Source organism: Gigantopelta aegis, chromosome 2 (assembly GCF_016097555.1).
Source record: "Gigantopelta aegis isolate Gae_Host chromosome 2, Gae_host_genome, whole genome shotgun sequence".
Classification (NCBI taxonomy): Eukaryota; Metazoa; Mollusca; class Gastropoda; order Neomphalida; family Peltospiridae; genus Gigantopelta; species Gigantopelta aegis.
The window spans coordinates 18250486-18311433 of record NC_054700.1 but is presented as its reverse complement, the minus strand read 5'-3'; the positions used below and the strand labels follow the sequence as shown (position 1 = coordinate 18311433).

Here is a 60948-nt window from a genome sequence, read left to right as displayed (position 1 = left end):
TATTCACAAGCACCAAATGAACGCAGCATTAGTCTGAAGAATTGAGTCGCCGTCTCAAATATTGACACCAATTTATCTGTTAATGAGACACTTGGGGATAAGAAACCGAGATCCTTTGTTTAAGTTTTAAGATTAAGATTATAAAAAACATCCACAAAGCACAGATTTCCTAGATTTAGGACCACAAGGTCAAAACCAACATGACTGAAAAAAACACCAAACACAAAATCAGCAAGTATCATTATTTATTTACCATTGTTTAGTTGTAACCAGCAACCATGAATGAAATGTATAAAATTGCATTTAAAGTTGTTAAATTAATTTAAAGTAATTATCTTATATACTGAAAACAGCTTCAGCATTGCAACAACCTTCATTAAACAATCAACTACACTATTAGATCAACTTTATTTTTGTCCCAGTGGCCTCAGGTAGAGAGTACTTTTTAATTTTATAACTGCTGCAATTAATTTTGAGACCACCTGAAATTGAAGTAAAAATAAAGTTGGGACATTCTGAGAAACATACACCATACAAATATTTACAAAGTTACAGCGACATCATTGTCGACCCTTTTTTAAGAGGTTGATATCAACTTTGATAACATTTTTAATTATTCGTAATTTATTTGGTCATCGATAACCAGATCGATTGGACTTCTTAAACACTGATTTCATCGTGGGTCATTACTATGCAGTTTTATCCTTTGAATCATGGCACACACCATTATAGCGGAATTCTATTACATTGTATTTACAAACTATCAGTATTTGTGATACATGTATATAGAAATTGCACATTTTTTCTTTAAATACATAAACTATATACAAACATATTCCATACAGAATACCCAGTGTTAACAGGTAAATGTTAGATGAGTCAATTAATTTATCATACAATTATTTGCAAAAAAATGTGATTAGGGCTATTCCAAAATTGATCTTAAGGGGGGTGGGGGTGGGAGGCATTTTTTTTAAAAACCATCACCCACAAAATAAAATTTTAAATAACCAACAGCAGCCCCACCAGACATAAAATAATCATTATAATAATCCCAACTTAAACATTAGGTAATTTTGACATTTTAAGAGAGGAAACCCGCCACATTTTTCCATTAGTAGCAAGGAATCTTTTATATGCACCATCCCACAGACAGGATAGTACATACCATGGCCTTTAATAAACCACTTGTGGTGCACTGGCTGGAACGAGAAGAGGCACAATGGGCCCCACCAATTGGGATCGATCCCAAACCGACCATGCATCAGGCGAGCGCTTTACTACTGGGCTAAGTGTCGCCACTTTTCATGAGGGTAACACTAGAAGTGTGGAGTGGGTTTGTTGGGAAATTTCACTGTCTCAACATTCATAGTGGAACATCCCCACAAGTAAATCTGTCAAGTCTTAATCTTTACAGTTTTCATCAGACTCGGATGCTCGAGCTAGTCCTCATGAGTGTGACACTGGACGCATGGAGTGGGTTTGGTGGGAACACTTTGATAGGTAGATCCCAAACCATCGTCTCTACGTTCACGGTGGGCGGCCCCCGCCAGGTCACATTCTCATCTGGATTCGTAGGTCGCATGGGTCCTTCTATCGGCTCGCACGACGTCACAAATTCAAAATGAAGTCTCCATCGTAGGCAAACTGAAATACAATTAAAGGAAAAGTAAAATAGTTGTTCAAAATATAGTTATGGCTAAGGAAGTATTTATCTTTTAAATATTTGTTAAAATGTTTTTCAAATACCTCAGTATATTTCAAAAGAATATATCAGTGATGTCATTAAAAATAGAAATCGAAGGTGAAAACAAAAAATATAAATGGCTACAAATGATGTGCAACAAAATCGCGTTGATACAAAAGCCTAAGATTTTATTGGTTTACAACCACAAATTAAAAGTTTGTTTTTCTTAACACCACCAATAGAGCACATAATTTATTCATCATCAGCTATTGGATGTCAAACATCTGGTAATTTTGACATATAATCTAAAAGAGGAAACAATTATCCCATTAGTAGCAAGAGATTTTTTAAATGCATCATCCCACAGCCATGTTAGCACATACCACAGCCTTTGATATACCAGTCATAGTGCACTGGCTGGAATGAGAAATAGCCCAATGGGCCCACCGACAGGGATTGATCCCAAACCGACCGCGCTTTAGGTAAGCGTTTTACCACTGGGCTACGTCTTGCCCCACTAATAAATAATAAAAGAAAGAAAGAAAGAAAGGAATGTTTTATTTAACGACGCACTCAACACATTTTATTTACGGTTATATGACGTCAGACATATGGTTACGGATCACACAGATTTTGAGAGGAAACCCGCTGTCGCCACTACATGGGCTACTCTTTCCGATTAGCATCAAGGGATCTTTTATTTGCGCTTCCCACAGGCAGGATAGCACAAACCATGGCCTTTGTTGAACCAGTTATGGATCACTGGTTGGTGCAAGTGGTTTACACCTACCCATTGAGCCTTGCGGAGCACTCACTCAGGGTTTGGAGTCGGTATCTGGATATAAAATCCCATGCCTCGACTGGGATTCGAACCCAGTACCTACCAGCTTGTAGGTTGATGGCCTAACCACGACGCCGGTCAAAATAATAATAATAAATAATAAGTGCACATCTTACCTATGTCAGTGATGAAACCCGGAGCAGCTGTTAAAGGTAAAGGTATGTTGATGCTAGATTTCAGAGTGTGGAGACACATCTCCTGGTGTTTGACATACGACGTCACAGCGACGCCTTGACTTGCCTTCCTACGACACTCTTCAGCAATCTGTTCCTCACTTTGCAAGGTAACAGAATACTGTAGATGGAATAAAAATATAATTTACTAAAGATTAGTACTACATTTTCTGCCAGAGGATACGAAGGGTAAAATTATGTACCCTATATTTCCAATTTCAAAAGATTTCAAACCCATAACCATCTAGTAGAGGCACATAAGATCTATTTTATTTTTATTACATATCCAGAGCGAGTTTTAACAACTCAGTGGGTAGGTGTAAGACCACTACACCCTCTTCTCTCTCACTAACCACTAACAACTTAACCCACTGTCCCGGACAGACAGCCCATATAGCTGAGGTGTGTGCTCAGGACAGCGTGCTTGAACCTTAATTGGATGTAAGCACGAAAATAAGTTTTGTTTTTATTACATAATCTCAAAATTATTTTCTGGCAGAAAGCCTTCATACCTATTTTCACATCAATATTTACACTCAATATCATATTTTCGGTTAAAACCCCCCCCCAGAATAAAAACCAACCCTGAAAGGAGTAATTAATTGCTTCGCTAACTTAAATTATAAGGAGCCATTTAAGAGATTACCATGTTGATACAATAAATATTACTTCTTAAACTATTCCCAGGGGAATTATGAGGAGGTAAGTGAAAGCTCCAGTTAAACAGAAACAAGACAAGACTCAATATTTTTAACTTTAACTTATTTTCTGCTTACATCCAATTAAGATTCAAGCACGCTGTCCTGGACACACACCTCAACTAGCTATCTGGGCTGTCTGTTCAGGACAGTGGGTTAGTTGTTAGTAGTTAGTGAGAGAGAAGAGGGTGTAATGGTCTTACACCTACCCACTGAGTCGTTAAAACTCACTCTGGGTGGGAGCTGGTACCGAGCTGCAAACCCTGTACGTATCAGTATTATGTCCGATGGCATAACCACAACACCACCGAGGCCGGTAAGACTCACTAAGAAAGTATCAGTACATTTAATAATTGCAGTTAAAGGGTTAATGATAGTGTATAATAAAACATTGTTGGCTAATAACCAAACGTTATTGGGCTAATATCAAAAAGTTATTAGTAAGTTAAAAAACGTTCTTCACAAATATCAAAGAGAAAATTAAAGTTTGTTTTGTTTAACGACATCACTAGAGCACATGGATTTATTAATTATCAGCTATTGGATGTCAAACATTTGGTAATTGTGACACATAATCTTAAGAGAGAAAACATTAGCAGCAAAGGATCTTTTTAATAAATCCACCATCACAGACAGGATAGCACATACCAAAGCATTTGATATATCAGTCATGGTACACTGGCTGGAACTAAAAATAGCTGAATGGGGAAAATACCAAAGAGATAATGATGATAATCTGATGAGATAGATAACAAAAATGTTAATTCTGATACAAACTTCACACTTTTATGTATCATTTCGCCATTACTTAAATTCTCTCAATAAAACAATTTGATTTAGTTATAACCCCCAAGAGTTACCTAATTATATTCAGAACTGGACAACAACAACAACAACAAAAACCCAGACACTGCTTACTTGCACACAAGGAACCGTTCCATCGGTGAAGTCAAATATGCCAACAATATCTTCACCCAGCTTATAGGCTTGCTTAAACATCAGGAACCTGGCCACCTTGCCTTTGGCATTTGTGATATTGTAGGAGTCTGAAAAACAAAGGACAGAAACTGACTTAAATAATATTGTTACAGAAAATGTTGATAAAAAGATTCTGGATTACTAGATCTGCCCCGGGTTGGGCCCCTGGCTTCTCAGAAGTCGAACTCGGGGGCGGACATGCTCGAAACCTCTGTGGTATATGAGCATGTTAAAAGGTTACGGAAACGAACGGATTACTAGATGGGAAGAGGAAATTTGATGTTAGCATATAATAGGCTACTCCTATCAAATAGCAGCAATTCACTTTTCCTGAAGAACAACACATACCAGTTGTGATATACCAGTCATGGGGCACTGGTTTAGATGAGAAGAAAAAAGGGTCCATAAAGGGCGACATATCCTGTGATCTAACTTTTCCCCACTCACCACCCCACCCCACCAACAAACTGATGACCTGTTTTGCATCATAAAAATAGTTAAAAAACATACAAGTTACCTAGTATTTGCTAATAGCCACAGAATTTAAAAACTATAAGTCAAATGTACGAAGGCTGTTTTTCTAAAAGGCAGGTGTTTAAGTATTATTAATGTATGTAGTTACATGCATGTAAAAGAGAAGTATTCTTTGTAAATTCGGCCCCATGTTTTGTTAAGATTTTATTACTGACATCCTTAAAAGCATATTAAATTAAGTGTTAAGCTGTATTAGAATTAACCACTCACGTGGAGATTTCCTGGCTGTAACGGTAGAAAGAACTTGCAGTGCCACATCTAACAAAGAATTTTCCTTCCGCTTGAGGAACGGGTTGCTCGGAGGAAACTCACCAGATTCATTATACACACTGATGTCATTTAAACCTGCAGAACAAGCAGAATTTAATTTTTATAAAAACTGCAAGTTATTAATTCATGAACTAAATAAAACATTTATGCACCCAATTACACCGACTTCAAATGAAATATTCTTAAGAACGAAAAAACACATCACCCACATTGAACATATATATTACATGTCATCAATTTTATCAAATGAAATATATAACCAATTTTAATTTCCATTTCTGGAAAAACGATCACAAGTCTTATGGATTTTTAAAAAATGCAACTAAAACAAAATAATCCATTAAAATGAATATTCAAAAAGCTTCTACGATTTAAAAAAACCTACATAATGTGTAAATTCTATTCAGGAATTGGCCAAAAACAATTATAAATAAATTATATTATAAACTGTAGATTTAATCCTGGTCGTCAGCTTTAGCACAGTCAGGTTAGAGGCACTATATTATAAGTTATGTCATATCTGTTACTTCCATAATCAACTGTGCTGTTAAATGAATATCACATGTAATATCATTGAGGCATTAATCCCATAAGCCAATGGCCAACACAAATTATTTTAAATTTTAAAATTTAATTTATGATAAAACACTGTATAAAACTCTCAAGCAGTGACCATTATTATTTTGATAACTGAAACACATCACTTTTTCAAATGTGTCTGACATGTAACTTATGCCATACAATAACACCTAAAAATGAACATACCATACAAAACCATAACCCTGAAAGGAATCCGTAGCAGTTTAGTTGGGTGTTCAAAGCGCTGAGTGCCAATAATAATTTTGTATGAGTATTTTACAGCTTGCCCCCGGAAAGAAGGAGGAGCGTCTGTTGGTATTGTGTCCTCAAATACGACTGAAACACAAAAATTAGGTTATGAGACATGAGTAAACAGTGAACAAGACGCATACAGTTGATAAAACGCATACAGTTGAGAAGATATGAGTAAGCAGTGTAGAAGACACGAGTAAACTGTGCAGAAGAATTGAGTAAACAGTGGAGAAGACACATACAGTGGAGGAGACATGAGTAAACAGTGGAGAAGACATGAGTAAACAGTGGAGAAGACATGAGTAAACAGTGGATAAGAAATGAGTATACAGTGGAGAAGAATTGAGTAAACAGTGGAGAAGACACATACAGTGGAGGAGACATGAGTAAACAGTGGAGAAGATATGAGTAAACAGTGGAGGAGAATTGAGTAAACAGTGGAGAAGACACATACAGTGGAGGAGACATGAGTAAACAGTGGAGAAGATATCAGTAAACAGTGGAGGAGACATGAGTATACAGTGGAGAAGAATTGAGTAAACAGTAGAGAAGACATGAGTATACAGTGGAGAAGAATTGAGTAAACAGTGGAGATGACACATGAGTAAACAGTGGAGATGACACATACAGTGGAGGAGACATGAGTATACAGTGGAGAAGAATTGAGTAAACAGTGGAGAAGAATTGAGTAAACAGTGAAGAAGACACATACAGTGGAGGAGACATAAGTAAACAGTGGAGAAGATATTAGTAAACAGTGGAGAAGAATTGAGTAAACAGTGGAGAAGAATTGAGTAAACAGTGGAGAAGACACATACAGTGGAGGAGACATAAGTAAACAGTGGAGAAGATATGAGTAAACAGTGGAGAAGAATTGAGTAAGCAGTGGAGAAGAATTGAGTAAACAGTGGAGAAGAATTGAGTAAGCAGTGGAGAAGACACATACAGTGGAGACATAAGTAAACAGTGGAGAAGATATGAGTAAACAGTGGAGAAGAATTGAGTAAACAGTGGAGAAGATACATACAGTAAAGAACACACATTGGAGAAAGGAAGGAAGGAAGGAAATGTTTTATTTAACGACACACTCAACACATTTTATTTACGGTTATATGGTGTCGGACATATGGTTAAGGACCACACAGATATTGAGGGAAGAAACCCACTGTCGCCACTTCATAGGCTACTCTTTTAGATTAGCAGCAAGGATTCCTTTATATGCACTATCCCATTGACAGGATAGCACATACCACGGCCTTTGAAGTACCAGTCTTGGTTCACTAGCTTGATCGAGAAATAGTGATCCCAAAGACAGACCGCACATCAAGCGAACGCTTTATCAATGGGCTACACCTCGTCTCTACACATTGGAGAAGACACATACAGGTAGAGATAACATGAGTAAACAGAAGAGAAGAAACATACAGTGGAAAAGACACATACAGGTAGAAATAACATGAGTAAACAGAAGAGAAGAAACATACAGTGGAAAAGACACAGTGGAGAAGACACAAGTAAACAGTGGAGAAGACACAAGTAAACAGTGGAGAAGACACATACAGGTAGAGATAACATGAGTAAACAGAAGAGAAGAAACATACAGTGGAAAAGACACAGTGGAGAAAAGACATACAGTGGAGAAGACACAAGTAAACAGTGGAGAAGACACAAGTAAACAGTGGAGAAGACACATACAGGGGAATGACATGAGTAAACAGTGGAGAAGACATGAGTATACAGTGGATAAGACACATACAACGGATAAGACATGAGACAACAGTGGAGAGACATAAGTAAACAGTGAGGAAAATGTGAGTAAAGAGTGAAGAAGCCACAATGAAACAGTGGTGAAAAAAATTAGTAAAGAATAAACAGTGAAGAAGACACAAGTAAACAGTGGTGAAAACATGAGTAAACAGTGGAGAAGGCATGAGTAAACAGTGGAGAAGACATGAGTAAACAGTGGAGAAGACATGAGTAAACAGTGGAGAAGACACAAGTAAACAGTGGAGAAGACACAAGAAAACAGTGGAGAAGAAACAAATAAACAGTGGAGAAATCAAATAGACCGGGAAGATATATAAACAGTTTACAACCAGCTGTTTTTCTTGAGGTCCCTAGCTTTCATAACACTCAATTCAACAGATAGTAATTAAAATACAGTAAAATGTACATGAGAATCACATAAGATTCGTACAATGTCTCATCTCTCCTGGCTGGAGCTTCAGATCACAGAACAGAATTTTTGGTTTTGTAGTCAAAACTGTCAAACCTCTTTCCCCTGAAAACAGAAAGTACATCATTGCAGAGAAGAAAATGATACCAAACAAAAAATCCAGATAACATCGCAGTCTTGAAAAGTTGGGGGTGACTGCAAAATCATGACATCAAATTCATAAAGAAAGAAAATAATCATATTTTTGGTATCCTGTGAAATTCTTTTATCTGTTTTTTTTTTTTTTTGCAAGGTATTTCATTTGAAGTAAAAATATATTGCACACTGTGACCTGAAGAACCCACCCCACCAAAAACTAAATTTTCCTTTAAATTTTGAACAATAAAAATACACAAAAAGGACAATAATATACAATTACTTTTGCATTACTGTCTAAAACTATCCCTGCTTTAGCCTACAATACGTTTTTACAGCAATATAAATTTATAACAACAATAATAAGTTAATATTTGAAACCAGAACATAGAGACACAACACATTAATATAAATTTAAAACAAGTCGTCTCAAGTCGTTACAGCAGTATAAATTTAGAATAGTAATTTAATATTTAAAGCAAGAACACAGAGACACATCACAGCAACATAAATTTAAAACAAGTCTAAGTCGTTACAAAATTATAAACTTAAAACAACATGCCTCAAGTCTTTACAGCAATATAAATTTATAACAATAATACTTTAATATTTGAAACACGAACATAGAGAGACATCACGGTACATGCAGACCTTTGTTTGGTACAAACGACGTTTCGCCTCCAGAAGTGGAAGCGTCCTCGGCAGAAAGGAGCTGAGATCTGGGCAGCTGGACTCGTGAGTCACTCACTGTACACTGACAGATCACCTGTACACTGGCCCATGCCAGGCAGTCCACTTCATTTCTGAAACAATGTCAGGTACCAGAGTTATCACATGTATAACAATCAGATATCACATGAATAAAGGTCGGGGTTTCTGCTGTCAGAGGGTAAAATTGATGGATTAAAAAAAAAATATGTTTTTAATTTAACGATGCACTCAACACACTTTAATTACGGTTATATGGCGTCAGACATATGGTTAAGGACCACACAGATATATAGAGACAAAACCCGTGGTGCACTGGCTGGAGCATGAAATGGATAATCATATATGAGTTTTATTAAATATTATAGTATGAGACCTCCTGTTTAAAATTTATCAAAGTATATGAAAAAATAAGAAGTTGTTATGCTTAATGACACCACTAGAGCACATTGATTTATTCATCATCGGTTATTGGATGTCAAACCTTGTTAATTTTGACATATAATTTTAGAGAGAAAACCTGCTACATTTTTCCATTACTAGCAAGGGATCTTTTATATGCATCATGCCACAAACAACATAGCACATACCACTGCCATTGATATACCAGTTGTGGTGCACTGGTAGGAACAAGAAATAGCCCAATGAGCCCACTCGACAGGAATCAATCCAAGGCCAACCGCACATCAGGCAAGTGCTTTACCATTGGGCTACGTTCCACCTCACAAAGTACATGAAATGAACTGTCCAATTTCAAAAGATTTCAAACCCATAACCACCTAGTTGGGACGCTAATGATGTGCTTTGTTTTTATTTCGTAAAATTATTTTCTGACAAAAAGGATGTGAGTATAATATTCAAATCTTAAAACACATCATTATTATATTATAATTAAATTTCCGTTACATTCATTGCAATATAACGTCATCCCATTGGTCCAGGATGTAGCAACAGGAGTTTGTTCAATTCTCAACAAACGTAAAAGTTATATTGTCAGGAATGTCATATCTGATGATGTCATTTTATATGGGCAAGTTGAGACTTATTCAGTGTTATTGTTTATGGACCAAAAATAATTCAAAATAAAGTACGAAGTTTTAGTGTTATTATTGGCAAATATGATTCAAATTTAATTATAAGTATTGTCTGTTATTTCTTTTGCGTTCATCTGGGTATGAAAACAAAAAATCATCCGCAAACTTATGTGAGAATGGCTTTGCTGATTCATACAGTTTGCGGGTGATTTTTTTTGGTTCATATCCTGATGAACGTAAAAGAAATAACAGACAATCCTTAAATACAGCAAAATATAATTGTTGTATTTTCTACTACAAGGACACAATTATTAATGAATATAAAATATTAAGTTCTTCCCATCTGTATTACACCTGGAGCCCTCGAACTAACACACTCCCATTTTTTTTTTTAATAACTTTTACTGCCCAGGTGGTGGTGGTAAAAGTAAAGAGAATATACTTCAGTTTGCTTCCAAAAAGATATATGATTAAGCTAAACATAAAATAGAATGTGGTCAAGTTTTTTTAATTCTAAAATTAATCTATATAATATATATCAATATGTTTTATAAATTGCATCATAATATATATGCAATTTTTTTGTACATGTATCATCAAAATCTAACAGTAAATTCTTCAGTTAACTAACTAAATACGATACATGTATGTTAATTCCTCAGCTAATTACTTTGAAACTTGCTCTGTCTTCACGCCATTGATGAAGACAATATCACAATGGATTATCTCCCCTGCTAAGAACACGGGCCCTCGAGGCAAGCTGGCTGTTACTTCTATCATTTCCAGTCTGCCACCATTTCATGAACACTTTACACTCTCTTTGTGTTATTCCATCAACAAACTGAAAATTAAAAACAAATATCACAATAAATACTGTTATTAATGAATTCATTTGTTATTTTCTTGCTTACACTCAATCAAGATTCAAGCACATTGTCCTGGGCACACACACCTCAACTATCTGAGCTCTCAGTCCAGGACAGAGGGTTAGTTGTTAATGGTTAGTGAGAGAGAAGAGGGTGTAGTGGTCTTACACCTACCCATCGAGTCATTAAAATTTGCTCCGGGTGGGAGCCGGTACCAAGCTGCGAACTCAATACCTACCAGCCTTATGTCCGATGGCTTAACCATAACATCACCGAGGCCGGTTGTTTCAATGTGTATTGCAAATTTATATCTAGGTACCCGTAAACACCAGCACCTCCCAATTTATGTAACACAGATTTTTTAAATTATTGAAATTTGTTTAAAAATCCAATAAAACTGTAACTCTTGTATAAAGAAAGCAAAAATAACACTTCAGCACATTTTAAAGAGACTGTGTTGAGTTTGTTAACAAAACCCTTTTGACGATTAAATTAACATGTTCAAAATATTTTCTTGTTTATTTCTGTCTGAACATTCAATGTGTTTCTTGTCATCCTAATGTTTACAGTAGGTAGTCATAATTTAATTTTACCTCCAAATAATTTGTATAGGTACGAAAAAAAATATATATTAGGTAATAAAATGAAGTTTGAGCTACTACACTCATTATGTCATTGAGAAACAGATCAGATATACCAGCACCAAGAAATTCTAAACAAGAAAATGTATTCAATAATAAAATTATGTAACTGTAATTATTTAAAATACTATTTTGGTCGGAAACAGCTTAACGATGATCATCTCTTTAACTACAGCTATTTGGTATCTAAAATATAGTTATATTGACACTTGGTCAAGGGTGACACTAAAAGAGGAAACCCGAAGAAAAATGAGTACCTTTAATTAAAGTCTGAACTCCATTGTTAACAACTATAAGAAATTACTCTCCTACCTTTAATTAGTTAGATTTTCTCCACATTTTGTAGACAGAAATCTTGAAAAAAACATTAAAATGACACAGATTACACATATTACATGATAACTATGTCACTAAATCGACTTAGCTGGGATCACCTAGGGCAAAAAGCATGCAATTTTGTACTGCCTGCCATTGTGCCTCTTTATGGAATACTCTTCAAGAGGTCAAAGGATGTGACATAACCTAACACCACCATAGCATGCATTATGGTATAACAGCAACATCATATTAATTATGTCACGTACTTCGGAGGCTTCCAGCCCACTTACAAGAACAGTATTCCATAAAAAAAGAGAGTAAAATGGCAGACAGCGAAAAACTGCAGGCTTTTTGTTCTAGGAGATCTTAGCAAAGTCAAGATAGGTGACATATTTAAAATATAGTATGTGAAATTTGTGTTATTGTAATGGTTTTTTCACAATTTCTGTCTGGACAAAATGCGAGAAAAATCTATTGGTAACTAAAGGTAACAGAATAATTTATTGTAGTGAACTGTGTGATCTGGACTAGTCTGAACCCCAATACTGGTCCATCTACAGGTTCTATCTCCATCTGTCCCACATTTAGCTTTTCTGACTTTTTTTCAATATATCAGGCCTCTGAAAATCGCGCAAATGATCGTTTCACTTGCACAAGTCTAATTCTGCGTAACCCATTCTTCACTCTCACCAAAAAAACTAAAGATATTAAAAATAATTTATACTATCATTTGTCACTGTTCACATAACAATATATTTGTAATGGGTTATGCAAACTTTCAATTCTCAGAGGCCTGTATATTTAGTATCTTTATCATGTAATTACAGATCATGGGGAATCTAACAGAGTTGTGGCCCTTGAACTTAGGAGATATCAAAATGTGTTGGACACTGTAGCCTTATAGGGCCCCTATTAGGGGGTCATGTCAATTTTGCTTAAACTTAAAGTTGTAGTAATTTCAATTTAACTCAACAAACTTTACTTGTTATTATTAGTTGGTAAAACACAACATAAATACTCATGTTTCCGGTAACTGTATAGTTTTGTTTCAGGATATTACCAATCTCTGAAGCTGCCTGTCCAAATCTGTCAAACAAGTTTTTTGTATTTTGTCGACGACGAACTTGTCAACTGGTACAACCAGAGTATTGCGCTTTAGTGTGTACATTTTTGCATCCACTAATTTAGGACATATCAACAGTCGATGTTAGACTGGTTTGTGATTGTGAATGTTGTCAATGCAGCGAAGCATCTCGTTTGTAAACCTGTCTGAAAGCAACAAGCTGAAATTCTTTTTGAAAGATGGCTTGTGTTAGTCCAGATAAAAGCATAACGACACCGAAAACTCACATCGATGGTGTTCCCGATTTTGGATGGCGAGTTCCCCTAACTTACAAATGTCAAGAAAAATGTGGCCCTTTCCAGTCGCCAAGGCTGAAACAGCTAACCGGATTTGTTGGTCTTACTGTGAGGTGTGCACACATTTAATATTTATGATTTACCGTTAGGCCTACCGTAGTTGGGAAAGTGTACCGCCCGTTCCCCCCATTAGTTATCGATCTAAAGAGGGATTTTTTGATGGGGTATATATAGAAAAGTGGGGCATGGGGCCCTAACCCTAACCCTAAACTATTATAAATGATGGGGGGAACGGGTGGAGCTCTTGCCCCGTAGTTGCTCAGCTTACTGGTCTGCCAGTGGTTTCATGGTGTAATTATAGCTTATGACAGTATGATTCCTGTATTTCAAAACTGTGACAGTCACATGTAGCAATTGTTTTAAATAGGGGCAGGATCCAACTCAATCGTAGAGTAATTAACTGCTGGGTGGAAAGATCCAGTCTCCTTCAGGCTTGGTGTATCCATTCTCGGGAAAGAGCTCCACCCGTACCCCTCCATACCAAAGTCTCTAAGACTAACCTACGCCTAACCTTAAAACTAAAACTAACCATTTAAAGGGGGTACAAATCGAACTCATGTCCATTCTCACAATCATCGTGACAATGTCTCATTCAGGTTTTTTTTTACCCTGTCTTACGCAGTGTCCCACAAGTGGTATACCAAAGCCTGTGGTATGTGCTGTCTTGTCTGTGGGAAAGTGCATATATAAAACAGTTCTTGCTGCTAATTGAAAAATGTTTCCTCTTAAGCAGGGCTCGAAGTAGGAAGTAAAATCTGACCTGTTTGAGGGTTTTTTAATAGCAGGCCCCCCCCCAAAAATATCCTCCTTGAAAAAATATGGCTTGATGAAACTAAGACAGCACAGTGCCACCGATGTCGTTTCCAAATGATTCTGTAGGTGTACTAGCCTGGTATAGGCATTTTTCAAACGTGTTGTCTCACGTACATGTAGGCTCCCTAAATACAGAAGATCTGTAGTGCTCCTAATCCTTGATAACATCTCCGCAGACACTGTATGGGGTTCTGATGAACACTAATAAATACCAGAATGTCTTAACAACAATGTTTTGTGCCGTTCCAACTTCAAGCTTACCAATCACTAGAAGATGTCCATTTTCGGAGAGGCATGACATCACGTTGATTACAATCAAATGCCACCAAAAGTGTATTTTTTTGAATGATAAGAAGTCATACAATCGTTTTTGCAGTCCATTATAAAGAAAATGACGTCAACCAGGATCATATGACCCAAAATGTTATAAACACAGGGCTAGCTCTGGCATTCACCAATTGCAAATTTTGAAAGTAGTTGGCGAATTTTATTTTAATTTGGCGAAATAATTTCATGTAATAATTGACATTTTTAAGAAAATAACTGTTGATTTCTGCAATTTTTGAAGTTTAATAGACAATTTGGCAAACTATTTAGCTCACCCAGAGCCAGCCCTAATTAACAAAACTTTTTTCTGCTAGTATATATATGCCAGAATTTTAAATAGTTAATTAGTGTGTTGTATTTTTGGAAGAAGGGTAGGAAAATGTTGCCTTGTAACTTTTTAGTATGCAACCTTTACAAATCCCATCAGCATTTAACCATGATGATATAACAGCTGAAGTAAAATCAATTGGCATCAGCATTTTTGGCAGTCACAGTAATCGGGCTAATAAATTCTTGCTGATGTGTCATACATAGAGATTATTATACGAGCTTGTGTGTCATACTGATTTTACGAAACGAGTGTTAGGATTTTTGTATTGCCCGAGCAAGCACGAGGATAATACATACATCCTGACATGAGTTTCGTAAAATCAGTACGACACACACTCCAGTGTAATAATTTCTTTATTATCCATATTATTATTGTTATTTTTTTATGAATAACAAGGACTGTTTCAAAATGATTCAACAACTAGAAGGAGACGACGAAATGACGTCATATTTCAAATACAACGTCTGAACTAGGACTGGAGAAGACAACGTCATGTTATGAAGTCGCTTTCCAAAATTACGTCATCACACTTGTTATTACATGTGTGCTTCGTATGATTATTATTAACTCAGGTGTGTTGAACCATGTGGATAATAAATTTTTGAATTTGTTTTTCAGATATATGCAGTTCTGGTTTAAAAAAAGAAATCAAGGAAGAATACCATTTATCAATCACCTAGATCCTGTGATGCACAACCCCATATATGGCAAGTTCCACTTCGTTTATAAATGATGAAATCACGGGTTCAGAGTGGGCACTGTATTTCAGAGCTACCTCTGGCACTCGCCAAATTCGCCAGTTGTGAATTTTGAAAGTAGTTGGTGAATTGTATTTTAGTTTGGCGAAATAATTCCATGTAATAATTGAAATTTTTAGAAAACAAGTGGCAATTTTTGAAGTTTAATAGACAATTTGGCGAATTGTTTTGCTCACCCAGAGTTAGCCCAGTATTTGAAAGGAGGCGGCTGGTTATTATATAAATTTTTTTATAATTATAAGTGGTTGTTCTAAGGACCTCCCAAAACAATGTACAAATGTAATTAATCTACAAATATACCAAGCTCGGTGGCATCGTGGTAGGCCATCGGTCTACAAGCTGGTAGGTACTGGGTTCGGATCCCAGTCGAGGCATGGGAACTGGGTTCGGATCCCAGTCGAGGCATGGGATTTTTAATCCAGATACCGACTCCAAACCCTGAGTGAGTGCTCTGCAAGGCTCATTTGGTAGGTGTAAACCACTTGCACCGACCAGTGATCCATAACTGGTTCAACAAAGGCCATGGTTTGTGCTATCCTGCCTGTGAGAAGCACAAATAAAAGATCCCTTGCTGCTAATCGGAAAGAGTAGCCCATGTAGTGGCGACAGCGGGTTTCCTCTCAAAATCTGTGTGGTCCTTAACCATATGTCTGACACCATATAACCGTAAATAAAATGTGTTGAGTGCGTCATTAAATAAAACATTTCTTTCTTTAATCTACAAATAAAGCCACAGCCCTAATTTCAACTGTTAAGTTAAGTTAAAATGGAGTGAAAGAAGTATAGATAGATATGTGATGATGAAACGGGGAAATACTCTTAAAATTACACTACAGCAGGTCTCCATTACCAGTTACTTCTCAAAAAGTACACAGGGTGGGACGTAGCCCAGTGGTACAGCACTCACTTGATGCACGGTTGGTGTAGGATCAATCCCTGTCGGTGGGCCCATTGGGCTATTTCTCGTTCAAGTCAGTGCACCACAACTGGTATATATATATCAACGGCCGTGGTATGGGATGGTGCTTACAAAAGATCCCTCAGATTCCTCAGACATTATATTGGGCTAGTTCTCGTTCAAGCCAGTGCTCTACAACTGGTGTAACAAAGGCCGTGATATGTACTATCCTGTCTGTGGGATGGTGCATATAAAAGATCCCTTGCTGCTAATCGAAAAGAGTAGCCCATGAAGTGGTAACAGCGGGTTTCCTCTCTCAATATCTGTGTGGTCCTTAACCATATGTCTGACGTCATATCACTGTAAATACAATGTGTTGAGTGTGTTGTTGAATAAAACATTTCTTTCTTTCTCAAAAGTACATGTACATGCAGGTGGGGTGTTTTTAATATAAAAAAATGCATTTCATGGTATTGGAGACATCAGGATATTTGAATTTATGAAAATGGATAATCTAATTAATAAGATCTAAGTAATGTTTGATTTCAGTTATTAAAACTTCACTAATGGTGAAAAATATGCCGTAGTGTTTAAAAACTAGGGTCTGTCACTTTTAAGTCACATTTAAATATTTGATTTTAAAAAACACCAGCACATACCTGTACAGGTATATAAAATACATCACTTGTTGACTTAGTTTGACAATGCTGTATACTCCACATTTGCCATTGTTATACATTAATTCCACCTAATACTTGAGCATTTTGGAATGGAACAAAAACGTGTGGGCATTTTGTCGATTTTGCTTTGTATATTTGATCAAGTTCTGAACATTTACCTGTATTTGTGATAGTTTCAACACATGGGCATATTTCATTGTATATAATATTATTTATTGTTGATATTCTAGGCTGCCCAATTGGTGGTATTGGTTGTGGCACTATAGGGAGGGGCTACCGAGGTGAATTCTGTCGGTTTCAGATGGTTGCTGGCATGTATAACTTTGCAGTCGTAGATGCTGATCAGGTGACTTTTCTAAACATGATAGATGTACTTTATCGTTGTGATCGATTGCCACATATACATACATGTACATACATACATACATACATACATACATACATACATACATACATACATACATAGGGATTATTATACAAGCTTGTGTGTCCTACTGATTTTACGAAATGAGTGTCAAGATTCTTGTATTGCCAAGGGTAACGCATGAATTGTGACATACATGTAAATCGGTACAATTCACCTGCATGTTCAATAATTTCTTTATTTTTCATATTATCTGGGCTATTATTTTTTATGAATAACAAGGACCATGTAAAAACATTTCAAATGTAGTTAAGGTCAACAAAAAAGTCACTTTTCACACTGTTGTTTGGCTTCGAAATGATGTCATTTAAAAAGAATTAGTGTATTAAGATGAGGCCCTATTCAAAGTCGGAGTGCTCAGTAGTGTGTCAAGATGTGGCCCTATTCAAAGTCGAAGTGCTCAGTAGTGTGTCAACATGTGGCCCTATTCAAAGTCGGAGTGCTCAGTAGTGTGTCAAGATGTGGCCCTATTCAAAGTCGAAGTGCTCAGTAGTGTGTCAAGATGTGGCCCTATTCAAAGTCGGAGTGCTCAGTAGTGTGTCAAGATGAGGCCCTATTCAAAGTCGGAGTGCTCAGTAGTGTGTCAAGATGTGGCCTTATTCAAAGTCGGAGTGCTCAGTAGTGTGTCAAGATGTGGCCCTATTCAAAGATGGAGTGCTCAGTAGTGTGTCAAGATGTGGCCCTGTTCAAAGATGGAGTGCTCAGTAGTGTGTCAAGATGAGGCCCTATTCAAAGTCTGAGCAATAAATAATGGTACACCATCTAGTGGAGGTGGGAAGTTGCTAACCAATAAGATTTGTATGTTTTTTTTTTCTCATAAATAATAATTCTTAAATTTGAAACCATAATGGACCTTATTCACTAAACTTTGGCAACTTTACAAGCTCACAGTGCAATGCAGAAAAGACTTGCAAGGATGATGCAGTTATGCATAAGAGAGCTTTGTAAATTAGAAGGAAGGAAGGAAATGTTTTATTTAACGACGCACTCAACACATTTTATTTTACGGTCATATGGCGTCAGACATATGGTTAAGGACCACACAGATATTGAGAGAGGAAACACGCTGTCACCACTTCATGGGCTACTCTTTTCGATTAGCAGCATGGGTAGTACATACCACAGCCTTTGATGTACCAGTCGTGCACTGGCTGGAGCGAGAAATAGCCCAATGGGCCCACTGACGGAGATCGATCCCAAACCGACCGCACATCAAACAAATGCTTAACCACTGGGCTACGTCTCACCCCCTTGTAAATTAGACTTCACAAAGGTAAGGTGTTAGATACACGGTACAGATGGTAGGGTAATCAGAACAAACTGATGTGAGGCACGTCCAGCTTAAACATGTTCTGACTTTTGTCATTTTGTGTGCTCATGCTACAGACCCTCCACTAGATCCTCCTCGACAGGTCATAATATGGTGGTCCATCCATCTGTATGACTGTATGTTTGTCCATACAGATTTTTGTTTCAAAAGCACATCAATTCATATATGATGATTAAACTTTGCATGCAAGTACAACTTGGCATGGCAATGTATCGCATAACATAACTAGGTTACTGCTACCTACTTTTTATGGGTCTGTGGGCCAGTTGGACTATTTTCTGGCCAGTGCACCGTAACTGGTATATCAAAGGCCATGATATGTGCTGTCATGTCTGTGGGATGGTGCATATGAAAGATTCCTTGCTACTAATGGAAAAATGTATCAGGTTTCCTCTCTAAGACAATGTCAAAATGACCAAATGTTTGACATCCAATTGCTGATGATTAATAAATCAATGTGCTCTGATGGTGTCTTTAAACAAAACAATTTTTAAAACTTTTCATGCATTACTGCACATTAAAGGAAATCCTTGTCCGGCCCATATCTTCCTTACCAATTCATATAGGATCATCAGACCTTGCATGGTGGTACAACTTGGATGGTGGTGTGCCATGTACCACAGCTAGGTCACCATGACCTACTTTTGATGGGAATATCATGTACCTTCCCTGTACTCTCATTAATAACTTGGTGTTGGGTTTATCTCACTGGTAAAGTGTTCACCTGACATGCAGTGTGTCGCAGAATTAATCCTGCTCAATGGACTTTTATTTTTTTCGGGGCGGGACGTAGCACAGTGGTAAAGCACTCGATCCCCGTCGATGGGCCCATTGGGCTATTTCTCGTTCCTGCCAGTTCACCACGACTGGTATATCAAAGGTGGTGGTATGTGCTTTCGTGTCTGGGAAACTGCATATAAAAGATCACTTGCTGCATTAGAAAAAATGTAGCAGGTTTCCTCTGACAACTATATGTCAAAATTACCAAATGTTTGATAGCCAATAGCCGATGATTAATGAATCAATGTGCTCTAGTGGTGTCGTTAAACAAACAAAACTTTATTTATTTTAGGTGGGGTTTTTTCCTCATCCCAACCAGTGCTTCATAAGTAGCACATCAAAGGCCATGTAATATACTGTTCTGTATATAAAAGATCTCTTGTTGATTTTGTGTTACAATAACAATATGTTAAGCCCAATGGTAACGTGCTCGCCTGATGCGGGATCACTCTAGGATCGATCCCTGTCCAGCCTGTGCTACACAAGTTACTGGTGTAACAAAAGCTGAGGTATGTACCATCTTGTCTGTGGGATGCTGCATATAAAATATTCTTTGCTGCTAATCGGAAAGAGTGGTCCATTGCTTGGCTGCAGTGGGTTTCCTCTCTCATTATCTGTGTGTTCTTTAACCATATGTCCAGCACCATATAACCATAATTAAAATGTATTGAGTATGTCATTAAAAAAAACCCCCAATCATTAATTTCATCGAAACATCTGTAGTTTAAAAATGTGCTACGTTGTTGTTATGTAAATATTCCCTTCCTTTTTTTTTTTTTTTATCTCATCCTGCTTTCATATTATTCATTGCAGTTTGTCGTGTGTATCCGCAAGAATGGAAATACAGTTTACCAGCAAGTACTCTCTGCCCAGCCTAAGAAGACGAAAGGACTCGGCTCATGGAAGTGGCATTTTCCACAGCAGGATGCCACGTACCATGCCTTGTACCCCCGTGCCTGGACCATTTATGACATTCCTGAACACAAAGTGCGACTTGTGTGCAGACAGATTTCTCCTGTGTTTCCTCATGATTATAAGGTGAGGTACTCTTCCAAGTTTCTCAAGAATGATTGTTTATGGCAACAATGATAGAGATATTCATGCAAACCTTTTTACCATGTATTTCCATCAATCTACCCATAATATTAGTTGTAATCAATGTAAAAATGCATCTAATATTGATTCGTTTGCAACCCTACATGTATACGTGTAGCTGTTTGGCAGTATCACTAATATGAATAAATGTTTTTTCCGGATTCATGCATTTTTAATTAATTCAGGCAAACTTCCAACTTGCCCAGCATAAAAATGGGAGCCCGTACGCCTATAACGTGGGCAAAATACGGCCAGAATGCTTACCATTAAACACACAAATTATTTTAATTCTTCCCCAATTCCTAGAAGTGAATATGTGAACCACAACATATGTTGCAGTTTGGAACTATATTGGACTGTGATGAATGAACTCTAACCCGGAAGTGAACCATGTAACTAGAGCTATGTTGATAATTAATATTTCAGGAAACTACACTCCCCACTGCTGTGTTTGTCTGGAGTATAGAAAACAACGGTGATGAGGAACTGGAGATCAGCATAATGTTCACCTTCAAGAACGGCCGCGGTATCAAAGAGGATAAAGATGGCGGCTGTTGGAACGAGCCGTTCTCTCACAAGTCTGACGACAGTGAGGTCCAGGGGGTTATGATTCACCAGGCATTCAGAGACATGGATTGCACATACGCAGTGTCAGCAGCTAAAAAGGTTTGTATTTATCTCTTAACTATATCATCATCCCGACTTTGTTTCTCAATATTTGTCGCGGGATTTAGCTCAGTTAGTTGAGTGCTTGCTTGAGGAGTTTGTATCGAAGAATTGAACCACCTCAGTGGATCCATTCAACTGATTGGGGTTTTTCTTGTTCCAACCAGCACACCACAACTAGTCGAAGGCTGTGTTATGTGCTTTCCTGTTAGTGGGAAAGTGCATATAAAAGATCCCTGGCTGCCAATGGAAAAAATGTGGTGGGTTTCCTCTGATGACTTTGAGTCACAATTACCAAGTATTTGACATCCTTATAGCCGATGTACTCTAGTGGTGTCAAACAAAACCAAACTTTAACTTTGTTTCTCAATAGGAATTTGGGTATCTGAATTAAGTAACTATTAGTACAGAATAAAAAAAAAATTAAAATAACTGGATTCTTTTGGATCTCCATATTGTGAGAATCCAAATGGATTCTGGCAACATTTAGTGAAAAATTACACCCAATCATTATGGATCCAACCTTTCTTGTAAAAACCTGCAGGTAATTAATATATATGTATTAAAAAAGGCAGTTTTGTTTTGCTAACTGTCTATAATTTAATGTACCTATTAAACACAGATAGAAACACATTCAGTTTGGTAAGATAAAATATAAAATATTAAGAAAATATTATGCCAGATTGATGGTGGTTAGTGAGAGAGAAAACAGGATTCTGTGGTCAGCAGTGTTTGATTCCAGTACGTTTTCTGTTTTGTTAGGATGGTGTCAGCGTCAGTCACTGTGTGGAGTTTGATCCGAACGGGTCCGGTGAAGATGTCTGGAATGACCTGAAGGAAGATGGAAGTCTCAATTCCGTTGGTGGTAAATACTTGAAAATATGGAAAGGAGTACTTAAAAGAAACTTTTGACAGCTCTTGAGCACTTAAAAAATGTTTTATGACTATTTGGTGTCTTGTAACATGGGGCAGAATTCACAAATCCTGTGTGTTTTACTCACGTGTAACTACATACATTTATAATGCTTAAACACAAAAATACCCTAGATAATGATGAACATGTATATTATCAGCATTGTCCTGGCTTGGTGCTTATAAAACTTTTAGAGTCTAGACTCGAGACTCTAATAGAGTCTGAGACGCTAATGTCATGACAACGCCATACAAATTGTATGTGTGTGACATCATTAGAGATTGAGTCTGTACAACAAACATTTTATAGAGCTGATGACTGAGATAATTATGATATTATTCAGTTATTCTCTGTATACACTTTTCTATTTTTTGTATACATGTAGTTGTTTACACCATGCCAATATTATAAAATTTTGTTTGTGAATTTTCAGAGAACAGTGCAAAAACTAAAAAGGGAAAAGAAATAGCAACAGCGGTATGTGCAAAGTGCACCGTTAAGCCACATGGCAAAGGTCAGCTTGACTTCTGTTTAGCCTGGGATATGCCTGTTATTCTCTTTGCTGCAAGAGAACAAAAATATGCCAGGTATGTTGAATACATTTTCAGTTCCCTTCTGGTCCAACTGGAGGGGCCTATAGGTTCCGTCTCTGTCCGTCTGTCTGTCCATCTGTCCCACATATAGTTTTCCGGATGTTTTTGTTTGTAGTGCCTTGAGATATTGAGCTGAAATTTTGTGTATAGCTTTATCATGTACTGATACAAATCAAGTTTGACTTTCATGGCGATTTATTAATTTTTGACAGAATTATGGTCCTTGATCTTAGGAGATATGAAAAAAAATTGGGCCACCGTAGGGAACATGTATTGCTTTAGCAGTACTCTCAGAATGCTTGTTGTTGCTGTCATTGAAAATATTCCATGCTTATCTTAATCCAGTTAAAAGTGCAAGCATGGTGTCTTTGGAAGACAGTTAACCTGTCTGGTCTGTCTGTACATGACGCAGATTTACAGAACTTCATTTTATTTTAACATGATGTTTGTATTTATTTCAAATTCATGGCGATTTGACAGAGTTATGGCCCTTGAAATTTTATATATAGCTTTATCGTGTACTGTTACAGATGAAGTTTACTTTTTCATGGCAATTTACCCATTTTTAGCAGATTTATTGCCCTTGAATTTAGGAGATACGAAAATATTTTGGGCCTGGTAGGGGATATTTATTGCTTTAGCAGTACTCTCAGAATGGGTTTTTTTTCAGGCGATACACTCGATGGTTTGGGACAAAAGGAGATGCAGCTCCACGTTTGTGTGCTCATGCACTGATCTCATACCCAGCCTGGGAAGAGAAGATTGAACAGTGGCAAAATCCATTTCTCTCCAACAGGTAAGTCTTAAAGGCATACTGTCACAGACCACTGACCTGTTTGATGGCCTAACAAAGTATTACTTAAAAATATATATATTTGATTTGTCCCTAAACGTACTTTATTCAACCATCTACGTAACCACCATACTCCACTTATTAATGATATTTTATAAAAATAATTGAATTATGGCAATGGTCCATAATTCAAATCTAACATTGCTGAGATGGTTGACATGGATTTTACTCCATCATGATGTAGTTAAAGTGATGCAATAGTTAGATTTGGTCTGTAGAAATTAATGTAATTTTTATTTATTATTCATTAAAAGAGAAATAAGGTCCTTAAATCTGTGACAGTATGCCTTTAACCTGACTACGACAGGTGAGATATCTCGCCCGACGTCACGCCAGTTGACATGCTGTACGCTGTATACAGTGCATTTCCCTAATTCATATTTCCCGCCGTTTTGCGCACACGACACTCACTGGAAGCTATTTATTAACAGGAAATAGAAGACAAGTGAGTTTCCTGTTTTTTAGATTTTGTTTTTTCAATGGATTATACCTTGGAATTTTGAGTTGAAAAAGTGGTTTTCGGCAAGTATTTTCGCTTGACAACAATGGCGACACGTCACAGTCATTTTCAGGGATCGATAGCTGATTGTGAAAGCTAATTGGATAATAAATTTGATCGTTATACCAATGACGAAAATCACCAAATATTGGGATATGAATCGTAGTTAATTTTTCACAAAAAAATTCTGATCAGAAAACCACTGTTATTGGGAATAATGGACAGTTGGCCACAAATGGCTGTAACTAAACACAATTTTTTAATTTTTTTGCCTAATTTTAATCAACATCAACCCATCTAAAATATCATAAAAATTCGAAAAACTGATGAAAATAATACTTACTGATTCAAATATGAACTTTATTTTATGTACAGAAATCTCATTGGCTCGAACGCCCAACGGTCGAACCTACCGGTATTCTCGAACCAAGAACAATGTCCCGATTTTCTCTCTCTCTATTAAACCCTTTTATTTTGGTGCTGATTGGTCGAATACCCCTAGGGTCGAACATAAGCTTTCTCTCGAACCAGTTTATTAGTCCGAACTGTAAAATTAAACATATATAGCTCGAACGACTAAGTTTATCCGAAGAAATACAAAAAATAATTTATATTTATTTACAAATTTTTCATTGACCCTTTCATGTCAGTCACAAAGTAAGTTAATATAAATTCGGAAGTGGAACGAATTAATCCTAGATCATATGCCGGCTTCTCATGTTGTTTATTTAGCACCTATCGGTAATTATCTTTCTAGTACAGATAATAGTACTACAATAATCGTGAACTGAATGAACCTTGCATGAAACACCAATCAATTGGTGAGCCTAGTTCGGCCTCGCCGGTTTACTTTAATCATTTTAATCGCTACTATACGCATGAGCGTCGGCATATTTTGTTTTTAACTTGAAATACAGGAGAGATCAATGTAATGTAGTGATTGCAACAATAAAAGGTAAAGGGCCTCCGCCTGTGCTTCATGCACTTTCATTCTTTACTCAACATTGTCAATATGTCGCAAAAGATTCTACAACAGCATAATAAAGAACGATTTTTTAAATTAATAAATATTTATAAATACAGACTACCAGTGTTTTTGTTATTTGTTTATTCAACGGTGATAAATAATAGTTACAAATATGTATCTCATCCGACATTTGAAGGCGACTTCGTTACTCATGAGTCAATCGGACCATCTCGCCCAAGCCAGTTTTACGGAAATATGCGAGGTATTCCGATTGTTTTTTGTGTTACAGAAGCACCCGACAACGGCCGAATGCATGGTTCGAACTACCCGATGGGTCGAACAGACTTTGATGCACCGACAGTGTTCGAGCCAATGAGATTCTACTGTATTTATAAAACATTTAAGTGAATATATGTGGGTAAAAATTGTATACTTGTATCTACTGAACGTGGTTTTTGTCAAAAATTAATCCAGTAGTCTAAAGGTTAAATATGATATCTACACATATGGAGGGAATGTACTTGATGAAAGGTGCGGTGAAGGGCCAAAACACACTGAAGCTGGGTCTGGGTCTAGTGAGACTGGCAGTGTTAAAAATAGAGCACATGTTCTATGTTGTCCGTTGCCAGATCTGTAGTTTGCACCAGCACAGACGTGGTGTTTTTTTTTCATGTTCAATTTAATGCGTTTCTTTTTGCAACTAGTATCATACTCACCAGATTCAGCTGAGGTGTGTTTTGGTTCTAAGTACATGTATTCATGAAATGAGATAATTACCAAATTCTTTTCATTTTCTTTTTCTTTCATGCTTATTGTTATAGAACAGAAAGAAAACAGTTTTTGGAAATGAAATTTTTTTACACTAAACATTTTGTACAAAAAGTGGAGTAAAGTATTTTAGATTTCATAAATTCTCAATTTGAAAGCAAAAACGCTAAAACATAAAAGGTCAACACAGTTTATACATATTGAAACTTTGAAAGCTACATCTTCAGGCCACACACCACCTTCGTCGTGTCGTTACTTGCTGTAGCAGCTTAATATAGTCTGGTTTAGGAAATATTTCCTCATAAAAAAAAAAAACTACAAAATTCTGATATAACTTATTGAAATCTTTCTTTGATGATTACACATATGTTGACATCTGTAGTATTTAAATAACCCATTAGTTTGAAGTTACTTGTTATAATGTAGTACTAACTGATAACAACTGTGCACGTGGTATAGTGCTACTTGTATAATAGCAACACGAGATGGTGGTCGGGCATAGTGGTCATTAATTGAAAAAATTTGTAGTCGACCGATGTTGATTTATTACATGGTATATGTCATTTGAGAGCACTCCCTAAAATTAGTAGTCACATGACCCTCTCGACAGTGCTATATTTTTTACAGAATATATTCTGACATAGAAATTGTATTGAATCAGAATTGCATGGAGTAATTAATGGTGGTGTGTAACCTTCAGTGACTGTATGTTTTGTTTATGGTTGCTAGTTTACATTAACAATTCTGTTGAATATATCATTCCAGCCAGTGCATCATGATTGGTATACCAAAGGCTGTGGTATGTGCTATCCTGTTTGTGGGGTGGTGCATATAAAACATCCCTTGCTACTAATGGGGAAAATGTAGCTCGGGTTTCCTCTCTAAGACTATATCAAAATTAACAAATTCTTGACATCTGATGATTAATAAATAAATGTGCTCTAGTGGTGTCATTAAACAAAACAAAACAATCATTTGGTATAATAATGGTTACTTAATAAACATCAGTGTATTCCTAATTCTATTCCATATTTCCAGCAAACTGCCGGCCTGGTACAAGTCTGCCCTGTTCAATGAACTCTACTTCGTCAGTGATGGTGGCACCATTTGGGTAGACCCCATCGCTGACAGCTCTGCGGAATCAAGTGTCGACCCGGTACCAGAATACAGCAAATTCGCCTATCTTGAAGGTTTGTGCAGCTATAGTTGCAGATATATAGACAGGGGTGGGAATTCTCCTCGGATCTGCAGTTTTCCTCTCATGAAACATTGCGTTTCCTCGCATTTTAATCATCCTTGCCCCCGGACCCCTCTAGATTTCCTCTTTTTTACAGTTCACCACCCCGGACCCCTCTAGATTTCCTCTTCTTTTTTTTACAGTTCACCAATTCCCACCCCTGATAGAGAATAACTAGTTGATGATGTCGGATATCAGCTTTATCCTGTGACGGTAAGAATGGGAAATTTCTCATTCAGCCTGATCAGGATAAAGCCGATATATCCAACGTCATTAACTAGTTATTATCTTTATCCTGCAGACCATAAAAATTAAGGGAAAAGCTATTATTTCTGTTATTTCAGCCACATTGTACGATGATCTGGAGGTCAAATGAGCGATTTTGTAATGTAGCTATGCTTATGACGTCACATGAGTGATGTCAAAAGTCATATCCTGCTAGTATCAGAATATGACTTTGCTTATTCCGTCATCATATTCTGTCAATAGAAACAGTGGTTGCAGAATAAAGTACTATAATTACAAATTTGATATTATATGATTTGAAAGAATCTAAAAAAATTAATGTTATTCAATAAAATTCAGTGATAGCAAATTGATTACTTGTATGATAAAGATGAATCTCAATCTCTCTATCTTTTTCTCTCTCTCTCTCTCTCTCTCTCTCTCTCTCTCTCTCTCTCTCTCTCTCTCTCTCTCTCTCTCTCTCTCTCTCTCTCTCTCTCTCTGGGAATTTATTGGTGTATAACAGTCACAAAATTGGTATAGAACAAGCTAAAATTTTGCATATTATATGTTAAATTTTTGGTGTGTATTAATTGATGTTTGATAAATTAAAAAAATTGAGTTATTGCGGTGTCAAAATAAAAATGTCTTCAATGAGGAAATTATGCTGATACATTTGTTTACTAAATATTAATAATGTTATTGTAATAAAACAGTACGGCGCTTTTACTATTGGATATTTAATATATACAGTTTGTAGAAAAGCCTTTTATGTAAATAAAAATGTATATCATTAGTAAAGACTTTGTGCTTTTATTATATATAATTTTGTTTTGCAGGTCATGAATATCGGATGTATAACACTTACGATGTACACCACTATGCATCTTTTGCTTTCATCATGCTGTGGCCCAAGATTCAAGAGTCGATACAGTATGATATAGGTGAGATGTTTGTCACGTTTTATATGGAAAAAAAAATTCTATGCGGATCTAATGCTTGAATTAGAATAATTTGTTAAAATTGTCAGCTTTAATAGATAAGCAATTATTGTTATTTTTATTAGTTTTCATTATTAAGTTATACTATGTAGATTTAATGCTTGAATCTATGAATATTTGTTAAAATTATCTGCTTTCATAGAGGGGCCATGGGAGCTTATGCAATGATGTGGTGTCCGTTGTCCATCAGTTTTTCACTTTTTAAAAAAACCTTTTTCACCAACACTGGGAAGGTTTCAACCAAATTTGGTCTCATGATCGTGTGTTTTTAATTTTATGATTTAAAATCCAAGATGGCTGATCTGGCATCTGATTGACTGAGACATTTTCGACTTCTTTTCAAATTATACAAGACAGATTTCAACCATATGTGATTCAACCGATCCTCTCATGTTTCTGACTAAGTGTTGTTATTTTTGGGGCTGATTAGAAATCCATAATAGCTATCCTGGCCTCAGATTGATCGAAACATTTTCGACTTATTTTGTTACTTAAATTTGTGAAATATTGTAACCTGGAAAATGCATACATTGATTCCTTGCTGTTAGTAGGAACAGCCCATTGTATTAGCATCTGCATCTTTCTTTCAGTCTCTAGTCCAAGTTTTGATATAACCTACATGTAATGTTTGACACTAAATAAATTTGGTTTAAAAAGTGCTTGGGTGTCCTTAACCAAAAATGTTTTTCATTTTCATTCTAGCTGACTCTGTAGTATCTGAGGACTTGGCAAGTGTAAAGTTCTGTATGTCTGGAGAGAAGGGCATAGTGAAAACTGCCAATACAGTTCCACATGACATTGGTGATCCAGGTACGGCAAAATATGTTACATATAAAGATATATATTAAACTAATAACGTATAGTCATTTATTCATTAACCACCCCCACCACTCCCGACACACACACAAACACTAAAATATAAAAAATATTCCTGATGACATCATGGAAATTATGTTTTGCATTCTGTGAAATAATTGTCTTACAAATAACAGAGTAAATTCTTATCTGTAGCATTATACAGTGAAACCCCTGTAAACCAGACACCCACAGAACCAAGTAAAATGTTCAGTTTTCAAAGGGTTCAAAGCGCGTGCTGTAACCTCTGGTGCAGAGAGGTTCCTTTCTGTAATACCAAAATAAGTTTAAAAAATTCGGGACCGTAAAAATTGTGTGGTTTTTGCGAAAATTCCGGTTTACAGATGGTCTAGTTTTGAGGAGTTGATCACTTTATCTTTTGCACATAGTTGGCATACTTTTTTTTCGTTTTTTGTTTCTCTTCATTCATTCATTCATTCATTGGGTATTAAATAGAGAATAATACATGAGTGGCCATTTTAGATACCATTTATTTTTTGCGAACCAGGTTGACAGTTTTTTTGAGGAGTTTAATATGGTATCTAATGGAGAAGAATGTATTATTATATTTCTTTCCTATCCTCAAAAACCAGAGTTTTAAGCAAGAATTTTAACTCTTTTTTTTACCTTTCAAAAACCAGTGCAAATTTTAACTTTTTTTTTTACTTTACTGCCCTTACACTTGTAGCTAACTTATGCGCCACAGACAAATGATGTAATCCAACGTGCGAAAGCTAGTTTGGTGCATTTTTAAACGAGTTGTAGTAAAATAAATAGTATCTAATGGACATGAATGTATTATTCTATTTCTTACATATCCTCAAAAAACAGGTTTTAAGCAAATGTTAACATCTTTTTCGACTAAAAGTTATTTACAGCCATTGCACTTACGCATCACAGACCAGTGATTGATTGTTAGGTTAACTATACATCACAGTGTAATCAAATTTGATTGTGCCGTTTTTTCATTGGGTGTATGGCATTGATGACCTAGTCTTCACCTAGAAGCAGCCAGTCGTATGTCTTGAAATTAACACATGTTCATGTGTAAACAAGTAAAATAACGAATGATGTTCTCACCAACCGGTGTGTAAGAAAGTGTTTTAACTTGTAACTTCAGAGGATGAGCCGTGGAAGCGAGTGAACGCATATATCATTCACCCGACCTGTGACTGGAAGGACTTGAATCTGAAGTTTGTGCTTCAGGTGTACCGTGACTACAGCCACACACACAACGAGGAGTTCCTCAAGTACATGTACCCCAAGATCAAGGTAAGATGTTTGTTGTAGTTCCTCAAGTACATGTACCCCAAGATCAAGGTAAGATGTTTGTTGTAGTTCCTCAAGTACATGTACCCCAAGATCAAGGTAAGATGTTTGTTGTAGTTCCTCAAGTACATGTACCCCAAGATCAAGGTAAGATGTTTGTTGTAGTTCCTCAAGTACATGTACCCCAAGATCAAGGTAAGATCCTCAAGGTAAAGATCATGTTTGTTGTAGTTCCTCAAGTACATGTACCTCAAGTACATGTACCCCCCCAAGATCAAGGTAAGATGCATGTACTTCGTGTTTTACCTCAAGTATTAAAGATAAGGGATGCTTGGTACGTAGTACTCAAGATCAGGTAAAGTGGTCTCTTGTACCCCAAGATGAGCAAGTCAGTACCCCAAGATAGGATCGATTCCTGTCGGTGGGCCCATTGGGCTGTTTCTTGTTACAGGCCTTTTCACCATACTTGTATATTAAAGGCCATGGTATGTGCTATCCTGTCCCTGTAAAAATTACCAAATGTTTGACATCCAATAGCCGATGATTAATAAATCAATGTGCTCTAGTAGTGTCGTTAAACAAAAAACCATTTTTTTAAATTGTGTTTCAAACAATTTAAAATCAAAAAAATCAATTATTGTGTATTTCCATTGACAGATATGAAAGTTTTCCGGATTTATTCGGACTTCGGCATTTTTCCGGGTTTCCTCTCTGTTTTTCCAAACTTGTCCATATTCTCCATTAAAAATTTACGATATGGTTTCGATATACATTCTGAATGGGAGTTGCCATTTTCGACCATTGTGCAACACTAACCCTAAGGCCAATCTCAGTACCACCAGTATTAAAGGCATATTGTCACAGACCACGGACCTACATGTATTTAATGGCCTAACAAAGTATATTTTGATACTTGAACAAAAATAATTTGATTTCTCCCTAAATGTACTTTATTCAACCATCTTTATAACCACCATACTCAACTTATTAATGATATTTTGTAAAAAAAAATAAAAAATTAATAAATAAAAAAAAAAAAAATTATGGCAGTGGTCGATAATTCAAAACTAAAATTGCCGAGAGGGTTGACATGGATTTCACTCTATCATGGTTCAGTTAAGGTGATGCGATAGCTAGATTTGGTTTCCAACAATTAATGTAATTTTTATTTACTATTTATTTTTAAAGAAATAAGGTCTTTAAATTCGTGACAATATGCCTTTGAAATTTCCAGATTTTTTTCTTCACAACTCATTTTCATCTTTGTATTCATAAAGTGAAATCTGGTGGTTTCACCGTTCATTTCATCATCACCGATATATGTTTGTGATGTCCTAACAAACAAAAAAAAGTGAGTTTTTCTTACATGTTTGTGGTCTTTTGAAAAACAACAACCACAACAACAGCAACAACAAAATATAACTAACAAGAAAACTCAACAATACTTACTAAGTTTATAAAAGTCTTTCAATCTCTTTTTCTTCATATTTCCAGCTTGTCATGGAAACGGCTTTAACCTGGGATACAGATGGCGATGGTATCATTGACAACAGTGGATTTGCAGATCAGACTTACGATGCTTGGACCATGCAAGGAGCAAGGTAAAATATTTTTGTAACTTCCTATTTCTGCTAGATGTGTTAATGGCTGTATACAAAGCATCAGGTGACCAAGCAATGAAGGAAGGAAGGAAGGAAATGTTTTATTTAACGACACAACACATTTTTTATTTATGGTTATATGGCGTTGGACCACCCAGATATTGAGAGAGGAAACTCGCTGTCGCCACTTCATGGGCTACTCTTTTCCATTAGCAGCAAGGGATCTTTTATATGCACCATCCTACAGACAGGATAGCACATACCACGGCCTTTGATATACCAGTTGTGGTGCACTGGCGGGAATGAGAAATAGCTCAATGGGCCCACCGACGGGGATCGATCCTAGACTGACCGCACATCAAACGAGCGCTTTACCACTGGGCTATGTCCCGCCCCACCAAGCAATGATGTAAATTCATAGTTACGGCTTCCTCTTAGCTTTGGGAGTGGGACATAGCCCAGTGGTAAAGTGCTCGCTTGATGCATGGTTGGTCTGGGATCAATCCCCGTCGGTGGGCCCATTGGGCTAGTTCTCGTCACAACCAGTACACCACGACTGGTATGTCAAAGGACGTGGTATGTGCTATCCTGTCTGGGACAGTGCATATAAAAGATCCCTTGCTACTAATGAAAAAAATGTAGTGGGTTTCTTCTATGACTGTCAAAATTACCATATGTTTGACATCCAATAGCCGATAATTAATAAATCAATGTGCTCTAGTGGTGTCGTTAAACAAAAACAAACTCCTCTTAGCTTTGAAAAAGCATCAGATATAATGTCTGCTTATTTAGTTGTACTTTAATTTGGTTATTATGAATGATAATATGTCATAAATGCAGTAAACTTTCCATTATATTGCATACCAAATACGTAAGTTAGCAACGATTAACTGGGTATTGATTTTTGTGAATTGATCATATGAATCGAAGTAGTAAGCTTAAATCCTGCCAACATATATTTATTCTTAAATATTATTAAACAGACAAAAAGGTATTTGTCTACAAAATATATAACACTACATTAAATATTTTGTTCATCTTTTCTGTAAAAGGTTTATCCTTAAATGTCTTAATATAAGTCATTGTAGAGAATAAATATATATTAAAAAAATATAATTTATACATTTAAAGTATAGTACATCATTTAGTTTGTGATTTCATTGCTTGATCACTGTGAAGTAGTTTTTCATAGATATTTTTAACAAATGTCAGTTCCTAATGTTTTTATCAATAACCTATTTCAAATCTTTTAAAAACAGTTTGATGTACAAAGACAAATTAATATTTATGATTGCTTGTTTAATAGATTTAACATTCACTCTATGATTAAGGTTATTTTAAAAACGATCACTTGTTGAGTGTGGGAGGCATATATTTGTATACTCATCACCAACAAAATTAAATTAATTAAATTTACCCCACGTATGCACAGAGCAAAAAAAAAAGCAACAGACCCATTAAATATAATAATAATTAAGGTGTCTTTTGCCTTCCCCATAACATCCCCTGCGTGTGCTGTAACCTCACCGTGGTGCAGGGGTGTAACATTCTCTTTGAGAATGGCCAATACAGCACAAATTGAAGTTTAGAGTAAAATTCGGTGTCCGTAAAATTCGGTGATATTTGTATTTGTATCTTTGCACAGTTCTTTACACTGTTTTGTTTAAACCTTGAATTTTTATATTGATGTTGATCATCACTTTATTTATTTGCATTACCATAGTTTGACACCCAATAGCCGATGTATTTTTCGTGCTGGGGTGTCGTTAAACATTCATTCATTCATTCATTCCCCATAACATTTATGGTAAATTTTGAGACCTCCCTTCATTAATTCACAAAATATTTACACAGTACTTTTTTACTACATATTAATTTCTTTTTATCCTGTAACTTTACTTCTAAAATTTCTGCAAAGGAGGGGGACGGGACATAGCCCAGTGGTAAAGTGTTTGCTTGATGCATGATCGGTCTAGGATCGATCCCCGTCGGTGGACCCATTGGGCTATTTCTGATTCCAGCCAGTGCTCCACAACTGGTGTAACAAAGGCCGTGGTATGTACTATCCTGTCTGTGAAATGGTGCATATAAAAGATCCCTTACTGCTAATCGAAAAGAGTAGCCCATGAAGTGGCAACAGCGGGTTTTCTCTCTCAGTATCTGTGTGGTTCTTAACCATATGTCTGACGCCATATAACCGTTAAAGAAAATGTGTTGAGTGCGTTGTTAAACAAAACATTTCCTTCTTTTTGCAGAGGGTGGGATCTACATGTAGCTCAGTTGGTAGAGGGTTTGTTTGAGGTGCTTGGGTCGATGGATTGAACTCCCTCAGTAGAGCCATTCTCTCATTGGGTTTTTCCCATGTCAACCAGTGCCCCACGACTGGTATATCAAAGGCTGTGGTGCATGTTGTCCTGTCTGTTGGAAAGTGCGTATAGAAGATCCCGTGATGCTAGTGAATTAATGTAGTGGGATTCCTCCAATAGCCCATGATTCATTAATCAATGTGCTCTCATGGTGATGTTAAACAAAAAATATCTTGAACTATTTAACTAACCTTTCTGCGTATCACTCTCTTCATATGGACAAGTCCGAACATTCGAACAGTCAGTCCAATGACAATAATCTTTCAAATGTTTAGTTATGCTTTAATGCCTTCATAGCTGCTTTAGTTTTAAATAGTGTGTGTTGTGTAATAGACTATACATAGAGGATTCATTACAAGTGTTTTTTAATGTGGAAAATATCAACCGAGTCCAGGTTAATCAGTATTTGTCGAGGCTCAGCCAATACAAATACCGATTAACTAGACACGGTTGATATTTTACATATTAAAAAACATGAGTAGCGAATTCTAGTTATCCTATAACACTTCTAAAATAACATTTTAATTTGATATTTAGTAAATAAGTTCTGAAATCACCTCACTATAACTAAATCTCACCAAAATCAAGTATACATGTACAAGTCCTGTTGGTTGTAACCAAATGACCCCACTCACAGCAAAACAGTATTAACTGAGTTAATAATGGTAAATATCAAATGGGTTTATGACATGGATATTATGGGTAAGTTATAGGATAAATTATTTACTAATATATTTACTAATGTCCCCAGTGCCTACTGTGGTGGAATGTGGCTTGCCGCTCTCAGGATGGTAGTAGACATGGCTAAGCATCTGGGATTTGACGAAGACCAAGCGAAATATGCTGAGGTGTTGGAGAGGGGCAAAAAGTCGTATCAGGACAAACTTTGGAATGGTATGCCACAATAGATAAATTGTTGGAACTGTTATTATATGTAATATATCATGGTTGTGTTGACCGCCTGTCCTTTATATTCACCCTGGTTGGGGACAGGTCTTACTGTAACAGGGTTTCTGTGAATAAATTTAAAAAAACAAAACAAATTGTTGGAACTGAAGTTCGCTATCAGTTTTGCTCTAGTATTTGCTAGCCAACCCACTCATTAGTCTCGCTGATTCTTTCACTTATTCATATATTAATGCGCATAACAGTGATAGAGATAAGCAGAATTTTCCACTTGTCCACCAGAAAAGTACATCTAAAAATGTACTTGTGTTCCAATATTTTCACTTGTCCAAATAAATGATGTTTTAATCTAGTGTAGGGATGATGTTTTTAATTGCTAAAAATGAAACTCTATTGAACATTTTCACTTGTCCACTGGACAACCAAGGAGGTACATTCTGCTTGTCCGAGCAGATTTTTACTTGTCGGGACAAACAGACAAGTGCTTATTCGAACACTGCATAAATATTATATGTGAGACACATAATAAGCTAATAATGAAACTTTGATCTTTACTTTTATTGTGTACCATTCGCTCATTCACCATTTTCACTTTAACCTATTTATAATCAGGTTCCAAATAATGTCAGAATAACCCGTTTACATACTTTACTTGTCTGTCAGTTTCTACCCGTTGTTAGAAATTTAGAAAGTATTTAATTTATTCAATCTGTGTCATCTTGGCTTTTTATATATTAAATTTTGTATTTGTGAAATATAAGGAATAGCCATCATATAGACTTTTGTCTGTTGGCCAGTCGCAATACTGCATATTTGATGGTCAATAAATAGAGCAAACTGATGAACCACCACAAAATTTTATCCCATTTTCAAAACTATTGATTGTCTGATTTTTGTACATTTAAACTAGGAATTAGCATAATTTCAATAACTGGTATATTAAAGGCCATGGTATGTGCTGTCCTGTGTGTGGAAAAATGCATATAAAAGATCTCTTGCTGCTAATAGAAAAATGTAGCAAGTTTCCACGAAGACTACTAGTAAATAATTAACAAATGTTTCACATCCAATAAATCAGTGGGCTCTAGTGGTGTCATTGAACAAAACAGAATTAAAATTTTCAGTCATCTTCTTCATAGAATATTTATTAATGCTGATATCCTACATCAGTAATAAATGAGTTATTTTCTGTATTCAGTGTCCTTAATGACAGTATCTCTGTTGTTATGTTATGGTTAACTAAGGGGTCATCCAAAGTTTTCAACATTATCACAGTAGTACAAAGAGTACTACTTTTCCAGACCCACCCCCTCCCCCTAAATTAGTACTTACCAACATTTTATTTTATCAGTGGTAACTGGTCAAGTGTATACGACAGTTAAACTAAACTAAAGACCAACATAACACATTTTCGTAAAAGTAATTTGAAATTTAATATTCATGTGAGGTTTAGCATTCATGATATTTTATAAAATGTGTTGTGTCTGTTGAGAATAAAATAAAATGTCTCCATTCACATTTGTGTTCTTGGGAATTCAATTCAAACTTATGTTCTTGTCAATTGAAGTCTATTGGCTATTTAAATTTTGGAACTAGGTCTTCCTTTTTTTAATTTCTGCTGAGTCTCCTGCTGATGTTTTCGCTATTGATACTGTGTGGGGAAGAACATACGGGTCCGACTATTTACCCCAAGACACCCCAAGACACCACCAAGATACCCCAAGACTCCATAAATATTTTTAAAAATGAATTAAAGTATATTATTTTATCAAATATAAACAGCAAGAAAACATGTACCGGTACCTCTTTTAAAAAATACAGTTTATATACATTTTAAAGCCTTGGGGGGGGGTATATGGGATATTGTGTGTGTTTTGGGGTAAATAGGCGATGTCTTGGGGTATCTTGTGGTGTCTTGGGATAAATAGTCAATTATCTCCCTTAGCAATTTGGCTGTCATTAAGGCTTAAAATTAATTCTTTTACTTAAAATATTTATGGAGTATTGGTGGTGTCTTGGTGGTGTTTTGGGGTGTCTTGTGGTAAATAGTCAGACCGAGAACATATTGCATACATGATACAGGGCACCGGTGTATTTGTGCTCCATTGATTTGTTCAGGGTTCTCATTCTTCCGTTTCCCTCTATGGATGAGCAAGATGTGACGGGCCTGGTCTGCAAATGACATGAAAATGTACTTAATAAAATGTTCATATAGATGGTTAGACGTTTTATGAATAGTTGTCGGCAATCGAGATACAAATTTTAACATTTCGGCGTACAGATCTGTAAAATAATCGCCCGCCATGTTTACATCTCAGACTGTATCTGGTACCTGTGGTGCAAAGGATGTTGGGATATTATGATGATGGTCAGCTCAAAATGCCGAACTTGGACGTATAAAGCCCCAGATCAAGACTAGCAGTATCAAAAATAATGTTCAAATCCAACAAAACATTTGACATGTTATTAAACTACAAAAGTTGTACTTAAGTGACAAACCCTCCCCCCCACCCCCCCCACCCCCCACCCCGGTCTTACCATTTGTATGACTGAAAATGTTGAAAACTTTGGATGACCCCTAATGTTATGGTATTTTGTCTCTAGGTCAGTACTACAACTTTGATTTCAGTTTTCATAGAATACATCTACAACAATGAGTTATTTGTCTGAATTTGATGTCCTTAACAACTGTTATGTGTATGTTCAACTTGTGGTATGTTTTTGTCCGTCTCTAGGTCAGTACAACTTCTTCTGCAGCCATCATAGAATATATATTAATGTTGATACGTACCCTACATCTGTAATAATGAGTTATTTTCTGAATTCAATGTCATGACTATTATCATGTTACATTATGTTCGACTCATGGTATGTTTTTGTCTGTCTCTAGGTCGGTACTACAACTTCGACTGCAGCCAGCATGGTCACCACGACAGTGTGATGGCTGATCAGCTGGCTGGACAATGGTTCTTGAAAGCATCTGGTCTACAAGATGACACTGTATGTTGGAAGCGTAAAAAGTTTATTACATCTTATATTTTTGTCTTGCCTTTGCAAAGTAAAAAGACATGATAGAGGTATTTATTACCCATATTGTTAAAAATATCTTGGTATGTCCCACTATGCCAAGTGGGACACACTTCGAGGTGACACGATGACATCATCAATTGACGTACTAGAGCCTTACAGGAACTTCAACCAACTCGCTACCATTTCGTATCATGTTTAAATGTCCCTCTTGAAATAATTTTTCTTGTCACTCACTAAATATTGTGACATCTGAAAATTATTTCACTCGGGACATAAACATGATACAAAATGGAAGCTCTTTTAATATGCTATATTATTATATAACATTTAGTGAAATATAAAATATCAGTGAAATAAAAGTGTTATCAGTCATTCAGTGACGATAACACATTTTAGAGTGAAAATTTCACTATTTCACTCTAAAATGTGTTATCATCACTGAAGAAAGTGTTATCTTCACTGTAAGAAAGCTGCAACTATTTTGCTGCTGGCATTTTAAAAATAAAGATACATTGCCAAAAGTTATATAATAACTTGCGCGACTCGTGAGATATGATTGCAAACTTCACTCGATGAAATATAAATCATATTTAACTAAAAACATGAAATGTCCTCTATATATTGTACTAATGGCAGCTGTGGTGACTGCATCAACTTTTGCTGAGTTTAATGTTAAATTTTTGCATTTAGGTCAATGAAACTTGATTTTGTTGCACCTAAAATGTTTATGGTAGGCGAAACATTTAATTCCGTGGGATTATTTTCTGTGTTATTTAAAAAAAGTATTTAAGCATTTTCTTTGTGTTATTTATAGGGTGGTTCCACGTATGACTGGAGGTTGCATAGGTGGATTATTGGCAGTTTGTTTTTTAAATACTCCTATAAAATAAAATGCTTACCATTATTTATGCTTAACAATTTATATCATTTGCACTATTTATTAAAAGTAGTTCATCAGATGCCTTCCACACCCACAGAACATTAGCAGTTTTTAAGTAGGTTGCATATAACAATAGTTTGAGTAGACAATTTTTTCATTTCAATACTAATTATACAAGACTTAATATTAAAAATGGCAACAAGACTTGTTGGGTTTTTTTGCACCAAGGCAGTTGGTGATATCTAGACTGGTATAGGGGCAAAATTTAGCTCAGTTGGTTGAGCGCTCACCTGATGTGCTTGCATCGCAGGATTCATTCATCCAGTGCACCACAACTGGTGAAAGGCCATGGTATGTGCTTTCCTGTCTGTGAAAGTGCAAATAAAAGATCCCTTGCTGCTAATGAACAAATTTGTAGCTGTTTCCTCTGATAACTATGAGTCATAATTACCAAATGTTTGACATCCAACAGTCGATGATTAATTAATCAATGTGCTCTAGTGGTGTCGTTAAACAAAACAAACTTTAACCTTGGTGGTGTAGTGGTTAAAGCATGGGACTAATCGTTGGTAGGTACTGGCAAATTTTGTCTCATCTTTACGAAGTGAAAAGGCGAGATATAAATATGACTTTATTAATATATTACAGCGATGACAGTTTGTTGTTATTACTATTAGTCCCCTACTGTATTCTTCTGTCTGTCTGTTCGTCTGTCCATCCGTCTGTCACATGTCTAGTTTTCCAGGTGGTTTTTTACAATGCCTTGAGATATTGAGCTGAAACTTTCTGTATGGCTTTATCACGTAAATCAAGTTTGACTTTCCTGGTGATTTACCCATTTTTCGCAGTTATGACCCTTGAATTCAGGAGAGATGAAAATTTGTTTGGCCTGGTAGATGACATGTATTACTTAGCAGTACTCTAAGAATGCTTGTGTTGCTTTGTATTTAAAACAAAATTATTAATTTTTTTTATTAAAAGACCCCCAAACATTGTTATTATTTCCACCCAGGTATAATTATTGTGTTTTGCTGCATGTTCAGGTGTTTCCACCAGCCAATGTGAAGAGTGCCCTGAAGACCGTGTTCGAAAACAACGTGATGATGTTTTCTAACGGCAACATGGGTGCAATCAACGGAACACGCCCTGATGGCAAGAAAGACATCAGTTCCTGTCAGTCAGAGGAATTCTGGGTAGGAATCACGTACTCTGTGGCTGCAAGTATGATACAAGAGGTAATGCTGTTTATATTTGAAATCAAATGTAATTTTGTTAATAATGGTGTGTGTAAGAATAAGATCGGGGGAGGGGGGAGGAGTCGGTCTCTGGTAAGACCAAAGTTTCTCAATTTGATGCAGCGATGCGGCTTTTTGTTTTTAATTTAATTTTTTTTTTTTTTAAAGCATGGATTGCATGTAGAAAAGGTGGGTATATTTAGTTTTCTTACGTCCTCCTTAATTATCTGCCTTAGTCCATCCTCAATGGCCATGGCACCCCCTTCTTTGCCTTGGTACCCGAAATATTTTCCTAAACAGTAGCACAGAGGTTTCTGTACAACCCACAGGTTACTTCTACAAAAATCGATGTCATACTGTAGGAAAAAAAAAAAAAAAAAATGTTGACGCACAAGGTCAAAATCGACGCACGCACTGACCAGAGACCAGAAATGGATTTTACATAATATGTGATTGCATCTGCAAAACTGACGCCATATAACCGTAAATAAAATGTGTTGCACATGATCGGGCAGCTGTTTGTCTCATATGATATTAACATGTAAACAGGTCTCCGAGAAACAAATTCAGGATAACCATTTCGATTTTACGTAACATGTCATGACCATGTAAATATAGAATAATACATGAGTGGCCGTTAGATACCATTTATCTCACAACAAGTTGTTTTAAAATGTATCAAATGAGCGAAAACGAGTTTGATACGTTTTCAAACAACAATTTGTGAGATAAATGGTATCTAACGGACACGAATATATTATTCTATACTCTTGAAAACGAAAATAGGGGAACTCTAATAAGAATTGACAATTGCCAAAATTGTACGATATATTAACTGTGGGGAATGGTTATATGATAATAGTGAATTTATTGGGCAAACATTACAACCTGTAGTTCGGTATTACAGTAAGTTTTATGACCACCAAAGATCTTGAAGGACGATTTGGGCCAGAAGTGAAATTTGAAAGTTGACGTTTTCAGACCTGTCAACCTTTAGTCAAGAGAAAGCAGGAGATTTTGTCATAAAGCATGAGATTTTTTAAATTCATACAATTGAACCCAAGATCGCAAGATTTAAAAAACCATTATTATAATAAGTTATATGAATACTATATAATGTCATATATACTTGTTAACCTTAGATATTGGCATTAAAAAAAAAAAAAAAAAAAAAAAAAATTATTATTATTAAAAAAATTTAAGTTTCAATATTATTATGATTTAATACATATTTAAAAAAAAACCCAATATTTTATCCAAAAATGTTAAGAACATGAACAAGTAATTAAAAAATTAATTAGTACATTTACGGTATTACACTTAAGCCTTACAGGTTGCATTACATTATCATTTGTGGTTAGTACCAAAAAAGTAAAGTTTGTTTTATTTAACGACGCCACTAGAGCACATTGATTTTTTATCTTATCATTGGCTATTGGACGTCAAACATATGGTCATTCTGACACTGTTTTTAGAGGAAACCCGCTGTCGCCACATAGGCTACTCTTTTTACGACAGGCAGCAAGGGATCTTTTATTTGCGCTTCCCACAGGCAGGATAGCACAAACCATGGCCTTTGTTGAACCAGTTATGGATCACTGGTCGGTGCAAGTGGTTTACACCTACCCATTGAGCCTTGCGGAGCACTCACTCAGGGTTTGGAGTCGGTATCTCGATTTAAAATCCCATGCCTCGACTGGGATCCGAACCCAGTACCTACCAGCCTGTAGACCGATGGCCTGCCACGACGCCACTGAGGTTGGTGGTTAGTACCAAAGACAAATTTATATAAATCTTATAAATTAATATTCAGCTTTTACTATAATGAGGAACGGTGGCGTGGTACTTATTTAAAATCATTATAATGATGCAATAAACATTGTATTTTCATTAACCATAAGTAAAACCTCATTACGGACATTGTGTGAAATATACCGGAATTATACCCATTTCCGTGAGTAACTTTATGTCAATGTCAAACACAACATTTTTTAATTGTACAAAAATAATTTCTTGAAGTGTACCCTTATAACCAACATTTTACTGCACAAACATACAAACACACAAACTGACACAAGTATGTTTATACAGCTAATTGATCTTTTCGTTGTCTTGCTGTGACATGCATCATGTGTTTCGCTGTCTGGCAGTTCAAATTGGTCATAGTTGCATTATGTAATCCAGTGGGAAGACATTTTACAATTCAGAGGTGTTATTAGAACTAAATTGGATATTTTATTTTATATGGCAACACTGAATGTCAATACACAGCCTGTTGAATTAGCGGCAACACGCTTCGTAGCCATTACGATGACAACAAACATTATAATAACACGTCATTTTATAAACTCCATGTGCTTTTTTAATAATATAAATAGGCTATCCCACAATTCTCACTTCGGCAAAGGTTAAACAGTTGGGACAATTCGGCCTGTTACATTCTCAGAAACCGAAAGTAGGCGACATTTTCCGAATGAGAAAAAAAGGCAGAGTTACTTCCCTTCTGTTATTTTGACAAAAGAGGATCGATTTTTTTTTATGCTTACAAAAATGTCATTTAACAGGAGAAATTGTCTCCCGCACAGGTGTAAGTAGATTTGATCAAATACCGGGAGACTCCCGCAGAATCCGGGAGGGTTGACAGGTCTGCGTTTTTTTATCAGTAAATCGCAAACTCAAATAATAAAAATGACTAAAAATAAAACAATAGCAACTGTATGATCAACAGAATGAAAAATATTGACAGCAATAATGTTCCACATTGATTAATCGGCCTTCCTGGAAATTGTCAAAATCGAGAATGACACCCTATGCATGTGTATGGGGCAACTGCGTGATGCACATGCAAACTATGGCATGTGTTTTGGTGTGTTGATAAACAGACCTGAACGTTCTTTACTAGGGTGTCTGTGGTCAAAATGTATGTTCGGTCTAATAGTTGATATTAACATTAATATTTCAGGTTCCCCTACTTTTTTTGAAGAGTATATTTCTTATATATCCTCAAAAACCATGTTTTAAGCAAATTTTAACATCTTTTTCGACTAAAAGTTATTTACAGCCGTTGCACTTGTAGCGAACTTACGCGTCACAAACACATGATTATCGGGTTAACTACCTGTATACGTCACAGTGTAATCTATTTCCACCGTGTTGTTTTTCATTGGCTGCATGGCACTGGTGACCTGGTCATCACCTAGGAGCAGCCAGTCGTATGTCTGGAAATTGTTAACACATGTACCACACGTACGTGTGTTAACAACCCATGTGTTATCAAAAATAATGCATGGTGTTCTCACCAACGGGTGTGTAAGAAATAATGTTATAAATCCAATGCGCAAATAACAAATGGGTTATGCTTGCAACTATAGATACGTGAGCGACGCATGAACGAAACAATCGCTGTCACAATTTTCAGAGGCCTGTGTAAGAATTTGAAATTTTGTAGCAAAAGCAAAGTTTGTTCCTGTTAAGTGTCGTCTGTATTTTATATTTTAATATACCTCTCTTCAATCCCGGGCGGGACGTAGCCCAGTGGTAAAGCGCCCGCTCGATGCATGGTCGGTCTGGGATCGATCCCCATCGGTGGGCCCATTGAGCTATTTCTCATTCCACCCAGTGCACCACGATTGGTATAATCAAAGGTATGTACTACCCTGTCTGTAGAATGATGCATATAAAAGATCCCTTGCTGTTAATCGAAAGAGTAGCCCATGAAGTTACGAGAGTGGGTTTCCTCTCTCAATACCTGTGTGGTCCTTAACCATATGTCTGAATGCAATATAACCTTAAATAAAATGTGTTGAGTACGTTTAAATAAAACATGTCCTCTTTTCATTCCCATTTCTTTTACAAATAGAGAGAGGTCATCAGCATTTGATTCTCAAGATTCCAATAGTCGCATAAATCTCTATGGTGAAATACATGTATTTTGACATCATACTCTTTGGTTTGAGCAATGATTGTCAAAAAAATGCCCCCAAAACATTTGGTAATTCTACTACATCACGACTGATATATCAAAGACTGTGGTGTGTGCTATCCTGTCTGTAGGATGGTGCATATAAAAGATCCTTTATTACTAATGGAAAAATGTAATGGGTTTCCTCTCTAAGACTATATTTCAAAATCACCAAATGTTTGACATCCAATAGCCGATGATTGATAAATCAATGTGCTCTTCTTTTTTTCATCTGTACCCTTTTGCACATATTACATAGGAAAGTAAATGTTTTCATGTTTATTTATGAACATATTCTTCTAGTTATGTAACATAAATGACATTTTGTGAATGTTACTTGTTTTGTAGCCACATGTTTGAGCACATGCTTATTAAAAAATATTAAAGGGGCGGGATGTAGCCCAGTGGTAAAGCGCTCACTTCATGCACAGTTGGTTTAGGATCGACTCTCGTCAGTAGGCCCATAGGGCTATTTCTCGTTCCAGCCAGTGCACCACAACTGGTATATCAAAGGCTGTGGTATGTGCTATCTTGTTTTTGGGATGCTGCATATAAAAGATTCCTTGCTACTAATGGAAAAAGGTATCAGATTTTCTCTGATGACTATGTCAGAATTGCCAAATGTTTGACATCCATTAGCCGATGATTAATAAATCAATGTGCTTGAGTGGTGTCGTTAAACAAAAAACAAACTTAAAAAAACCCATCAATTGGTTTTTCATTGTTATTACTCAAAAACTTGAACATAAAATTCAAAATGTTATACAGTAGAATCTCGTTGGGTCAAACACAGAAGGGTCGAATACAGCGCAACACTCGAACCAAAACGAAGTCCCAAGTTACACTTACACGCTGTTGACCGAATGGTTAGGTCGAACTATCCGATGGGTCGAACACTTTCTTGAGCACTGATGGGGTTCGAGCCAACGGGATTCAAATGTAGTTTTCTTCTCCTGTCAGTGTCGGTATTTTGGTCAGATTTTGATATTTTGATAGAAGACATAATAATTTTTACGTATTATATTTTCCCAGGGTTTGATAGACGAAGGTTTTCAGACAGCGTGGGGATCGTACCACGCTTGCTGGGAGTGGATGGGCCTGGCGTTCCAGACCCCCGAGGCGTACATGACCAGCAGGCACTACCGCTCCCTCGGGTACATGCGGCCACTAAGCATATGGTCTTTACAGTGGGCCCTGGAGAAATTCCACCCGGAATATCTCAACGTGAAAACAGGGGAGTCGCAAGTAAAGGTTGCACCTGAGATCAACAAAGAAAAAAAGTCTGATTCTGGTGTCAGCCTACCGGAAAAGAGTGTAGAATCTGAAGAGACGGTTCATGTGGAGTCAGTGAAAGTAAAAGAAGAACAAGCAGATTCTGGTGTCAGCCTATCGGATAAGAGTGTAGAATCTGAAGAGAAGGCCCATGTGGAGTCTGTGAAAATAAAAGAAAAAAAGTCTGATTCTGGTGTCAGCCTACCGGAGAAGAGTGTAGAATCTGAAGAGAAGGTTCATGTGGAGTCGGTGAAAGTAAAAGAAAAAAAGTCTGATTCTGGTGTCAGCCTACCGGAGAAGAGTGCAGAATCTGAAGAGAAAGTTCGTGTGGAGTTCGTGAAAGTAAAAGAGGAATTGCAAGCAAATGCGACAACCGATGTGATCAAAGAAGAAAAATCAGGTTCTGATGAATGTGCTGAAACGGAGTCTAGTGGATATCAGAGTTCTGAAGTGTTGCCATCCTAATTATTAGGACCATCTGGCGTCAGATACATGTACTGGTTTATGCAGTAGGAAATACTTAACATTTATTTGACTTTCTAAGTTGTGATAAACCAATCAAAAATGAGCATCTTAATCTGCAACTGTTTCATTAACCAAAATGGTGAATAGAATTTTTCTGACATTATTGTCTAAACAATTGATTAATCTTTTGGAATCTGAAATTAATTTTTAAATAATAATAATAATAATAATGTGGATAGACTGCTTATAAATGCTCCATTTTATGTCTACAATCAAATGTATATTTTGTTACAATGTAGTAGAGCTGTAACAATACGGCGATACAGTATCGTATCTTGATACGAGGGCCACGATATGATACCTTGATTCAGGACAGCTGTATTGCGATACAATACGATACGATATATTGATTCAGAACAGCTGTATCGCGATACGATACATTGATTCAGGACAGCTGTATCACGATACAATACGATATGATATATTGATTCAGAACAGCTGTATCGCGATACAATATGATACGATAAATCGATTCAGAACAGCTGTATTGCGATACAATACCATATGATACATTGATTCAGAACAGCTGTACCGCGATACAATACCATATGATACATTGATTCAGAACAGCTGTATTGCGATACAATACAATATGATACATTGATTCAGAACAGCTGTATTGCAATACAATATGATACATTGATTCAGAACAGCTGTATCGCGATACAATACGATATGATACATTGATTTAGAACAGATGTATCACAATACGATATGATACATTGATTCAGAACAGCTGTATCGCAATACAATATGACATGATATATTGATTCAGAACAGCTGTATCGCAGTACAATACGACATGATATATTGATTCAGAACAGCTGTATTGCAATACAATATGATACATTGATTCAGAACAGCTGTATCGCGATACAATACGATATGATACATTGATTTAGAACAGATGTATCACAATACGATATGATACATTGATTCAGAACAGCTGTATCGCAATACAATATGACATGATATATTGATTCAGAACAGCTGTATCGCAGTACAATACGACATGATATATTGATTCAGAACAGCTGTATTGCAGTACAATACGACATGATACATTGATTCAGAACAGCTGTATCGCGATACAATACGATATGATACATTGATTCAGAACAGCTGTATCGCGATATGATACATTGATTCAGAACAGCTGTATCACAATACGATATGATACATTGATTCAGAACAGCTGTATCGCAATACAATACGACATGATATATTGATTCAGAACAGCTGTATCGCGATACAGTACAATACATTCATACAGTTGCCAAACAATATCTGTGTTCCCTCTACGTCTGTACCGTCTGAAAGGGTTGTCAATACAGCAGGGGATGTTGTAACTGCCCAGCGATCTGCACTTAAAACTAAACATGTTATCAAGTTGATTTTTCTATTAAAAAAGCTGACATTTCATTAACTGCATTGAACAAGCATGTTACGTTCATTTTTCTGAAGACTTCCCATTTGTATTTCGAAACATTTTAATTTCGTTTTATTGTCAGGTGACAATGAAACTATCCTGTCATGTCTTAAATTTTGATTACGGTTATCAATTTTCATAAACATGAACTACCGAAAACAGTTTAATTAGCGATGTTTGATATGAAAAGTTAAGTATCGCGACCCAAGTATCGGGACTTCCCGTATTGTTACAGCTCTACAATGCAGTGATATATTTTCCACTTCCCACAATGTGGGATATGTCTTTTATTAGATCATAAATTCTTGTTTTCTCTGATCTAAGCTTTGTATATTCTCACAACTTGGGGTGGTTTTGTTTTGGAAACTGTTACTTGATTTCTGTTATATAGAATACAGTAACTAAACTGTATACGTTTGATTGTACATCACTCTCTTTCGCTCATGATGTCCGATTGAAAACACACTCATACTATAAACTATCTCTTTACTGTTGACATGCTAGTACTTACTAGCAATTGAATTAATATTGTGAGATTGTTTTGTTTTTTAAAATGAAATATGCACTTTCAATAAAAATAAAAAGTAGTATCTGCAGTGAAAATACATAGCCATAATGAAAGGGGCTTGTGGTTTTTCATATGGAGCACTGACTTTTCTGTGATATTAGTCCCCTGGCCAATGGAAATATTTCTATCATAACTGGTAGAGCGTTCACCTGAGGTGTTTTGGTAGGAGGATCAAATCCCCTTGGTAGAACCATTCCCTGTGGGTTTTTCCTGTTCCAACTAGTGCCCCATGACTGGTATATCAGGCGAAATGTGTGTCTCGTCTGTGGGAAAGTGCAAATAAAAAGATCGCTTTCTGCCAATGAAAAAATGTAGCAGGTTTCCTCTAAGACAGTATGTCAGAATTATCAACTGTTTGACATCCCATAGCCGATGATTTGTAAATCAGCCTGCTCTAATAGAGTCATTAAACACTCATTTTGAAATGCAAATTGTTAGAATATTTATATTTGTTTTTGTTTTGTTTTCATCCATATTGTGCATTTGTAAAAATAGCTGGCATTTAATGCTTCTTTTATAATAATTATGAGTTATTTTCCATTGTTTCACTTTTAACAGGTATATGTTCATGTATTTTTTCTTTTTTGCTTGAATGTTTATTTATGAAATGTACCAGTGATTTAGAAGCCAGTTGTCTATTGTACGCACAATTTTTGAAAATGATTTAATTTTTTTATCTTGGTTTTTTTTTTTTTTTTTTTTTTTTACAAATTTAGTCTGCTAATTATGGTGTTGTGAATAGTTGTACAACAAAAGATTTGTATTATATCTTACTTGTTTTACATTCAAAATCAATCCATTCCTATGACTTCATCTTTTACCTATGAATTATGGCATGTACTTAAATTTATGTTATGTTCTGCTCACTTGACTCTATTATGTATAGAGATTATTATACGAGCTTCTGTGTCGTACTGATTTTCCGAAACGAGTGTCGGGATTATTGTATTGCCAGAGCGAGAGTGAGGGTAATGCATGAATCCTGACACAAGTTTCATAAAATTAGTATGACTCACACGCGAGTGTAATAATTTCTTTATTATCTATATTATTATTGTTGTTTTCTTTATGAATAACAAGACCCAACTCAAAATGTTTCAGCCACAACTTGACGGAGATGACGAAATGACGTCATATTTCAAATACACAGTTTGAGCTAAGACTGGAGAAGCAACGTCATGTTATGAGTCGCTTCCCACAATTACGTCATTGCAGTTGTCATTACAGGTGTGCTTTGTATGATTATTAACTTGGTTGTGTTGAACCATATGGATAATGAACTATATTATTATACTGATGGAAAGAAATAAGAGAACACACAAGCAGTAACAGGAAATACTGACTTCAAACCAAAACCCTCGTCCATAATGTCAGCATGGCAAGCCCTGGGTTGCTATTTTTATTCACCAAAAAATTCGCCAGTCTTCAATTTCTTTCGCCAATCTAAATATGTATTCCCCAACTACATATCGGCATTTCAGTCAAAAGATTTTGTTTTTAATCTCGTGCTTTATGATAGTAAAGTTCATGCTAAAATGTACTTGTTATTCAATTTATGACATTGCTTTAGGGGGTCTATTTTTTACTCATCTAATAGTGGCATGCTGCTGATATATAGGACAGGCCATAGCCCAGTAGTAAAGCACTCGTCTGATTTGCGGTCAGTCAGTGCCAATTGTTTCGCCAATTTTTTTATGTTTTTAGCAGTTGCCGACTTTGACGAACGACAGCGCGAGCCCTGACTTGGGGAAACTAACCATGTTATTGACATTCAATCCCATATTATATCTTTGTATTTTATACAGACGTAAATAATTTAAATTAGATCTAACATGACATGTTTTCCCTTTTTTTTTTTTTTCATCAGTATATTACTAAGTCAGGTCTCCCAAAATTATGAAAATGATAGTTTTGTTGACCGAATGCCCATGCACACATTAAATTTAGAACATGATATATGTTGATGTTCAGTAACGCAAAATTAAATGTTACCTGTTTTTGTTTTTATTTAATTCATAAATGGTTTCTGCAAACATTACATTTTCCAAGGCTTGTGAATAAATTAAATGCAGAAAATTGAGATATGATCCAAGGTTACCAAAAGTATAATTCTTTATTTAGTTTTTATCATTAATATTCTATTTCATGGGATATGTACAGACTTAATACAAATTAATATTCTGATATTTCATGGGATATGTACAGACTTAATACAAATTAAGAAACAGACTTTTTTTGGGAATTTACCTCACTTACGGTAATGATTTAGACATACATGTAGGATAATCATAGACAAAGTTTTAGATACAAAATTGTGATATTGCTCTTAGACTTCTTACTGCTTTTGTCATTATTTATGAATTTGGTGAATAATCCATCGGGTTTTGTTTTTTCAAACAGTTTATTTATTTTTACAAGAGTCACTAGAATAACTATAAAATTGCAACTTTTCTGATACATGTCTCTCATTCGGCCATCAAAGTATATGTATATGTAGATAATTATTGGAGTTGTCTACCTTGATGAAAATTATTTCTTTTACAAATAATGAATTCTGATTAAGAATAATCTTTTTAATTTGTATGCAGTTGGTGCAATCGCTCATTGTGAACCATTTTATGTTTTCTAAAATACTTTTGTTGAGAAATTATATTAATTAGAGATCTTGCAGTGTGTCAAGTGCATGTAGTTATTAAATTCTTACTTTGATGAGAATAAGGCCAAAAAATAATATATAGTCGATCTCTGATCAAATAAAAGTTTAAAAATTAATGTGGCGATGCATTTTTAAAAATTTATTATTCTTGGTTTTTTAAAGCATGGATTGCTCAGAAAGAAAAGAAGGGTGTATCTATTTATTTATTTTTAACTTCCTCATCTGCCTTGGTCCCTCCTTATTGGCCATGGTGCCCTCACATTTGCCTTGGTAGGCCTACTCTAAATGCGTTCCATCACATTTTCCATACAGCCAAAAGAACTTTTATGAGCAGGCACAACGGAAGGAAGTAGATAATGGGGGGGGGGGGGGGCTGACTGAGATCGAGGGTGCAAAGCAAAGTTTCTAGAGGGTTTGGGAGTACGTTTTAAAATTTTGAAAAAGAGATGTCTTAAAATGCAATTTCCTGAATTCTTCTAGTAAAATTTATCTCTGCCTTAAGATTTACTACCAGTAATATTTTTGATTCAGAATTATTGAAGGGGCCTCTAGCCCACCCCCACTCCCCAGCCCCCAGCCCCCAGCCCCCAGCCCCCCCTGCTCTGCCGTGCCTGATGAGTACAACTAAGCCCCTTAAATGTCACGGTGCATCACTATATTATTATTTGAGGTGGCACAGCATTATTTATGGTATAGATGGTACTGTTGTAGCTACCTTGAAAAATAAATAAATAAATTATTTTGACTTATGAGGTAAAAATCAACGCACGAGCTGACCAGAGACCAGCAATATATTTTTGTTTTGGCCTAAAGTTGTGTTTTGTTTAGGAAAGCTAAATAATGAGGTGGTGTGTGTGTGTGTGTGTGTGTGTTCCTGTCTGTGTGTGTGTGTTCCTGTCTATGTGTGTGTGTGTCTGTGTGTGTGTTTTGTGTGTGTACATGTACATGTGTACACACATGTGTTCACATCACATATGTTACTTTTTCGTTTTTGAAGTTATATTTAATAAATTGCTCATTTAAGTGATAGAAAATTTCTGTTCTATTTGTTTCAATGTCACAGTATATATGGAATTGTAGCCATAATGTAAAATGTTTCATCTGACTATGTATACTGAAAAAAAGTGTCCTTTTAAATGCAGAAGAACCCTTTTTGGAAACTAGATTTGTAGTGGGTAATATGCGTGTATTGTTTATGTGATCATACCACAGACAGAGTCTGATGTTTGCCCGTGTCTCTCTTACTCGAATACCATCATCAGAGAAGCTTACCGCCGACCCATTTTTCAATTATTTTAGTTCATTTCATTTCAACTTATTTTCGTTCTTATATCCAATTAAGGTTCAAGCATGCTATCCTGGGCAAACACTTCAGCTATCTGTGCTGTCTGTCCAGGACAGTGAGTTAGTTGTTAGTTAGTTATTGAGAGAGAAGAGCTTGTAGTGGTCTTACACCTTCCCACTGAGTCGTTAAAACTCGCTCTGGGTGGGAGCCGGTACCGGGCTGCGAACCCAGTACCTACCAGCTTAACCACGACGCCACCGAGGCTGGTAGTTACTTTAATGTAACTACTAGTACCGGTATATTTGCTTCCATGTGAAGGACGCAGAAATACCTGTATGACTGATTGTTACGAAAGCTCAGCTTTTTTGTAAAGTATTGATGCAGAAAATGTATTATATCCAGACTGTTTAAAGGCCACTGTACGGAAATGGGGAATGAGCAAACATATAAAACAACAGCATTCCCTTAGGTATGCAGGCACTTTGTGGGCAGTCTAGATTACAGTTAAGTGAGAAAGTATCAAAGAAAGACTCTACAGGTTCAACCAGAGGAAACTATAGGTTTTCACTCCATTATTCTGTTTATGCGAGGTTGGTTTGGGATCGATCCCTGTCAGTGGGCCCATTGGGCTATTTCTCGCTCCAGCCAGTGCACCACGACTGGTACATCAAAGGCCGTGGTATATGCTATCCTGTCTGTGGGATGGTGCATATAAAAGATTCCATGCTGCTAATCGAAACGAGTAGCCCATGAAGTGGCGACAGCAGGTTTCCTCCCTCAATATCTGTGTGGTCCTTGATCATATGTCTGACGCCATATAAAATAAAATGTGTTAAGTGCGTCGTTAAATAAAACATTTCGTTCCATTATTCTGTCTGTTTGTCTGTCTGTCCCAGCCGGTACACCACGACTGGTGTATCAAAGTCCATGGTATGTAGTGTGTACAATCCTTTCAGTGAGATGCTGCATATACAAGATCCCTTTCTGCTAATCGGAAAGAGTAGCTCATTGCGAGGCGGCAGTGTGTTTCCATTCTCATTATCTGTGTGGTCCTTAACAACATGTCCGACGCCATATAACCAATATTAAAAGGTGTTGAGTGTGTCATTAACTAAAACCATTTCTTCCTTCCTTTGACCACTATTTTGCCAATCATTGGTTATGTTCTGTTCTAAAAATCATGACCATTGATGATATTGTCATATATATGTAGACACAAGAATTTGTCTATAACTTATGTTCAAATACATGTACAGTTGAATCCCGTTGGCTCGAACCCCGTTGGTGCTTGAGAAAGTGTTCAACCCATCGAGTAGTTTGACCCAACCATTCGGTCAACGATGTGTAAATGTAACTCGGGACTTCGTTTTTGGCTCGAGCCTTGCAGTGTATTCGACCCTTCTGAGTTCAACCCAACGATATTCTTTTGTGTATCCCATGCACAGATAAATGTATTTTATGTTAATCAAAGGCCACGTGCTCAAAAAGGCCGCAAATTAGTTCCTTGTATACAGGTTTGCCTGTGTTATAAATTGTTTTAACTAGTACTACATGTAATTCATAGAAAAAACTCAAGATTTAAATGTCTCCCCAAAACTGTTTCTGTCCTTTGATAATAAAAAAAAAGCAAAATAAAAAGCACAGTACCCCTTCCACTATTCAGGATGCTCCAAAATTCTCACTTTGCTTAAATATGTATAAATAAAATTGTGTGAGAGCTACCAATGTCATAACCCCCATCTTTATTAATGAACTAGCCATAATATGTTGCAAGTGGCCTGCTTAAAACATGTTATAGCATGCCAATTCAACAATCCATATTGGCCCATGGACTATATTCGGATATATTTTTGCATTGGGTGATCTCTGAAAGACCATAGCTTCAATGTGTGTTCCTCAAAAAACTAAGTTTACTTGCTTCTGTAATTCTTTTCATGATTTTGTTCCCGTTTTCAATGCATTTGCATAATAAATTTGCAATTTTTAAAATGTAATTACGGTACATTAATTTATTGCTTCTACAGAATGAAATTATTATACTCCATGCATACCTGTTATTGTGATCAATTGTCGGTCTAAAGTAAATGTTTTGTTTGGGACATTTTGTGTGATAATACAGCCGTCTTTGGGACAAAACATCTGTCCTTTTACCTATATGAAAACCATCATTTACCCCATATGAAAACACTCATTTAATAAAATAATTAGGATTGAAGTTTTCATGTGATAATATTGCACCATTGATTGAAGTCAAATAATTAGTTAAAGAACAACAAAACGTACAAGATCATGTTTATGATGTGTTGAAATGTGATTTTTGTTCACAGCTTCTCACCAAACTGTTAAAACAATGTTTCTCAACCATTTCTGTCTGATACCATGATAGTAGTAAAATTTCAAAGCACGCCAAGAGTTACAGTAATAGACACCTTGTTTAAAGGCGCAAACCCGTTTCATCACGTGAAAATGGACACTAAGTTTAGTTAATTTTGCAAAGCTGCAACACATTTGGATACAGTTTAACAGATAGAAGCTAAAGTCTGTGATGTTTAAACAGGGAAATACCCTCTAAAAACAACCAGAGCTTGTCTCGATAACCTTTACTTCTCAGACGAACGTACGTTTTTAGAATTATGAAAAATACATTTGAGGATATTACAAAAACCTGGATGACCAGAACCACTTCATGTGTATGAAAATTAATATTCTAAATAATAAAATGTAAGTACATGTTTGTGTACTTATAATTTAAATGATTAAAAATGGCTTTAATAGTGAAAAAATATGTTGTAGTGTTTAAAAACTTGGGTCTCCCGTCACTTTAAGGTTCTTTATTTTAAAATAAGCCATTTTAAAAATATACATTAAGATATAAAACCACAGCTTTCTAGTTCATGTTATGGCAGGGGGCTGAATATAGCTCATTGGTAGAACTCTGGTCCCAGGTGTGATGATTACATTATTTGTAACCCAGGCCTTGACCTTAACATTTTTCAGTGGTAGCCCACTGGTCAACTGGGTTATAAAATCTGGTAGCCCTCAGTAAAAATTGGTAGCCCCATAATTTTAATAAATCCAGAGCCAGAGGGGTGTCACAGGTGTCCCATGACCCTCCACCTCATCCAATTACGGTGCCCTTTTTAATGACTTTTAATGAACTGAAAATTCATCTATGGGCATCTTCATTTCCAAAATGTTCTGGGAAGCATTCCCCCAAAACCCCCTGCTGACCTTGCTTTCTTTAGGAGCTCAATGGCTCATATGAAGTCTATAGACTCCAATTTTGTTTTTCAGAATTTTATAACCACCCACCCCACCCGTGAATCCGTCCCAAGTCAGGTCATCTTGACAGATGATTTGACATCCAACAGCCGATGATTAATAAATCAATCTGCTCTAGTGGTGTCATTAAACAAAACAAAACTTTTTGTTTTTTTCTTGACAGCTGGAAGCTATCCACCTGAAAGCTATCCACCTGCATTTACTGCCAAAATAGATACATTTGATCGGGATGTCCTCGTCAGTGGGCCCATTGGGCTAGTTCTCATTCCAGCCAGTGCACCATGACTGGTATATGAAAGGCCATGGTATGTACTACCCTGTCTGTGGGATGGTGCATATAAAAGATCCCTTACTGCTAATCGAAAAGAGTAGCCCATAAAGTGGCGACAGCGGGTTTCCTCTCTCAATATCTGTGTGGACCGTAACCATATGTCTGATGCCATATAACCGTAAATAAAATGTGTTGAGTGCATCATTAAATAAAACATTTCTTTCCTTCTTTGATCTGAATGCAGAAAGCTGCATGTTTGCTGGTCATTTAACAATGCATTAAATGGGGCATAAAAATTACCACAATATGCTGCAATACTGGTTGAGAAATACTGTTACATACATGTATACTGGATGAGTTGCAGAGCCCTGTAACTCATTTTGTAAAAATGTTTGAGCTTTATAATCACAGGGTCCAATCAGTATGCAATAAATATTTGTACTGTACTGTTGAGTTGTTTTTGTTTTTTATACCGGTACCAAATACTATAAGACTCCATCATAGAGGAGCAAGACCAGTGGTAAGACTCTTGCTTGATGTGTCGTCGGTTTGGGATCGATCCCCATCGGTAGGCCCATTGGGCTATTTCTCGTTCCAGCCAGTGCACCGCGACTGGTATATCAAAGGCTGTGGTATGTGCTACCCTGTCTATGGGATGATGCATATAAAAAATTCCTTGCTGCTAATCGAAAAGAGTAGCCCATGAAGTGGCGACAGTGGGTTTCCTCTCTCAATATCTGTGTGGTCCTTAACCATATGTCTGACGCCATATAACCATAAATAAAATGTGTTGAGTGCATTGTTAAATAAAACATTTCCTTCCTTCCATCATAGAAGTACATGTACATCCGAAGTGGTGGAAATTTCGACCTGGGACAAGGCTTGCTGGGTTCCATGGTCAAATTTTTCACTACTGAGGGTGTACTTTTTCTGTCCCACATTACAGCATATGATGGAGTCTTTTTCTCTCATTCATTCAGTAAATAAACCATTATTTTACACCAACAAAGATGGCTGAACAAGTGTTAAATAAAATTTAACACTACAAATTAAGATAGATTTTATAATGAAGGTTTTAATAATAAATTATTAATTTAAAACTGTCCAATGACCTTACATCACCATATGACGTCATATGTTACTAATTATGTCATGTTAAACGCAAGCGTGTGATATCCCATGTGAGAGAGAAATTTCTTACATAGTTTTCAGATATTTACCAAGCTAAAATATTTTTGAACACTTTTCTGTCAACCCATATCGGGCCTTTTTAATGCTGCAAAAGACAAAAAATAATCTTATTTATACACAGTATTATAAATGAAAACAACAAACAACTACCAATATATAACATGCCCAATCCCAAATACATGAGTTAAGAATTTAAATGTTAAAAACTTAATACACATTGTGTGCTATTTGCGACGTCTTAATCGAGCACGTGCACAAACAGAAAGACTTGTTTATGGCAAATAGTAAACACTTGCTAGGCTACGACTGCATAACATGACATGACACTAAAAGTAACAGTGCATAGATCTTCATATTAGATTTCAAGAAGAGTACGTATATATATCTTTACATCACATAATATATGGAATAAAATTTGTTTTTTGTTGGCCGTTTGCTATGGCATTGTCTTTAGCGGTAATTGAGAGGCCTGTTTTGGGATCTATTCCATTCAAATACGTGTGTTTTTTTCTCTTCACATGATTTACGTATCTTGCTAGCATGTAGAGATTAACTATTCTACACATATTAGTGGGAAAATAGTTTCAAAGTTTTAGAAACATTTAAATTAAAATTACAAAACCATTAATATATTTCTATACAGGATGACATAAAATCTTACAATCTTTTATCCTGCAACCACCATTTCTATTGACAGAATATGAGGATAGAGCAAAGTCATATCCTGCTACTAGCAGGTTATGACTTTTGACGTCACTCATGTGACATCATACGCATAGCTACATTACAAAATTGCTTATTTGACCTCTAGGTCATCGTACAATGTGGTTGAAATAACAGAAATAATAGATTTTTTTCTTATTTTTTATGGTCTGCAAGATAAAGATAATAACTAGTTAATGACTTTGGATATCTGCTTTATCCTGTTCAAGCTGAATGAAAAATTCTGTGAGACTCGTCCAAGCAGGATTTTCAATTATTACCTTCACAGGATAAAGCAGATATCCGACGTCATTAACAGACCTGTCAACCTTTAGTCAAGGGAAAGCAGGAGATGTGTGTTGAAAAAGCAGGAGATTTTGTCAAAAAACAGGAGATTTTTTAACTTCACACAATTTAACCCAAATTCGCAAGGTTGTTGTAAACATTATTACAATAGGTTATATGAACACTACATAATGTCATATATACTTGTTAACCTTAGATCTTGGCTTTAAAAAAACAACAAATTAATTTAAAAAAAAAAATGTGTGTGTATATATTTCTTTTTAAAGTTTAAATATTGTTATGATTTAATAATTAATTTTTTTTTAAATCTCTTTTATCCAGAAATGTTAAGAACATAACAAGAAATTTAAAGAATGAATTAGTACATTTACAGCATTACACTTACAGGTTATGTTACATCATCATTTATGGCTAGTGTACCCAAATTGAAATACCCAAGACAAATTTATATAAATCTTATAAATTAATATTCAGTTTTTACTATAATGAGGAACAGTGGCGTGGTACTTATTTAAAATCATTATAATGATGGAATAAACATTGTATTTCCATTAATCATAAGTAAAACCTGATTACGGACATTGTGTGAAATATACTGGAATTATACCCATTTCTGTGGATAACTTTATATCAAACACAACATTTATTAATTGTAAAAAAAACAACCTATTGAAGTATACCCTTGTTACCTACTGCACAAACATACAAAATTAACTGACACAAGTATGTTTATATAGCTAATTGGTCTTTTCTGTCTTGCTGTGACATGTGATTTTAACAGTGTTATTGCTGTCAACTCTGGGCCAGAGTCTGGCACTTCAGATCTGTCATAGCTACTTCCTTTGTGTTATTTTGGCAAAAGGGGATCGATTTTTTTTTTTATGCCTACAAAAATGTCATTTAACAGGAGAAATTGTCTCCTGCACAGGGTGTCAGGAGATTTGATCAAATACCAGGAGACTCCTTCTGAATCCAGGATGGTTGACAGGTCTGCATTAACTAGTTATTCTCTATATACATGGCATGAAATCTTATAAAATTGTTACAAATACAAACACCTCTCAACTTTGTATGATATCCAATACATGTAGTATTACCCATGCAGATTATTTTTTTGAAAATATAATTGCTTTTAGTTGCATTCTGGAGTACATATGGCAGACCTCTCAATTTAAGTTGCACAGTTTTGCCGTGAGACTCGCAGTTTTCCACAAAATCTCACAGTCTCACGGTAAGCCGTGAAAATCTCACAGTCTCACGGTAAGCCGCGAAAATCTCAGTCTCACGGTAAGCCGCAAAAATTTCACATTTAAAAAAAAATCTCACAGTTTTTCTCTTGCGATAAAACTCCATTGTAGTTAAAACAATTTCTGTTCTTGCTCAGTCGAGTTCTCGGCCAATCCAGCCAGAAATAATAAACAAAGTGAGAGGACTGGATACAACAATCCATATTTAGAAGATCAATGCCAAATAATGTTATCGGTACCGGTACCAGTCTCTCGCATTCACATTGAGAGTTTGCACGCGTGACGTAGAAGTGAAAATTCTCTGATGTCACCTGTCAAATATTATTTTCTACACAAAAAAACTACCACTTTATTTTGCTTAGCACATGATTATGTATGAATAGGTCAATCTCCAGGTTTTTACTGAAATCTCCAGGTTTTTTGGGCTTCAGTGTCCAGGTTTCCAGTGCCTCGAGGTTGAGAGGTCTGATATGAGTGTCATGTATGCTTACAGAAAGATATATTGTTAATGATGTACAGTTGACAAACACTTTGTTTAATATTTTTTTAAATGGAAAAATTCAGTTTGTCAAGCATTCTGGTCTGTTCCGCATTAACCAACACCCATCGCTAACATACAGAAGTCTGTCCAACATATTAATGTGCCTATATGCAAGTTCCAGACAGGGAAATGATAATATCTCAAACCACCAATATTTTTAGCTTGTTTGTTCAGACCCATCAACGCTGAGATGGGTAAAACACGTCAAACCGCACGTCAACCAGCTGGTAGTATGCAGAAGGCAAACCCACCACAAGCAGCTGTTGATAAAACGGAGGCAACTCCACCACAAGCAGCTGTTGGTAAAACGGAGGCAACTCCACCACAAGCAGCTGTTGGTAAAATGGAGGCAAACCCACCACAAGCAGCTGTTGGTAATACAGAAGCAACCCCACCACCAGCAGCACCACCACCAGCTAGCAAAATTAAGCCAGCTTCAAAAGTTGCAAAACTACCATATCGAACAAAGAAAGGAAAGGCAGAAGAGAAGGATTTTGTTGAGGCAGCAAGCCTGGAAACGGATGAACATCAACAGGAACTGAATGAGAAACTGGATTTTCTGAAGACGTTAAAAGAGAAACAAAGAGAAGCTTCAAAGGAGGTACAGCAACTGCTGTTTGAACAGAATTTACAGGAGAGGGGCGTGAGTGGAGAGGGGGCTCCAGGGAAGTCGTCAGGTCCGATTATACCGCGCCCTGAGGATCTGCTTGCTGCAAAACGCAGGTTGAAGAAACATAACAGACGAGATGCGTTTGATCCAGGTGAGATGACATATATGTTTTAGAGCTAGGCAGTGTTTGGTAATCGTATCATGTCAGTACCGATTTACCATACCGAGCAAATTTCAAAATAAGAAAATTTTGGTATTGAAAAATGTTATCTGCCATTTAGTAATAGAGCTGGGTGGTATATTGTTTATACCATTTGGTATCGTTATGTCAATTCAGGTTTACTGTACTGAGCAAAATTTGAAAATATTGAAATTTTGATATTGAAAAATATTATTCACCATTTAGTAAAGAACAATATATCACACAAACACAAAATAGTTGAAAGGAAGAGAGAGATGAGGGCCTTGTGTATGGAATTTAATTTTATTTAGA

At 36.1% G+C, this 60948-nt stretch overlaps 3 protein-coding genes across 3 annotated transcripts in view; 2 read left to right on the top strand and 1 right to left on the bottom strand.

Annotated features, from left to right (window-relative positions):
• Positions 1–228: 228 nt before the first annotated feature.
• On the bottom strand, positions 229–13028 carry LOC121377218 (RAB6A-GEF complex partner protein 2-like). Its single transcript, XM_041505130.1, has 9 exons — positions 12951–13028; positions 10736–10906; positions 8975–9126; positions 8210–8293; positions 5947–6096; positions 5122–5256; positions 4318–4445; positions 2645–2822; positions 229–1647 (listed from the first exon to the last, which is right to left on the bottom strand). The coding sequence occupies exons 2-9, from the start codon at positions 10843–10845 to the stop codon at positions 1424–1426; spliced, it is 1161 nt and encodes a 386-aa protein (XP_041361064.1). The 5' UTR covers positions 10846–10906; positions 12951–13028; the 3' UTR covers positions 229–1423.
• Positions 13029–13172: 144 nt separating this feature from the next.
• LOC121382311 (non-lysosomal glucosylceramidase-like) lies at positions 13173–52049 on the top strand. The gene is made up of 17 exons (XM_041511893.1): positions 13173–13362; positions 15399–15487; positions 17347–17462; positions 20464–20688; positions 21172–21411; positions 22174–22276; positions 22758–22911; positions 23588–23713; positions 27043–27194; positions 28306–28410; positions 29170–29277; positions 30443–30594; positions 32086–32192; positions 35310–35452; positions 38355–38464; positions 40418–40609; positions 45603–52049. The coding sequence occupies exons 1-17, from the start codon at positions 13193–13195 to the stop codon at positions 46305–46307; spliced, it is 2997 nt and encodes a 998-aa protein (XP_041367827.1). The 5' UTR covers positions 13173–13192; the 3' UTR covers positions 46308–52049.
• A 5322-nt stretch (positions 52050–57371) lies between these two features.
• The window catches only part of LOC121387536, a 21954-nt gene continuing 18377 nt past the window's right edge, over positions 57372–60948 (top strand). Inside the window, exons 1-2 of the mRNA XM_041518692.1 lie at positions 57372–57420; positions 60007–60606. Coding sequence (XP_041374626.1) covers positions 60036–60606 — 571 coding nt within the window. The 5' untranslated portion in view covers positions 57372–57420; positions 60007–60035. The remainder of the gene's footprint in view (positions 57421–60006; positions 60607–60948) is intronic.

Coding starts and splice junctions, on each gene's coding strand:
- LOC121377218 (XM_041505130.1), bottom strand. CDS start 10,845: ATGATAGAAGTAACAGCCAGCTTGCCTCGAGGGCCCGTGTTCTTAGCA. Junction 9,127..10,735: donor AAGACAGAGCAAGTTTCAAA/GTAATTAGCTGA, acceptor ACATTGTTTCAG/AAATGAAGTGGACTGCCTGG. Junction 2,823..4,317: donor GAACGGTTCCTTGTGTGCAA/GTAAGCAGTGTC, acceptor TTCCATCTACAG/TATTCTGTTACCTTGCAAAG.
- LOC121382311 (XM_041511893.1), top strand. CDS start 13,193: ATGGCTTGTGTTAGTCCAGATAAAAGCATAACGACACCGAAAACTCAC. Junction 30,595..32,085: donor ACATGTACCCCAAGATCAAG/GTAAGATGTTTG, acceptor TCATATTTCCAG/CTTGTCATGGAAACGGCTTT. Junction 38,465..40,417: donor CTGGTCTACAAGATGACACT/GTATGTTGGAAG, acceptor CTGCATGTTCAG/GTGTTTCCACCAGCCAATGT.